At 39.8% G+C, this 72,089-nt stretch overlaps 2 protein-coding genes across 2 annotated transcripts; both read right to left on the reverse strand.

The window, feature by feature from the left end:
• Positions 1-6,765: 6,765 nt before the first annotated feature.
• On the reverse strand, positions 6,766-25,032 carry slc50a1 (solute carrier family 50 member 1). Its single transcript, XM_062991924.1, has 6 exons — positions 24,874-25,032; positions 23,603-23,680; positions 21,213-21,336; positions 18,722-18,883; positions 10,981-11,100; positions 6,766-7,744 (listed from the first exon to the last, which is right to left on the reverse strand). Exons 1-6 carry the CDS (start codon positions 24,939-24,941, stop codon positions 7,637-7,639), a joined length of 660 nt encoding a protein of 219 aa, XP_062847994.1. The 5' UTR covers positions 24,942-25,032; the 3' UTR covers positions 6,766-7,636.
• A 5,079-nt stretch (positions 25,033-30,111) lies between these two features.
• efna1b (ephrin-A1b) lies at positions 30,112-34,698 on the reverse strand. The gene is made up of 5 exons (XM_062991632.1): positions 34,619-34,698; positions 34,093-34,388; positions 32,719-32,784; positions 32,462-32,572; positions 30,112-32,339 (listed from the first exon to the last, which is right to left on the reverse strand). Exons 1-5 carry the CDS (start codon positions 34,696-34,698, stop codon positions 32,218-32,220), a joined length of 675 nt encoding a protein of 224 aa, XP_062847702.1. The 3' UTR covers positions 30,112-32,217.
• Positions 34,699-72,089: the final 37,391 nt, after the last annotated feature.

The raw sequence follows: 72,089 nt of genomic DNA on the forward strand, positions 1-72,089 counted from the left end.
AGCATATTCCAGTGACGTAGTTTAGAGCAAGAATGTAACTAGATTTCCACCAATCAAATAAAGCCACCAGAATTTTTTCCAAAAACAATGATGTTACTCAGCACAGTAGTAATATTTTTCCCTTACGTTTGCTCCTGTTTTTAGGGGTCGCAACATACCTTTTATCACACCTAATTGTATCCAATTATCTTAACCCACCCTGGCCAAGGAGGGCTGTACCTAATGCATGCCCCCTCTGACACATGTGCAGTTGCCAACAGCTTTTTTTCACCTGCATTCGAGGCAAAATTAGAAGAAAAAGGAACAGTAAAAAAAACAGTAAAATGCCTACATAACAATAACGTTAATCCACAAAACCATTTTATGTACATTTGTAATGAACTCAACTCAAGGGGCTAAGCTCAACTATTTATTGCTGTTCTTCAAATAGTTATTATTAGAAAATCCGTAATGATTAACATGCTCATAAACATAAGATTGTGTCATTTAGAGGATAATCAGTCATCTCAAATAATTAATTATGCAATTAGACAATTAAAGTAGCTGTAATAGTTGTAACAGGCCTAACTACATAACTGGTGTTCAAATTTGTTCAAGTTACAAGCTACTTAAATTAAAAAGTATCAAAGCTGCCACCTTATTACCATAAATTAAACCAGCAGTTTCACTACAAATATCCATGTCACAAAAATAAATGAATAAATAAATTCAAAAAAATTATTGATTAGTCGGTGTAAACTGAGGGCTAAGTGTTGTAATCTAGGCTGCACAACAGTGATGAATACAGGCTGTGTTTTAAACCGCACCCTACCCTAATAAACAGTATGTTTATTTAGTGCAGTACCAATGGTATAGTTAAGATACGATTTGACACACAACCAGGCCATCACAAGCATGTTCTCATCATTAATGTAAGCTTACATGGCTTAAAACAGCAAAACAACTCGTACTCATTTTCAGCATTGTTCATTGCCAAGACTTTTTCTAAATTATCACAGCTGGTCCTTCGAACTGCACACACGTGCAGATCCACATAACTGGCACAGTGGTAGCCTGGTGGGTAGAGCTTTGGACTATCAGGAAGATTGTTGGTTTGTTCGAATCCAGACTCTGCTATGCAGCCACTGTCTGCTCCAGGGGCGCCATACAACGGCTGACCCTACGCTCTGACCCCAGCTTCCAAACAAGCTGGGATATGCTGGAAAAATGATTTTGTATTTCCGCATATTCCAGCTTTTTTGGGAGCTGGGGTCAGAGCTGGGGTCAGCCATTGTACGGCACCCCTAAAGCAGACAGAGTTAAGAGCCTTGCTCAGGGGCCCAACAGTGGCTGCATAGCAGAGGCTGATTTTGAACCGACAATCTTCCAATGATAGTCCAAAGCTCTACCCACAAGGCTACCGCTGAGCGCATGCTGTGGCTACATCAATTAGCATTTTGTTTGTAATTACCTGTACTGTACACCCACATACATCTAAACTTTTAAGTTTTTTCCTATGTCAGATGACACAAATGATTAGTTACAGCCTTAGTAAATTCAGCATTAATTCCAAAAGCGTTTTGAGCGCAGGTTGTGGCTACATGAATTAGCATTTTGCACTACTGTTCTTATCTACCATTATATACCAGCAACTTTTTGATTACTAATCCAGTACCTTAACCACTAGGCTACAAGTGCCACACACTGCCACACACCTGTACACCTTACAGGTACACTCTTGTATTTTCCCAATGTCAGATTATGCAAATTATTAGTTACAGCCTTAGTAAATTTAACTATCGTTATTACCATTAATATTAACTGTGCTTTACATCTTCATACATCTAAACTCTTAAGTTTTCCAATGTCAGATTACACAAATCATGTACTGTACTGTACACCTTCATACATATAAAGTCTTGAGTTTTTCCAACGTCAGATGACACAAATGATTAGTTACAACCTTAGTGAATTCAAAATTATATCAAGAAGCATTTTGAGCACGTTGTGGCTACATGAATTAGCATTTTGCACTACCGTTATCATCTACTATTACTATTAACTGTGCTGCACACCTTCATACATCTGAATTCCTGAGTTTTCCCTGTATCAGATGACACAAATGATTAGTTACAGCCTTAGTAAATTTAATATCAATCCCAGAAGCATTTTTTGAGCTTGTTGTAGCTACATGAATTAGCATTTTGCACTCTTGTTATTATCTACCATTAATATTAACTGTGCTTCACACTTTTTAACCATCTAAACTCTTAAGTTTTCCCAATATCAGATGATGCAAATGATTAGTTACAGCCTTAGTAAATTTAACATTGATTCCAGAAGCATTTTAAGCTTCTGTGGCTAGCATTCTGCACTATCGTTATTATCTACCACTAATATTAATTGTGCTTCACACTTTTAAACATCTAAACTCTTATGTTTTTCCAAAGTCAGATTATTCAAATGATTAGTTACAGCCTAAGTAATTCCAGAAGCATTTGTAACATATGTTGTGGCTACATCAGAGAGCATTTTGTACTATCGTTATCATCTACCATTATTCTACCAAAGTCTTAAGTTTTTTCAATGTCAGATTATGCAAATGATTAGTTACAGCCTTAGTAAATTTAACATTGATTCCAATAGCATTTTTAGCGCAGATTGTGATTACATAAACTACCGTTATCATCGACCATTAATACTAACTGTGCTGCAGATCTTCACATTTAGCTTTTCCTTCATTCAATACCAAATGAATAGATACCAGCTGGTCAGATTAATGCCAGAATGTAATTTTGAAAGTATCTGTTCATTTTGTGCTATAATGTAGTCGCTGTTCCCTCATGTCACCAGACAAATGTTCCTTGTAAACATTGTGAAATCTGCTTGGCTGGGTAAAACAAATGAGTGGAGTGAGCAGATTTCCCACCCAAGATACACTATCAGGGGTTGTGCTGGCATGCGTGCAACTTTTTATTGGACTTCCCACCCACAGAGCCAAGCAAATATAGCGTACCATGAGACCATAGGCCCGTCTCGAAGCACCTATGAATGTGTTATTATAAACCATAAAAATTCCGGGTTGACCAGTAACAATAGTTTTATGACCAGTAAACTAATAAAATGACCTTGAAGCCTCATGCTGGATGCAGAGATCTGCCCGATATGCAAATTAGAAACACCTCAGGTCTTCCTGCCATCCGGACCTCACCCTGCCTACTTCCCTGGTTTCTCTATTACTTAAAGCAGTGGTATTCAAAGCGTTATTGCGGATCCTTGCCCTATAGGGTTCTACATTTTCATTTTTCATATTCTCCTAACAAATGCATTTCCTTTAAATATTTTAAAACATTCATTTTGATTCTGACAGGCGTACAGAAAGCTTACGGGCAAAACTGGGTAAATATATTCACTATATATATATAGTCACTAGACAATATACACTGATCAGCCATAACATAAAAACCACCTCCTGGTTTCTACACACACTGTCCATGTTATCAGCTCCACTTACAATATAGAAGCACTTTGTAGTTCTACAATTACTGACTGCAGTCCACCTGTTTCACTGCATGCTTTGTTATGCAAGCTTTTTTTCATGCTGTTCTTCAATGGTCAGGACCCCCACAGGACCACCACAGAGTAGGTATTATTTGGGTGGTGGATCATTCTTAGCACTGCAGTGACACTGACATGATGGTGATGTGTTAGTGTGTGTTGTGCTGGTATGAGTGGATAAGACACAGTAGTGCTGATGGAGTTTTTAAATACCTCACTGTCACTGCTGGACTGAGAATAGTCCATCAACCAAAAACATCCAGCCAACAGCGCCCTGTGGGCAGCGTCCTGTGACCACTGATGAAGGTCTAGACGATGACCAACTCAAACAGCAGCAATAGATGAGCGATCGTCTCTGAATTTAAGTCTACAAGGTGGACCAACTAGGTAGGAGTTTCTTATAGAGTGGACAGTGAGTGGACATGGTATTTAAAAACTTCAGCAGCGCTGCTTTGTCTGATCCACTCATACCAGCCCAACACACACTAACACACCACCACCATGTCATTGTTACTGCAGTGCTGAGAATCATCCACCACCTAAATAATACCTGCTCTGTGGTGGCCCTGTGGGGTCCTGACCATTGAAGAACAGGGTTAATGAAGGCTAAAAAAAAGAATGAAGAAAAACAGAGGAACTACAGTCAGTAGAACTACAAAGTGCTTCTATATGGTAAGTGGAGCTGATAAAATGGACAGTAAGTGTAGAAACAAGGAGGTGGTCATAATGTTATGCCTGATCGGTGTATAGTCAATAGTCACTTCAATTAAAATGGGTAGTGATATGGAGCTGGACCCATATGGACCCTTTTACCTGTTTGGGGCTATAACAGCCTCCACTTTTCACATTTTCATATTTACTCCAAACCAATATATGGCCTATATATGTGGAGATCTGACCATAAACTTATTTGGACATACCATTTTAAAACCATGGGCAGTGATATGGAGTTGGACCCATATGGACCCCTGTACCTGTTTGGTGCTATAACAGCCTCCACTCTTCACTTGTGTGCTGTTGTAACATATTTACCCTAAATCTATATATGGCCAAAATATGTGGAGATCTGACCATGGGCTTGTTTGGACATACCATTTCAAAACCATGGGCAGTGGATATGGAGTTGCACCCATATGGACCCCTGTACCTGTTTGGAACTATAACAGCCTCCACTCTTCACGTGTGTGCTGTTGTAAACCAATATATGGCCAAAATAGAGTGATATGGAGTTGGACCCATATGGACCCCTGTACCTGTTTGGGGCTATAACAGCCTCCACTTTTGTATATGGCCAAAATATGTGGAGATCTGACCATGAGCTTGTTTGGACATAGCATTCCAAAACCATGGGCAGTGATATGGAGTTGGACCCATATGGACCCCTGTACCTGTTTGGAGCTATAACAGCCTCCACTCTTTTCACGAAATGTGTGTGTGTGTGTGTGTGGGGGGGGGGGGGGGGGGGGGTTAGAATATGCATTGATGTTGGATGGGAGTTGGGAGCTCTGTGCAGGCCACTTGAGTTCCTTGACAACAAACTCATCAAACCATGGAATTTAATTTAATTTATATTGTTGATTTTTTACACCTTGTTATCAGTGAGTGTGGCTGAAACATAATAATCTGTAGGGGTGTCCATATTTTTTGGCCATACAAAACATATTGTATTCAGGGGTACTTTAAGAAGAATAGAATGGCAAAAAATAGATTTTAAGACAAAAATGTAGCATAATTTACAGGTTATTTACAGTCCTGCACCAAAATTCTAGACAACCCTGGTCAAATTTAATATGTTGTTGATTTTGTTAATGAAAATAAATTAAACGTCCTATACCGGGACACTTGGCATAATTTAATGCACAATTACTGTTTATTAGCTAGATTTAAGGTATTGAAAAATATGCATGTGCAAATTAATTCAGCAAACACAGAGTAATAGTTTGCTTTAATTAGCAGGAAAATATATTTAAATTTGTTCCAATGTTTTTACTAAGAAAACCAACAAAAAATTTAATTTGACCAGTATCTAATCTAGTGGAGTCTTTAGCCTTGTGGTACCCTAATGATAATCAGTTAGGAAGACTTTCTAGTTCATTTGGTAGCTTGTTTATCAGTGAAATCTCAAAAAATCTACTTCAGAAACAACTCAGATAGTGCTACTCAATTCCAGACTGATTAAATACCCAAATGCGCCTGTATAAAAACAAACAAAACCCAAGCCAAGCCGAGAAGTCACAGTGTTCTGTACATAAGGAAATTCAGAGGAGTGTAGGAGCTTGTAGCTTTGGCGAATCAGAACTAAGAACTAAGTGTATAAACTGACACACACTCGGAGCACTGGGTGTGTGCATGTTTACTCCAGACTAAATCAAATACACCTGCTGATGTTATCTGAGGTTCATGGGCGTGCCAGAATGGAGCTGGAGCAAAAAGTTGTCAAGCTTGAGTTTTATATCGGTATATCTGGATCATATTTAGCAACTGGAATACAGTCAGCAACACTGTGTGTAGGTCAGGCACTAAAATAGTAACCAGTGTTTGAATTAAGGCCTTATGAATCACAGCATTCCAAAAATAAGTAATAAGTCTGTAATGACTGTCTGAAATGTTCCACTAACACCAATTATTGTGGATCATATTTGGTTTATAACATTCTGTTCTTTGGATTCACACTAGAGCTACACACTCAGAAATGGGGTCTCACTCATAAGCTTTTCTGGAAATACATGCCCAAATCTTTTCATATATCATTTTATATATTTATTCAACGGTTTATCCTGGTCAGGGTTATGGTTGATGCCATCTGGGAAAATGTAAGAGCAATGCAGGTCAACACACTTATGCTTCAGGTGCTTCAGTTAGGCATCTTACATGCTAAGATGTGTGAACTGTTCAACGACTTGATCTGAGCAAATATCTGGACCAGTCGGCAAGCTAAAATCGTGTAGTATGAAAGGCATTGTGAGCAGGTTGCGAGTGGCAGCAAGTGCTACGTCGAACTACAGCCAATGAGAACGCAAGATATGGGGTGAGGGGAAACCCCGGGGGAGGAGTTGTAAATATATGGGACAGGGGCATAATATAGTTTCTGTCAGAATACATCAGCACACACACAAGCTTTACAGTATTTGTGACCTTATCGTCCACACCAAACTATAATACCCACGCTGCGTTGTAAAAAATATTAATTAATCTCCAACTCACTACAGAACAGACAATCCCTGCTGGTCGGTTTGCCAAATCCACTCAGATTTATTTATTTTTCCTACTTGCTTTTACGCTGCACATCAGCGCACAAACAACAACAAACAAATCTCTGGCAAAACGTGGAAATGATAATAAAAATAATTTAAAAAAAAAAATCTTTTAAACTAGGATCACAGCATGAGATTCAATGTAGGGGGTTACTGCCTTCTGTTTAAATTGTATGTTTTTTGTTTAAATGGATTGCACCAGGGTTCTCCCCGTGTCTGCATGGGTTTCCTCCGGGAGCTCCGGTTTCCTCCCACAGTCCAAAAACATGCAGTCAAGTTAATTGGAGACACCGAATTGCCCGATAGGTGAATGGGTGTGTGTATGTGTGTCTGCCCTGCTTCTAGGGTGTTACTGTGTGCCTTGTGCCCATTGACAAGCTGGGATAGGCTCCAGCACCCCCCTGCGACCGTAATTAGATAAGCGGTTAAGAAAGTGAGTGAGTGAGTGGATTGCACCAAAGCTATACATATTATGGTCTATTTAATAAGAAATCAGCCCAGACTAAGCTAATAAACAGCTTATTAGAATGGTTTGGAAATTAGTTGGTACAAGGTTAGGTTTGATATTTACACTTTATAAAAGGTTACATAGACGTCTGGCACTAAAGTCAGCACTAAAAGTGGCAGTAGAAACTGAAACAGGCACTAATATAGGACAAACTGTCCCAAACACATCTAATCATCTTAGCACATCCTACCTATTATACTGATATACAAGGTAAGTGTGTGTTGTAGGTGCTTCATTTAGGCACAAGGTAAACATGTAGCACTTTTAGAACATGTTTTGATTGAGCCATTAAAATGGCAAAGGCACTTAGTGATGCAATTATTATGGTTTGTACGGTTCAGATCTGAAGGGGTTTGTAAAATTGTTTGTCCCGACTTGCTGATCCAAATAACCAGAAGAGGAGAAAGCGGATGAGGCTGGTAGCAATGCCCGGGGTGTTGGGTACCTGCAAAAGAAAGAAAGAAAGAATTCAGACGATCAAGAAAGTATATTTTATTAATTATTTGAATACAATTTATGGTCTTAGTATATACGAGGGATCTTCAAAAAGTTTCCGCACTTTTATATTTTGGTTGGAAGCGGTGAGGGTGGGATGAGTAGTAATTGGTTGTGTCTGAAAGACTGAGAGAGAGCTTATAGTCTGGATTTAGCACCATCTGATTTCCACCTTTTTTGACGCTCAAAGAAGCTTTAAGGAAAAGAAGATTTTCAAGTGATGATGATGTGAAAGCAGCGGTGCATCAGTGGCTACATGCACAACCAAAAACACTGTTTGCTGATGGTTGGTATGACGCTGGGAAAAATGCATCACAAAAGAAAGTGACTATGTAGAGAAGTGATGTCATTTGTTGTCAATGAAGAGTTAAAAAAAAGTGAGGAGACTTTTTGAAGAACCCTATAAACAAGCCTTCCAGGAAATCTGAGCTCAGGGCTCTGTGCAAGCCATTGGAGGTCCTTCATACCAGACTTGTCAAACCATGTCTGTATGGACCGTGCTTTGTGTACAGGAAATTGCCACACCAAACAACCAGTGTCTTTAATTACATTTCACTTATCTACTAAATTTTTCTCTTGGTTTCTAGAGTCTTGAGTGTTTTACCAGCTTACTGTTAACCATTTTCACTATTTTACAGCAATTTATGTACAGTGATACCTCAACGCCCTTTGTAGAGAAATTTGTACCCTTAAACTCGATGTGTGTGTGACTGCTGTTTTGTTCAGCGCTTGGCTTGAGCGGTGCAAATATTAAGCTAGTAAAAAGGTACTGACCAGGAAATGGTTACAATTATAACTACAATTATAGATGACTGGATAGAACTAACTAAAGAAATGAAATTAATGAAGAAGATAACTTTTTCAGTAAATATTAGAATGGATGTATTGAAAAGCATTGGAATAAATGGATAAAGCAGAAATGAGACCAGATGTGATAGAAGGTAACAACTGAGAGGTCTATTATTTTGATCACAATGGCATTCAAATGTATAACTCATATGTATGCTTTATATTAGATTGTATTTATTTATTTATTGTTGTTTTGTTATTGTCTAGAGTGCAATGTATTCTCTGAATGTACATAGTTGAATGTTCTTAAGAAAAAGAAAAAGGTAAAGGCACTGTCAGAGTATACTGGGAAAACTTTAATGTGTTTTGACTGTAATGCCTTTATAAAAAGAAAAAAAAACTAATCTGCATTTGTAAGAAATAACAATAAATTCACTCTGAAAGATTCACATGCATCTGTGTTTAGCTGGATTTTCCTCCTGTTTTACTTTTAAACTTGTGTTACAACTCGGGGTGCTGAGAAATGGTGAGAATCAGCTTTTCCGGGAGAGTCTAAAACACTTATCGTAAAAAAAAGCTCAATGTGACTTCATGTATTGAAAGAACGACAGAAACATGAAACCTCTCTTAATTATTACTGCTCATAAGTTCCCTCCACTAATGAAATCCCTCACTCGTTGTTTTAGTACAGTAAGTAACATTAAGCTTTGTGCACCATCACACTTCATAGGAAATAACGGCACAGCAGCGCAAAAGCGGTTTTGCCGCTTCTCATGTGAATGTGCCTTTACTGAACGGATCAAGCATCGTCACGATTAAGAAGCATAAGGAAACAATAAAGAAGTAAGGGTAAAGTGCAGGTTGTATTGTATTTAACTGTTTTTCAATTGTATTTCAGTGTTTTTATATTATATTTTTGTCAGAAACAACCCCATTATTTTACATTAGCCTAATATATGCAGTTCCACTGGACAATGGAACGTACATAGGTGTAAGTGTAAGATCTAACAAACAGGTTTCCCATACATCCTTATGGAAAAAATACCTTGAAACTCAAAACCTTTTAAACTCAACGGCACTTCCAGAACCAACTGACAAAGAGTTTAAAGGTACCACTGTATTATGCGGCTAAAGCAGAGCACAAATAGTAGGTGGTACCAGGCCCAATTGGTACTTCAGGTATAGCTTTGGTAACATGAATGCTAAATTAAGACGAACCCAAACAGCGCTCACATTGCACCTTGACAACTAACGTCTAGCCATAAGTTCACTAATTACAGTGGCTGTCTATAGACCCTTAAGTATTGTACTTATGGTCTAAAGCCAATTTAATCTTGAATCATTTCTGATTGTTAATAAATGTGTGTAAGCTTTCGATGAGTAAGCTGAAAGATGTTTGTTAAATTAACTAGGTTTCATTTCGATAAGCATTTAAGCTATTTTAAGTCACAATGCAAATAATTACATACAACACTTCCTTATAATAATGTAAGGCAGATGGAATGCGTTTATTTTTCAGTTATAATCAGGTACAGTACAATGGAATTCTTTCCCGTATATTTCAGATTGTTTGGATGCTGGGGTCAGAGCGCAGGGTCAGCCATTGTACGGCACTTCTGGAATTGAGAGATTTAAAAGCCTTGTTCAAGTGCATGGGGGAGTTGGGATTTAAACCCAGAGACTTCTAACTAATAGCCCAAACCTTTATTCACTAAGGTACAGCTGTGTAACACTATAAAAAGTGCTGACTTTCTGTTTTTGTAAGCAAGAAATGACTTAGTCAAAAGTATGTGGACATTCCCTCTAATTATGGAGTTCAGGTGTTCAAGACTCACTCACTCTAATAGATCCTATCTATCCTATCTAAAATCCTATTCATTCAAATTATTCTCCAGGCCACCCAAGGATGATGGGTCCCTGCTGAGTCTGATTCCTTTCAAGGTTCCTTTCTGTATTATTAAGGGAGTTTTTGCTTGCCACTCTCTCCCTTGGCTTGCTCAACAGGGCGTTTTGGACTGTCGGTCTTAGATTCTGCAGAGTTGCTTTAAAACAATGTCGAATGTAAAAAGCGCTACACAAATATACACATAAATGACTTCCTCCAACTTGGTGGCAACAGTTTTAGAAAGGTGGGTAAGCACTTCATGTTCCAGCATGACTGTGGCCCTGTAAACCCTACCAAACCGCTCTGAAATAAACTGGAATGACTACAGTGAGTCATTTTCTCTTTTTGATCTTTGATGTTTACTGATCACTGACTCAGAACCAGTGATTTAATGCATTGCGCTTCTTCCACATGACTGCTTGATCGAACAGTTACACAAATAAGCAGGTGTACAGGTGTGCCTAATAAAGTGACTGGTAAGTGTATATGAAGTGCATGTATTATTACCATACCATAATGTAGTAATCCCCCAGCTGAAGCCCATAGAGAGACCAGGAGGCAGAGGTGAAGAAGGTGGCAACAGTGAGTGAGAAGGACAATCGCTCTACTGAACGAGTTCTCACGATCTCCAGCTGCAGGAGACAAAAACAAGGAGAAATAAGCCTTCATTTTATGACATGAATTAGAATGTGGCAATATCTGATATTATCAAGAGCTTCACGTTTTCAGGGCAGCTCAATAACATCTGGATTTCTTTTTACATTATTTTGACTGATCTTCAGTAAGTCCTTGTTTTTGTTTTTGTTATTATTGTTATTACTATTATTATTTTTGTTGTATTATTATTATTATTACTATTATTATTGTTGTTATTTTTTATTGTTGTTTTATTATTATTATTATTATTGTTGTTTTGTTATTGTTATTTTTTATTGTTGTTTTATTATTATTAATTTTTGTTATTATAATTATTATTATAGTTGTTGTTCTGTTATTATTATTATAATTATTATTGTTGTATTATTATTGTTGTTATTTTTTGTTTGTTTAAGTTCATTGATGTTTTGTAATTTCATTTTATATTCATTAACCACTTTATCCTGGTCAGGGTCACCCAGTTTAACCAGGAAACACTGGGCTCAAAGCAGCGTACTCTGGACTATCCACACTTTCTTCAGACATATTAAATCATGTCTGTTTAGACACCCAGTCAGCCACTAGAACTGCTGAGATTCGAATCTGGATCTCAGCAAATTGTGGGCTAAAGCAACAGACCACTGTTGCTGATCTTTGTGATGTCTTTAAACATGCATTTACAAAAATGTACACTGTTTTTACACTGTTACTGGCCTACTGTGTCCCTAATTAGGATGCACTGGTTTTAGAAAATGAGTGAATAAACAACTCTTGTTCAGAATACAATATTCTACTGTTAAGATGAGCCGTTTTTGTCTGTCACACATAGACAAACACACCCATTTCCAAAACATAATATATAGATACTCATTACAGTCACACACACTGACAGGAAAAACAGGAAGAAACAAAAAGAGGGGAAAGAAAGGCAGGAAATAAACTGTAGAGCTAAAAGGAGACAGGCAGATGAAAAACAAAAGAGAGTAGAAGGAACGAGAATGAATAAAAGAGATAAATAAAGACTTTGTAAACATATTTTACACTTGCTGTTCATTTATCTAAGTTTTTACCAGAAATTTACTGGATAAAGGGGTTATACACTGTTTGGCCAAAAGTATGTGGACAGCTGACCATATGCTTCTTGAACATCCCATCCCAAAACTATAGGCATTAATATAAAGTCCTCCCCTCACTCCACTTTGCTGCCAGAACATTCTCCACTCCACTGGTATATAACTTCGGAATATGTCTGTGACAATTTGTACCCATTCGCTTAATAAATAAGAATTTCGGAGGTCAGGCACTGATGTTAGACGGGAAGACCTGGCTTGCAATCAAGGTTTCAGCTCATCCCAACAGGACTGAGGTCAGGGCGAATTCTTAGATACCTTAAAATGCTGCCTAGTAAGGTACCTTAAATTTGAACAATATTTTGACTGAATGAGGGAGCATCTGATGCTGCCTTAGCGGTGAAGGCAATCCCAGCATTCAGTGCGGCACAACTTTTCTCAATGGTCAGGACTCTCCCAGGACCACTACAGAGTAGATATTATTTGGGTGGTGGATGATTCTCAGCAGTGCAGTGACACTGACATGGTGGTGGTGTGTTAGTGTGTGTTGTGCTGGTATGAGTGGATAAGACACAGCAATGCTGATGGAGTTTTTAAACACCTCACTGTTACTGCTAAACTGAGAATAGTCCACCAACCAAAAATACCCAGCCAACAGCGCCCCGTGGGCAGCGTCCTGTGACCACTGATGAAGGTCTAGAAGATGACCAACTCAAACAGCAGCAATAGATGAGCGATCGTCTCTGACTTTACATCTACAAGGTGGACCAACTAGGAAGGAGTGTCTAATAGAGTGGACAGTGAGTGGACACAGTATTTAAAAACTCCAGAAACTGCTGTGTCTGATCCACTCATACCAGTTAATCACACACTAACACACCACCACCATGTCATTGTCACTGCAGTGCTGAGAATCATCCACCACCTAAATAATACCTGCTCTGTGGTGGTCCTGACCATTGAAGAACAGGGTAAAAGCAGGCTAAAAAGGTATGTAAAAAAACAGATGGACTATAGCAAGTAATTTTAGAACTACAAAGTGCTCCTATATGGTAAGTGGAGCTGATAAAATGGACAGTGAGTGTAGAAACAAGGAGGTGGTTTTAATGTTATGGCTGATCAGTGTATATAGAAACAATATGATTCCTTCCCACACAGTTTTTACCACGAATCAGGTAAAACTCCTGGATGAAAATCGCTTGTCTATAAATTTCATCCCTGTGCAGTGAATCACTGTCTATGCAGTCAACATGACAACTGCATTCGTTCCATCTCTAGTAGGAACCAAAAGGGAAGCGAACCATTTCACGATGGAGGAGATAATGCATGTACTGCTTAGCTCAGTGCTCAATTCCTATTGGTAATCAGCACATTGCTTTGCTCATAATTTGCATAAAGTTAAACTTTGCTCAACTTTTTTGCATTGCTGAGTCCACACACTTCACATCACTAACATTCGCTCTGCCTTCTGTCACTGGAAATATCCAGCTATAGTTGAAAATGAATGACATCTGCTTTCTTTGCTTTATTTGAAATCTCTCCAGTGTTGCTTTGGCATTGCACTATGGTTATTGTCCTAAAGACAAAGTTCTGTCCCCATTATAAGCTTTTTAAAGCAAATGGGAGGTTTTTACTATGTGCAAAGCAGTTATTGTATTCATCAACTCAGCTAAACTGCTAGACCCAAGTGCTATAAAGCATCTTCATACTATACTGCTATGAACCAAATATTACAGTGGGCAAGTGTTACCTGACTGATACAACCTGTTAGGGTTAAGTCACACATCCCGTTTAAATTTCACATCTTTCACCTACTTTTCTAAAACGTCTTTCAAAGGATGAATATATACACTTTCAAGTCATAAGTAAGTGGACACCTGGCCATGAGCTTGTTGGGTATCCTATTTTAAAACCATTGGCAATAATATGGAGTATAACCCCCATCCCTTGTGGCTATAACATCCCCCACTCTTTATTTATTTATTTTCCAATTGCCTGATTGCATCATGCTTCCTCTCCACCAATGCCGATCCCTGCTCTGATTGAGGAAAACGAAGCTAACCCACGCCCCTCCGACACGTGGGCAGCATGTCGTATGCATCTTATCACCTACACTTTGACGAGTGCAGTACAGTTCAGCACTGTGTATGGAGAGACACACCCTGAGAGCACTCTTTTCTCATCTCTGTGCAGGCGCCATCAATCAGCCAGCAGAGGTCGTAATTGCACCAGTCATGGGAGAGACCCCATCCGGCTTAGTCCCGCCCATATCTGAACAACAGGCCAATCGTTGTTCATGTGGCCGCTCAGTCTTAGCCGGCAGGCAGAGCTGAGATTCTATACGATGTATTCGAGATCCCAGCTCTGGTTCCAGCGTGTGTTTTTACTGCTGCACCACCTGAGCAGCCCCTACCCCCCACTCTTTAACAAGATTCAACAAGGTTTTGGAATGTCTCTGTGAAAATGTGTCTAATTAGTAAAAGAAGCATTTGTCAGGTAAAAATGAAAGCATGGCTTACAATGGATATTTCAACTCATTCTAAAGGTGTTAAGGCCGGTGCTATTCCACCCCATTCACAGGGGCACAGTCATTCCAGAACAGGAAAGAGCTTGAATTACATAAATTATATAAATTTTTTCATTTAATTTCCATCACCAGCTTCATCCTGATTAGGGTCATGGCAGGTTCAGTTTTACTGGTAAACATTGGGTGCTAGGCAGGATTATCCTGGAAAAGGTGCCAATCCAAAGCAAGGAGCCCTCCCCTGTTTAGATGTCGCCAATCTTGTCTGTGTGGCTTGGGTGGAAGCCTATAACTATACAAAACTAAAATCAGGCAGGATCAGTGCAAGCTAGGATTATGAAAATCATTTATTCATTGTCTGTTTTACCACCACTTTATCCTATTAAGAGTGGTGGTGGGTCTGATTCACTGAGTGAGCAGACACAGGGAGAACATGCAAACTCCACACAGAAAGGACCCGGACCGCTCAACCTGGGAATTGAACCCAGGACTTTCTTGCTGTGATGTGACAGTGCTACCCACTGAGCCACCGTTCATTTCCTAAACATTGTTTTATATACATCATTGTACCTCATGAGAGCCACCCCCTGCACACAGTTATCTCACAGTTAAGTGTGTTCAGTGATTGCTGTCACTAAGCTACTGTATACATTTAACTGCACCTCCCTGCACTTTCATTCACTCATTTAACTTAATTCTTCCTCTTTTTCAATAACTGCACTGTAGTTATGCTATATACACCGATCAGCCATAACATTAAAACCACCTCCATGTTTTTACATTCACTGTCCATTTTATCAGCTCCACTTACCATATAGAAGCACTTTGTAGTTCTACAATTACTGACTGTAGTCAATCCGTTTCTCTACATAGCTGGTCAGGACCCCCACAGGACCACCACAGAGTAGGTATTATTTAGGTGGTGGATCATTCTCAGCACTGCAGTGACACTGACATGGTGGTGGTCTGTTAGTGTGTGTTGTGCTGGTATGAGTGGATCAGACACAGCAGTGCTGCTGGAGTTTTTAAGTACCGTGTCCACTCACTGTCCACTCTATTAGACACTCCTACCTAGTTGGTCCACCTTGTAGATGTAAAATCAGAGATGATCGTTCATCTATTTCTGCTGTTTGAGTTGGTCATCTTCTAGACCTTCATCAGTGGTCACAAGACACTGCCCACGGGGCACTGTTGACTGGATATATTTTTGGTTGGTGGACTATTCTCAGTCCAGCAGTGACAGTGAGGCGTTTAAAAACTCCAGCAGCGCTGCTGTGTCTGATCCACTCATACCAGCACAACACACACTAACACACCACCACCATCCATGTCAGTGTCACTGCAGTGCCGAGAATGATCCACCACCCAAATAATACCTGCTCTGTGGTGGTCCTGGGAGAGTCCTACCATTAAAGAACAGCATAAAAGGGGGCTAACAAAGCATGCAGAGAAACAGATGGACTACAGTCAGTAATTGTAGAACTAAGTGCTTCTATATGGTAAGTAGAGCTGATAAAATGGACAGTGAGTGTAGAAACAAGGAGGTGCTTTTAATGTTATGGCTGATCAGTGTATAGATATGGCTATACTGCTTTTAAGAAGACTCAGGTCATTCCCCTTCTTAAGAAACCTACACTAGACACTATAGACATTAACAACTACAGACCTGTCTCACTCCTCTCTTTTCTATCCAAAATTCTTGAATGTGCTGTCTATAACCAACTATCTGCCTTTCTTACTCAGAATGATCTCCACGATCCGTACCAGTCTGGCTTCAAGGCAGCACATTCTACAGAAACAGCACTTGTAGCTGTTACTGAGAAGCTTCATGCAGCCAAAGCAGCCAAACTGTCATCTGTTCTTATTCTTCTTGACCTTTCTGCAGCCTTCGACACAGTGAATCACGGCATTCTCCTGACCACTCTCTCCAACCTTGGAGTAACAGGTTCAGCATGGCAATGGATGGCCTCCTACCTGGAAGGGCGCTCCTACCAAGTGTCATGGAGGGGATCCATATCTACCCCATGCACTCTCTCAACCGGTGTTCCTCAGGGCTCTGTACTTGGCCCACTTCTCTTCTCTATCTACACCCGCTCTCTGGGTAAGGTCATAGACTCCCATGGCTTCTCCTACCACTCCTATGCAGATGACACTCAGCTTGTTCTGTCATTTCCTTCTTCAGACACGCAAGTCTCAGCTCGCATCTCAGCATGTCTGCGAGATATCTCACAATGGATGTCAGCTCATCATCTAAAACTTAATCCCAGCAAGACAGAGATGTTGCTCATTCCTGGAGATCTGTCTCCAACCCAGGACCTAGTCATTTCTCTGGATGACTTCCAGATTAGACCATCTGATAAGGTAAGAAGTCTTGGTGTTGTCCTGGATAACCAGCTGACCTTCTCTCCTTATATAGCCAACATGACGAGATCGTGCCGGTTCCTCCTGTACAACATCAGGAAGATTCGGCCATTTCTCTCCAGAGAAGCTACCCAGATTCTGGTGCAATCACTTGTAATCTCTCGGTTGGACTACTGCAACTCCCACCTGGCAGGAGCTCCCATGGCCACTATTAAACCCTTACAGCTCATTCAAAATGCAGCTGCCCGTCTGGTCTTTAACCAACCTAAACACTGCCACATCACCCCACTGCTGCGTTCTCTTCACTGGCTTCCTGTAGCTGCACGCATTCAGTTTAAAACACTGACGCTCGCCTACAAAGCCAAAAATGGACCAGCCCCAAGCTACCTTCAGGGTCTAATCAAACCCCGCTCTGTACCACGCAACCTCCGAGCCTCTAGTCTAGCTCGACTTGAGCCTCCATCCAGGACTAAAGGAAGACAAGCATCAAGGCTGTTCTCTGTTCTAGCACCCAAATGGTGGAACGAACTTCCTCTGTCTGTCCGAACAGCTGAGTCTCTTGCTGTCTTTAAAAAACGATTAAAAACACACCTTTTTACTAAACACTTAGGCTGATTTGTACTTATTTACTAACATTTTATTCCAATCTTTCCCATTTAAAAAAAAAAAAAAAAAAAAAAAAAAAAGGAACTTTGGTTCTAACAGGTTTTAGCAGATTTGTGTTCTTCGACTGTTGTCTATCTAAACTTAAGGAATGAAATGTTCACTATGGAAGCACTTCTGTAAGTCGCTCTGGATAAGAGCGTCTGCTAAATGCTGAAAATGTAATGTAAATGTAAATATATTGGCCTAATTTAATGTACAATACTCACCACTATCACTTTACTATTTAATTATATTTTATTTGTTCTATCTATCTATCCATCCATCCATCCATCCATCCATCCATCCATCTATCTATCTATCTATCTATCTATCTATCTATACTTCTTACTATTCTTACACGTGTTGGCTATCAGTTGGTAACTGTTGTCTGAGACAGAATCTTGTCTTTAAATGAGCAGTGATAGCTCAGAGGTTAAGGCACTGGACTAGTAATAGGAAAGCTGCTGATTTAAGCCCCACCAATACCAGGCTGCCAGGTTTGCACAGTATACAAATATAATTGTAAGTTGCTTTGGATAACTGTGCCTGCTAAATGTTATAATGTAAATGTTAAAATTACAAGCTGTTTTTCATTTTGGCCATTTTGCTTCTTATCTCAAACAATTTACAATAAATAATTGTAATAATTATAATAGTTTTACTAAATTTCAAATGTGGAATATGCAATATAGAATTGTTTATTAATTTAAACAGGCACTGGAAGTCTGTTTGTAGTAGGATAATAAAAGCAAACTCTTTTCAGACCCAGGAAGGCACAGCTAGCTTATCACAAAAAAAAGGAAAAACAAGTACCTGACATTACAGATTCATGCAGGACAAAAACAAGGTAATAATCCCATTGTCTCACTTCCCCCGTAACGTTAATCACGTCTGAATACGGCGTTGAAGGATGTAACTGATAAATGTAAAGAAACCCCTTTTTTATAAGCGGGTGTGTTCTTACAATTTGTCGGGTACGTTATGAACGTGTTATGTAGATGTTATGTAGATGTTTACCAGGTCGACAAGTGGAGACAGGTACATAGTGATGGTGAAGAAACTGCAGGTGAGGCCAAGCTGAGAGAGTTGAGCGTGTCCCTGAGAAACAATCATGCTGAAATACACCAAGGCAACACACAACAAACACACCATTCCCAGTGTCTGCACAAACACAGACCTCTGAGACGCAACATCACACAGACAGACGCACACAAAAAAAATTCAGATCAAATCTCAAGTACTTTGAACTTTGATGTTATTTTGCAACCCTCTGCCAGAGAAAAAAGGAATATGGTTGACATGCAAATTACAGATCTACCCAAGAGGTCAAAAGTTTACATACACTTGTACATTATTGTATATCATGGCAGCCTTGGGAATTCAATTATTTCTGCAGCTATTTTTTCTGTACCTGAATGATTGTCAAACATTGTCTAGAAATTAATTGTGGAATAAAATAATAATAATAAAAAATAAAAATAAAATAAAAAATAATTTCAAAAACATAATAAATTTGGTTGTGATAAAAGCCCTGTGATGGCAAATCCTTGGTGACATGACCACATAATACACTACAATACATACATAATATATACATTTAATTATTAGTCCAGGGGTTTTAGCCACACCAATTGCTAAAAGGTGAATACAAGTTTTCTTTTATGTTATTACTCCTACAACAGGTTGAGGAAGGCCCTTTTCAGTTTCAGCGGTACTGTGCTCCGTGCTGTTTCAAGACATGTTTTGACAACTTACATGTTTTGAGACATTACAATGGTCTGCACAGACCCTGGTCCTTAACACCCCGGAACCAATTTGGACTGACATGCTCTATAAGGAGAATGGGCATACATCTGCACAGACACATACTAAAATCTTGTGGAAAACGTTCTTAAAGGAGTGAAGGCTGTTGTGGCTGCAAAGCAAGTAGCTAATGTGCACAGTTTTAGTATTAGACACCCAGCAAACTCATGGGAAGGTGTGCACAAACTTTTAAATAGTGTCCCTTGTTCGTATTTAATATTGACTATAGCTGGTTCTAATATCACTATGTCTAGATTAAAGACACCTATTAGACTGAACCAGAAAATTACTCCAAAATCCAAAGCTTGACTGAAGTTTGCTGCTGATTCCATTGGACACACAAAAATGTTTTCTACAGGACAGTTCTGGTTAAAAAGCCACAATGACCTGAAGAATGTTTGAAGCAAGAAAAGGTGAGGCATTTAGGCCGACCGGTGGCAAAGCCGAGTTTCAAACCGAGGAGTTCAGAATCTCGGCGCTGGTGTGCTAGCTGAATATCTCGCTGTGCCACCTTTTTCAGTTTCTTAATTCTTGTTTTGCCAGGTGTCAGCTTGTTTCCTAATTGTTGGATCCTTTGGTGTTAATAATTAACCCAAGTAGGCAAAAGCTGTCCACCACTTAGATATCTTCTCAATCAGTGGTAAAGTTGGTGGTTTTTCCTTTGTCTTCTTCATAATAAGCTGATGTTTTCACTCTGTTCTTTAAGTGTTTCTGTAGGACCTTCGGGTCTTCCTTATTTCTGATAGGAGTGTTTTGCCAGGAGTGTTTCTTCCAACAATCTTGAATCCTTAAACATCTTCCAGCCCTGCTTCTCTTATTACATATTCGGGATACAAGTTAAACAGGATTGGTGACACACTGCAGCCTGGTCTAACTCCTTTGCCAGTGTGGAACAGTCTGTCCTTTTTCAGCTATGAATGTAGCTTTTTAATCAGTTTTGAGATTCTACACTAAAATGATAAGATGACATGAGGACATTTCATGACTGTCAACACAGCCGAAAGCTTTGCTGTAATCACATGTAGCACATGTTGACTTCCTTTTTGAATTCTTTGGCATTTTCTGTAATCTAGCATACATCTGTGGTGATATATCTTGTTCCTCTGGCCTCTCTGAATTCTGCTTGTAATGGAGATTGTACGATAGTTTACACACTTCTGCTTGTTCCATTTCTTTGGTATCGAGATATAATCCGACCGCGATCAATTCGCCGGCTATTGAGTGCTTTTCTAGATTTGCTGGCATCATTTGGTCATCACTAACTGAATCTGTGTCAGAATCTAGAAATATTTATGTTGCGATGATATCAATTCCTGTGGATTCTGTGGATTTTTTGGTCTGTTTGACTTTATCAAGCACTGAAGGTTCTTCTATGTAGGTGAGATCAACAAAGTGTCTTGGTATTTGATGTCTGCAAGGATTGTTTAATTCTTTCATCGTTGCTTGATCATTGTTTGATGTGAACAGACAAGTTGTAGCCTAGCAGGTAAGGTAATGGACTAGTAATCGAAAGGTCGCTGGTTCAAGCCCCACCACTGCCAGGTTGCCACTGTTGGGCCCTTGAGCAAGGCCACTAACCCTCAATTGCTTAGACAATATAATATCAAAGTACTACAAGTCGCTTTGGATAAAAGCATCCACTAAATGCCGATAATGCCTATAAATACAGCCACTGGTGAAGGTGTAATAATTGCATGTTACCCACCTTGTCTTTGGCATAATGGAGGTAGGTGCAGATGTACAGGCTCTGTAAGAAGGCACCGATGGAATTCACAAGCATCACAGTGCCATCACTTTTTAGTGTGCCATAGTACAGCCATCCTAGATTACTGAAGACATACAGAAACAGTGTCAAATTTAGACTTTGATATTGATCATCATGTGATATGCAAAAACAGCACAATTATACAACCAGACACAGTGACAGCACTGGTAAGCATGCATATATTTGCAGACCTCAGATGTGTGGTAGTACCTGTGAATTTGTCCACACACGTCACGTCATTAGAAACACTTGTGCAACTGCAAATTCGTGTATTTAATCAACAAGTCATGTGACAATAGCACAGTGAGAAAAAAACAACGTGTCCTACATGGGTCAAGGGCTTTAGCTTATGTTTAAATCTAACATTAGAATTTGCAAAAATGAGATCTGGGTGACTTCGACCATGGTATGGTTGCTACATAGACCAGATAGCTTTACATACACTATATGGCCAAAAGTATTTGGACACCTGACCATAAGCTTGTTGGACACCCCATTTTAAAAACAAATGGTATTAAAACGAGCTCTCCAAGTGATCTTTTTAGCTATAAAAACAACCACTCTTCTGAGAAAGCTTCTCAAGACTTTTATGTCTGTGCCCATTCAGACAAAAGAGCATTTTTATGGCTGGGCACTGATGTTGGTCAAGAAAGCCTTAATTGATGTTCCAGTCCTTTCTAAAGCTCTTCAGTGGGGCTGAGGTCAGGGCTCTGTGCAGGACACTGGAGTGTCTTTAAACAAAGCTTTTCCTTATGTCTTTGTAGACCTTGCTTTGTGCACAGGGGTACAGTAATGCTGGAACAGGAAAGGACCTTCCCTAAACTGTTGTTGCTAAGCTGTAAGCATGTAATTTCCTTTTATAACAGATTTATTACACAGTTGTGGCTGAAACACGTGAATTCAAAAATAAGAAAAAGTGTCCCAATATTATTATTTATTATTATTTACACCAATCAGCCATAATATTAAAACCCCCTTTTTGTTTCTACACTCACTGTCCATTTTATCAGCTCCACTTACCATATAGGAGCACTTTGTAGTTCTACAATTACTGACTGTAGTCCATCTGTTTCTCTGCATGCTTTGTTAGCCCCCTTTCATGCTGTTCTTCAATGGTCAGGATCCCTACAGAACCACTACAGAGTAAGTATTATTTGGGTAGTGGATCACTCTCAGCACTGCATTGACACTGACATGGTGGTGGTGTGTTAGTGTGTGTTGTGCTGGTATGAGTGGATCAGACACAGAAATGCTGATGGAGTTTTTAAACACCTTACTGTCACTGCTGGACTGAGAATAGTGGACCAACCAAGAAATATCCAGCCAACAGCGCCCCTTGGACAGCGTCCTGTGACCACTGATGAAGGTCTAGTAGATGACCAACTCAAACAGCAGCAATAGATGAGCGATCGTCTCTGACTTTACATCTACAAGGTGAACCAACTAGGTAGGAGTGTCTAATAGAGTGGACAGTGAGTGGACACAGTATTTAAAAACTCCAGCAGCACTGCTGTGTCTGATCCACTCATACCAGCTCATCACACACTAACACACCACCACTATGTCATTATCACTGCAGTGCTCAGAATGATCCACCACCTAAATAATACCTGCTCTGTGGGGGTCCTGACCATTGAAGAACAGGGTGAAAGCAGGCTAAAAAAGTATGTAGAGAAACAGATGGACTACAGTCAGTAATTGTAGAACTACGAAGTGCTTCTATATGGTAAGTGGAGCTGATAAAATGGACAGTGAGTGTAGAAACAAGTAGGTGGTTCTAATGTTATGGCTGATCAGTGTATATTGTTTATTTCTGAACCTGCTAAGCTTCTAGGACATTTACAAACAACAGTATCTACAGTTTATAGAGAATGGTGCAAAAACATCCAGTGAGTGGAAAATCTGAAAATAAAAATGCCCCATTACGAAGAAAAAAGGGTAATTTTTCAACAGTAGTAAGCAGAAACTATCTCAGAATTCACAGGCTTAAGGTACCTAGGCTAACACCAGCAGACCACAAGGTTCCACTCAAAAGCAAAGTTAAGGCAACAGTGGGCAATGGTTCATTGAAACTGGACATTAAACTGGAAGAATGTCGCTTGGCCTGGTTAAGATTAATTTTGTTTCATTAACAAAAATGTCAGTATACTACAACGGTCTTTCTAGACACCAGCTCTAAATCCAATGGAGCAGACTTGGAATGTGCTAGAATAAGACTAAGCACAGATTCTTCCTTTTTATGCCATTTTACAAAATGTCCCAACTTGTCTGGTTCACTAATGCAAAACATTTTCTACTGTTTAAAAAAAAACACTATGCAAAGCACTTACTTTACACATGTGGTAAGAAAAGGAAGAAACTGGACACTCTCAGCACTCTGAGTGGCTTTCATTTTCCTCAGATCGGACCTGAAAAATACACATACATACAGTATCTGAATCTAAGAGGATGCAAACTAGGTTGTTTTATAGAGCTTAAATACTACAATAGAGCCCAGACAGAATGGGATTGATGGTCTGTGCAAATCATCCAAGTCAATGGCATCAGTACCTGTATAAAGGATGCTAAAATTATCCATATAAACACAACCCTACTGCTGGACAACTGAGTATTCAGCTGTTTTTTTCCACTTTTGTGCCCTACATAGTAGTAGTAATAATATTTCATTATAATATGTATTAGGGATGTAACGATGCACCACAAGATAGTTAAAAATCGGCAATTCATGTAAAATGAATCGATATTCACTTTAAACAGCAGAGGGCACTGGTGCTATTCACCTCGCCTGGTTAACATCACTACACAGAGTTGCCAGGTACGGGATTTTCCAGCCAAATGTATTCGTGTGAGGATACTTTCTTTACTTTCAATTACTACTTCTCCCACCCTCACGTTTCTTTTTTGAAGATCCCTCGTATTTTTGTGACACTTAATTGTTTGAGATCCTCAAACCAAGCAATCAAGTGTGGCATTGATAACTAAAAATCATCTAGGTTATTGGGGCATATTTGCTCTCTGATGGAAAAGCATCACAGCCTCACCCCTACTGTCATAAGTACCTATGTGCAATTGGAAACAGGCAACAGTACACAGGTATGGCAAGGACAGTTTTTGGATATGTACCATATTGTACTGTAGGGTACAGTGCAATTGAAAGGGCACTTAAGTGTCATAAGATCTAAGATCAGTACAAAGGTTTGTAGACTTTGCCATCATGTTTGTTGCTCAGTCTAACAGGTGAGTTCAAACTAGTTCTATTTATATGGGCACAGAGAAGTCAGCAGCTGGAGTCAACCAATCACTAACGAGGAACTAAGTTTAAATGCCATTTTGAGATTGCTGTATGTATATTTTTGATCCAGGATGTTTTCTAAAAAAAACATCCAAATTAGGTCTGTGACTGAATATGTTTCAATTGTTTGGTCACAGAAAAACAAACAGTTGCTACAAAGTGCATATAAACTTTTAACTACAGTTGCATGTGGCAGTAATTATTATAACATTAATGATGCATGTGTAATTTGTCTCTCTGCTATAATTATTCAACAAATACTGTAACAGTGCACCGTACAGATATTATTATAATAATATAACAGCTTACAGTCCTGTGGAGAACATGCCCAGCGTAAACACGATGCACGACCATGATAAAAACTGCAGAAAATCCATAGAACATAAAAAACAACCTACTTTAACTATTATTACAAAGCTAGAATTATCTGTAATTATATATAATTCAAATCCTATTATTGTACTAAACGTTGACTATCTAGTCTTCGGTCTGTATTTCCGTGTTTGTAATCTGTAGCGCACTATTTCCTCCACTCTGATTGGCTGTAGAAAAAGAAAGCGCTAGGAAAACAGCCAATGGCGACGTATCTCGACACGCTAACGTTGGTTTGTAGTCCGGATATTTGTAGTCCACTGTTCTCACACGTGGACCAATTGGGTAATAGTTGATATCAAATGTTTACATACACTTATAAAAGCCATGTTTTTGGATTTCGATGATTTCTGCTACTTTTTTTGTGACCTTAATCATCAACACACACTTTTCATAAGCTTTGAACAAATATTTTTATGAGATTTTTATGAAAAATATAGTAGGTCAAATTTACACTATAAATAATATGTCATCACCAGACCCCCCTAATGTTCTAGCCCAGTAGTGTTGCTAGTTGAAGCACCACCACTGCCTGTTGCAAAGTATATACAGTAGACCCTTGACTTACGAATTTAATTTATTCCAAAGAGCTGTTCTTAAGTCAAAATGTTCGTTAGGTAAACCTATTTTTCCCATAAGAAATCATGTAAATAGAATTAGTCCGTGCCAGACCTCCCAAACCCCCCCTTACATAACCTTTCTAATGTCGGTCTTTTTTGTTATAAATACAAGTATATTTTCCCTTAAATCTTAAATTATAGAATAGACATTACTGTAATAAACAATAATAAACAACAACACACAGTAGTAGTACTGTACTGTTACATTTCAGTACAGTACATGTGCTGTACCATACACCATAATACATTTTCTTCTTTTTATATAAAATTTTTCTACCAGAAACAACAATAACTCTCATATTTATCTATTGTTTCCTTCTTTATTTCAATAATGTTGTATTTTGTAGGTGTAATTGCACAAAAGAAAGACGTTTTCCTTCTTCTCTCTCACTCACTGTCCCTGCGGTCTGATACACAGTGACAGCTACTGGCAGGAGTAATTATACAACAAAACAAATAGTCATTTTCTCACCCTGCGCTTTCTCTGCAGTTTCTTTGGGGACATTTTAATATAGAATTTTACAAAATATAAAGAAAACACCGAAAAAACACTGTCCGCTGTCCGAATGTTCGCTCACTGTATATATAGAGAGAGAGAGACGGTTGGAGTCAACTTGTTCGTGACGTCACGTGTTTCGCGAATTTCGGTTCGTAATCCGAAATTTGTTCGTACGCTAAGTTGAAAAAGATTGTTCATAACCCGAAATGTTCGTATGGTAAACCGTTCGTAACTCAAGGGTCTACTGTATAGTGAAACCATGATTTAATGGACTAAAAGGGAGGGGGACACTGGTCCATAAAATGCAATTGTCCAAAACAGCGAGGTTTTTTTTTTCCAGGGTGTGCAAAAATATATGCCAACACAGCACTAAGGTCCACATAAGTGCTAAACATGCACATATTACATGCACATATGATAAACAGTAAAATGAACAACATAAATAGATATATACATATGTAATGTAAAACCCATGAATAAATATTACAGTTGGTGTGCTGTAGTACTGGGGAGAAATTTCATTTACCACGTGTGGTGGAAGAGTCTAAAGCACTGCCGGCTACTAGAGCAGTGCTGGTGCATAACTAACATAACTGCATAAAACACAGAGAAAAAGGTGAGAAAAAAAGCGAGCCTCCTGATAAAATAAAGCCTATAGCTTATGTAAACAGACAGATGTGCTAGCGGACAATTACAAATTAAATTCGTTAAATGGAGGTCCGTTAAATCGAGGTTCCACTGTATATATACACTGATCAGCCATAACATTAAAACCACCTCCTTGTTTCTACACTCACTGTCCATTTTATCCATATAGGAGCACTTTGTAGTTCTACAATTACTGACTGTAGTCCATCTATTTCTCTACATGCTTTGTCAGCCTACTTTCACACTGTTCTTCAATGGTCAGGACCCCTACAGGACCACCGCAGAGCAGGTATTATTTAGGTGGTGGATCATTCTCAGCACTGCAGTGACAATGACATGGTGGTGGTGTGTTAGTGTGTGTTGTGCTGGTATGAGTGGATCAGACACAGCAGCACTGCTGGAGTTTTTAAATACCATGTCCACTCACTGTCCACTCTATTAGACACTCCTACCTAGTTGGTCCACCTTGTAGATGTAAAGTCAGAGACGATTGCTCATCTACTGCTGCTGTTTGAGTTGGTCATCTTTGAAATCTTTATCAGTGGTCACAGGACGCTGCCCACGGGGCGCTGTTGGCTGGATATATTTTTGGTTGGTGGACTATTCTCAGTCCAGCAGTGACAGTAAGGTGTTTAAAAACTCCATTAGCATTGCTGTGTCTTATCCACTCATACCAGCACAACACACACTAACACACCACCACCATGTTAGTGTCACTGCAGTGCTGAGAATGATCCACCACCCAAAAAATACCTACTCTGAAGTGGTCCTGGGAGAGTCCTGACCATTGAAGAATGGAATGAAAGGGGGCTAACAAAGCATGCAGAGATACAGATGGACTACAGTCAGTAATTGTAGAAATACAAAGTGCTTCTATATGGTAAGTGGAGCTGAAACACACATAGAGCCAAGCTTTTTTATATTTATTAAAATCTTATTATTATTTTCCTCTTAAGTTGCTTTATTAACCATTTAACCACATTTATTTGAAAACATTAGACACACTCCAGCTTTTATTATTAAGGGCAGTGGTTGCTTAGTCGTTGAGGTACTGGACCTGTATTCTAAATGTTGGTGGGTTAAGCACCACAACCAACTTGCCACTGTTGGGTTCCAGTTGCTTGAATTGTATTCAGTCAATTATTAGTCAATCAATTAAAGTCTTTGCTAAATGATGAAAATGTAAATCAACACCAGTTATATAGACGCTTTAAATATATATAATTTGTTAACGAGTTTTAACATTTTACTTTATTTAACCGCAATAAGAACCTTTACGTCCAATATAAGTGAATTCAAACAGTGTGGGATTTACTGGAACCAGCCAACCTATCAAAATGAATCCAGTACATCAATGACTAATTCAGGAAATCACAAAAAGACAGATAAAGTTGTGGGTACCTTTGGTAAATTTCCAAGGGGAAAATTACTGCTAATCAGGAACAAACAGGCTCATTTTACATTAGCTTTTACATTACCACCAAATCACTTGGGATGATGTTCAGTGGACTGATGAGTCACAAAATTGGATTTTCTGGAAGACATTGGTCTTGTTACAGCTCTATTGAGATTCTGTGTGGCATGACATTAAACAGGCAGTTTGTGTTCCAAAGCCCTTCAATATGGCTGAATCAAAGCAAGTGAGCAAGGCAGTGGGCCAAAGTTCCTATACTGGCAATCTAAATGACAATCTCCAGCTCTCAAAAGAATCTGCAGTTGCTGCTGTTAAACATGGTGCAACTATTTATTTAGCTTGTGCCAAATAGGCAAAAATCAGGTGACGCAAATACCTTTTCACAGCACTGTTAGTAGTACTAACGCCATCTGCATTAGGATCTTTCTCCTTTTCAACAAATTCAGTGACTCAATGAGCTATTGTGTGCGAGATGGCAAATTTGCTGGCCAAACACAACTAGCACTGACAAGTATTGACCTTTCTCAGGAGTGATGTGTGGAAAGCGGGGTGAATGTGCAAGGCAAAATGCACTTAGTTGACATCCTAGCACCCTGGTGACAGTTTACACTTCTGCCTCATACGCCTTTGCTTTCCTTTCATTGCTGGTTCCTGACTGTTTGGATAACGGCTATAAAGTCCCAGCCAGGGAATGAGGCATAAAAGAGGAAAAAGAGTAATCGCCATAGCAAACATCTACAACCCAAAAGTTGGGACAGTATGGAAAATGCAAATAAAATACAAATGCAGTGTTCCTTACATTTACTTTGACTTTTTTTGATTGCAGACAGTTTGAACCCAAGATATTTCATACATTTCTTCCTCTGCAGTACACTATATCATTAAACGATTCAAGGAATCAGGAGGAATTTCAGTGCGTAAAGGCCAAGGGCACAAGCTTAAGCAGAACACCCGTGATCTTCGATCCCTCAGACGGCACTGCATCAAGAACCACCACTTAACAATAGCTGATATAACCACATGGGTGAGGGATTACTTTGGCAAATCTTTGTCAAGCACTACAATACAGAGTTACATGCACAAATGCCACTTAAAACTTTACTGTGCAATAAAGAAACCTTATGTTAACCATGTCCAGAATCGGCATCAACTTCTCTGGGCTTGGAGGCATCTAGGATGGACCATCACACAGTGGAAACGTGTATTGTGGTCAGATGAATCAGCATTCCAGGTCTTTTTTGGAAAAAAATGGACGCCGTGTGCTCCGGAACAAAGACGAAAATGACCATCCAGACTGTTATCAGCAACAAGTTCAAAAGCCAGGGTCTGTCATGGTATGGGGCTGTGTCAGTGCCCTTGGCAAAGGTCATTTACACTTCTGTGATGGCAGCATTAATGCAGAAAAGTACATTGAGATCTTAGAGCAACATATGCTGCCTTCAAGACGTCATCTTTTCCAGGGACGTTCATGCATTTTTCAACAAGACAATGCAAAATCACATGTTGCACACATTACAAAGGCATGGCTGCGGAAGAAGAGGGTACAGGTACTGGACTGGCCTGCCTGCAGTCCTGATCTGTCCCCAATAGAGAATGCGTGGAGAATTTTGAAAGGAAAAATGCGACGACGACGACGACCCCGTACTGTTGTACATCTTAAGACGTGTTTGCAGGAAGAATGGGACAAAATAAAAGGTGAAACACTAAATTACTTGGTATCCTCGGTGCCAAAACATCTTTTAAGTGTGGTGAAAAGGAATGGCAGCATTACAAAGTGGCAAATGCTTTACTGTCCCAACTTGCAGGAATGGATGTTTATTAATAAATGAAATGAAGTTGAGCAGACAAAACATGAAATATCTAAGGTTCATCCTGTCTGCAATCAAATAAAAACTCTTGTTTTTATTATTTGCATTTAAAATGTTGTCCCAACTTTTTCTGATTTGGGGTTGTACATAACTTATTAAGTAGAGACAAAAAAGAGAAAGTGGCAGTTTCTAGATCACAATATTTTTATTTTGGTTCATTTGCACATTTTCATAATTAACAAATTCTTAATATAGCTCTTTGTATGTACACATTGTACAAAATCATTTACAATACCCATAGAGTAAACAAAACACAGCTTGTCCCTGCACCCAGAAGTCTGTGTACAGTTGTCCCGAGTGCTCTATTGTTAGAGAAGACCAGCCCCTCTCACGCACCACACACTACACACACACACTTTCAGGCAACTCAGGACAACGGCTAGTCTTCAGAGACGCCAATAGCTCTGTGTTTGTAGCGATGTACAATTAATGTCGGCCAAATAATACTTAGTGCTTCGTTATATAAACCCTGTAAGATAAAAGAAAACTTGACACCGACACCAACAAAACACTGTAAAATGGCTACATATATGATGACGTTTCTCCAGTGAGGTGCAACAGGATGAAATCAGGGAATCCAACATAACATCTGGTTATGAGTTTTAGCACAAACAATGAATTTCATTGACATTGATGCAGTATCGTTCCCTGCACTCCCGGTTTACACATGAGTGTTTCATGTCATGCATCTATTAAGACTTTAACCACATTTATATTTACTTAATTTGCACAATAGTGATGCATTTGTCTCCTAAAACGTGACCAATTTAATTTTGTGTGGTATTTCATGTGAAAAAAGAACAGTATGCATTCATCTGTTTGGAGCTACCAATTTATAACCATCATGCATTTTCACTTATTGGGAGAATTGGTGGATTAAAACATGAGTGCACTTTTTGCTGATTTAAAAAAGGCAAATGATCTGCTGTTTATAACTACCTCCAAGCTCCAGATTGTATGGTAAAGCCACAGCAAAACAAGCTCTACTAAGGGAACCATGGAAATAGCTCAATTAATTCAAATGTAAGTTTTTTTAATTTAGGGACAGTGGTAGCCTAGTGGGTAGAGCTTTGGGCTATCAGCTGGAAGATTGGCAGTTCAAATTCAGGCTCTGCTATGCAGCCACTGTTGGGTCCTTGAGCAAGGACCTGTCTGCTCCAGGGGCGCCGTACGATGGCTGACCCTGCTCTCTGACCCCAGCTTCCAAACAAGCTGGGATATGCGAAGAAAGAATGTTGTTGTACTGTACAACTGTATATGTATATATGACAAATAAAGTATATCATCTTCTTATCTTCTTAAAGAGTCACATTGTTTCTAATCTAAAGTGTGCATTTGGATTCTACTGGGATAGCTACCTGGTGACAAAAAATTAATAAATAAAAATTAGGTTACCATGATGGTAAAAAAGCACCCACTTTATTTACACTGGTTTCTCATGACTTGCTTTTAAGAAATAATGGCAACCCAATATGGTAATGCATACTACATTGTATCTCAAACCTAAGTTTGAATCATATTTACATCTGTGCACCTGTGGATGGTACCAAACCTCTTATTTAACAGCAGAGGCAATGCATTATGCAGTGAACCACATCTGGTTTGTAATGTAATGTAGGTCTTATGCACTCATGTTCTGTAATAGGTAAGCTGATTAAAAAATGCAAATATACAGTATGTCATGTGTATACATAAGGTTTTGCTTGTTACCAATCCAACAGACCTAAGAATGGCCTTATTATCAGTTCTCTGGCTACAAATACAAATGTCTTCTAATAGCATGCTGTTACAGCACATGCAGTGTTTATCAGCCTTAACAGATCATTTGCAAAAATAGACGGTGCAATGATGCGTACTTGGAGTAAAAGGTACATTAAATCCCATTAGACCGTACCGCACGTTCAGTGATGGATAATAAAAGATGCATGACATGCTCGTGTGTGAACAGGGTGTGGTTGCTGCTTACAGGAGTCCTTAATTCTTTGCTATTGACATAAGCTTCAATCCGTTCGAACGAGGGGTAAACAGGGAAAGCTGATAGGTAATACTTTTCCACTTAACAAAAGATCCAAGTCTTTTATATCAGATATCACAAAGTCACTCAAACACTCGCACAATTTTTCACTTCTTTCAACATATTAAAAAAAATCTGTATAAAATCTGTGTTTTTACAGCCAGCGACCAGCACCGGTAAAAAGTCCAGAGGTTCAAATGAACCCGTTTCTATCAGTCTCAGTGTAAGAGCAGGAAGGTCACGGAAACAAACGTGATGAAGAAGAAATGGAATGGCGTGGCGTGACCGGCCGCACTTCCTACGCTCCTCTGAACGACTGGAATCATTGCAACTGGATCATCTAAAGGAAAAAAAGAAAAAGAAACCCATTGAGTATGTGTGCGCAAACACAGGCGTTACAATCATAAGTCGTCGTTTTTTAATCCGAGCTGAACTGAAGTATGACCGGTTGACGGTGCTCACCTGCAGGGAGTCTGTTGGATGGATTGTGCACTCCACCCGCACCCATCCGGGCATGCTTTCCTACTTCAATCTCTTCATCTTTCACCGCTGCCTTTCTGTGGCTTTTGGAACCTAGGAACATCAATCAGCGTCGTTATAGAATGGGCATAAATGTCATAATTAGACAGAACATCAGGTGCTAGTGCATGCTATGCATGTGTTGAGTAAATTAGCCTGTGGTTACTGTTGGGAATGCTAATAATATTTGTGCTACTTACCATGGGGTCCGGCTACTTCGACTTTTAGCCGCAGGCAGTCCTGCCCGTGCTGGTGCAGAGGCTTGGCTGTGGAGACAGAAAAAGAGGAAATTTTAAGTAAAGCATATGAGACGGCTTATTCAGCATGATTATGCCCCTGTGCACAATGCAGGGTCTATAAAGACATAAAGAAGCCTTGATTTCAACCCCATTGAACAGCTTTAGAATCAACTGGAACATCTACTGATGCTGTTTTGCCTCAAAAGTGCCCAGCTTTTCAAAAGCTCTTTTGACTGAATGGGCACAAATTCCCACAGAAAAAAGCTTGTAAGAAGCCTTCTTAAAAGAGTGGCTGTTGTTATAGCTGATCAGATCACATAGCGATCACTCTGTTCTTGAAATCAGATGTCCAGCAAGCTCATGTTCAGGTGTCCAAATACTTCTGGCCATATATTGTACATAAGGCTTTTGGATGGCGCAGAGCTAAATTGTGCTAGCCCACTACCGACCATGACTGGCTATGTCTGAAGGGGGAAAGGGTGGCTGAGGTCACATGATGTGTCTTTGCATTGTATCCAGTGATTCTGGGACCCACCGCTACCCTGATTTGGTAAAGCGGTGGCAAACCATGACAAAAAATATAAGCCTTGCTAATGAATTCTGCCCTGTTTAGGGTATTTCTGCCTTGCCCTCTATGTTTCCTGGTAACAGGGCAGAAATCTAGGCATATTAGGCAAAGACTAAACTCACTTTTAAACCAATAAAGCCCATTAGCTGTCAGCAGTGATCAAAATGTGCTGTGTCTCAAACCTCATGTCTTTATTTGTCATACATACATAGACAGGTGTACACTACTACGATTTTCCTTTTTTTTTTTTGCATATCCCAGCTCAATTGAGAGCTGGGGTCAGAGCACAGGGTCAGCCATTGTACTGGAGCCAATAGGGTTTGCTTAAGGGCCCAACAGTGGCTGCATGGCAGAGCTGGGGTTCATACACTTGTATAACATACTATTTAGAAGATGGTGTTTGGTCAGGGATGCAGCCAGGATGCCTCTACTATTAATCCTACAGTTACCATGGATATTAGTTTGTGAATACCACAATAGTTGTGCCAGCAAGTGCTTACAAGTCATGTGTGTAGAACACATTAAATATAGTAAAAATAAAAAATAAAAAACGTTGGCAAGGTAACAGTAAGACCTTTTACACTGTAGCCTTGAAAAAATAACACACTGGACAGGTGGTAAACGAGAATGTCTGATTATTAATGGTAATATGTAAACCACCCCCAAAACAACAGCCATGAACTATGAGTTGTACTTCTCTTGATCTTAAAAGCACATATTAGCCCCAATATACGATTTCTGTACCAGTCCTACAGTGTAATACTTACAGATATAGTAGTAGCTCTCCCCCTGGCGGAACTCCTTGCCCAGCGTGAAGGGTGTGAAGCGCTGGAACTTCTCGGAGAACTTCTCCGGCGCATGGGCGGCGAAGGGCCTAGAGCACTCCCAACGCAGCTGGTCGAAAGAGTGTGGCTTGCATGTCTCGTAGTCCTCGGCGTCCACCATGTAGAGCACGTAGCGCTCGGCCTGCTGCGAGGGGATCTCGCCGTGCTTGTAGTGGGGGCAGACGATGTCCAGGTAGTCGTTGATCTGCACCTGCACTGTGTAATCGTCCCACAGGAAGCTGGAGAAAATAAAAAAAAGAAAAGGGCCACGTTAGAGCGGTGCGATCTGAGACGAAGCGTGAATAGTACGGTGCTGAGGGTGTGGACGTGGGTATTCTGAGCACAAAGCGGCATTAAACGTTAAACGAACGCTGGAAAAACAACACACCCAGACGTTAAGCATGAATGAAAGGGAGAACAGGGGGTGATGGACAGCTAATCACTAAGCGGGACGTCGTATTCTCGTCACCTGGTCCTGCTGGTTTTGTGAACTGCTTGTTTTATGACCCCGCTGTCTCCAGCTCTGTCTCTGTCAGTGTCTGTGGGCATGTTTTCTTTGCTGTTGCGTGCGTTATGTGAAGAATTCTGCTCGCATGATGCCAAGTAAGACAAGAGTCTGACCTGACCGGCTGGGTGTTTTTCTGGCTTGCTTTTTCTCTCTCTTTATCTTTTCTGTTCTCTGTCTATATCTCTCACTCACGATATTTATGATAACAGTGTTTTGAATGGCCAACTCCTGGTCATGACCTGTGTCCTGTCATCTTTCCCTTGGGTTTATCAGAACGGAGACAGCTTAGGAGACGCCCAGGCTCCTGTTTCTTCCCTCATTCCTCCCCCCTTGTTGTGTTTATGGCTCTCCGTCTGGGGCTGTCATTTCGTGTCCTCACAGGACTTTGCCAACAGACGGTCAAGTTTGCATTGGCACAAGATTAATACCTGATCCCTCAGTGCAACAGATTTATATCTTTTAAAAATGCTTTTTTTTTTTATTCTCTCCTGTAGTGACCATGCAGGTTGCACATGAGCGTTAGGACCCCGTCTGATTTGCTGCCGTCTGCTAGGCAGCCTGCGTTACCGTGCTGTAAACACCCCTCTCAGATTCGCATTTTACACACCTCTATTACTATGTCAACTCGAGTTTTACTGGCCCACAAGTGTGTGACCTGCAATCAAACCAAAAGCTTGTCCTGTTGCGCTTCGGACAGACGCGCTGGCTCCTGGCACCCCAGCATACCCCGTACGTTCACCCCCCTCCCACACTGCTGGTTCTCTCTCGTTAGAATTAGCAGACCTGTCAAAACAGCTCATAGTCTATTTAGAATTCAGTAAACACATAAGCGCATGCGCGACGGCTCTTGTTGGCACGGGCTGCTGCCAGGATTACGGTTCAGCCCGTGAAGCTTGTAATCAGTGCTGTGTTCAAACGCCGGGGTTGTTTACACTGCTAAACCCGCTGGCTTTTAACTGTCTGGGAAAACAGCGTGTGTGTTATCGGTTTGCAGATCTAGGGCATAAATGTTTGAGCACAATCAGAGATTTAGATCGGAGATGGCTAATTATTGTGGTAGCTAAGCTTTGCCTGTGGGTCATGATGACAAATGCGACAAGTAGCATGTTTTTTATACATAGTCGTAATCAGCACCTTGTTAAACCTGGAACTTTTCCCATTAGTATCCACATTTACCAACACTGCCAGGGTTTATCCTGGATTATTTCAGGATTTAAACTCTGGGTGGTTAACGGGAAAGCTTCAGCTTCGTTTTCCAAAGTGCTTTGTGTCTACACAGTCGAAGCTGTGCAAATATAACAGTGATTGGAACTGGGAGTTTATGGTTCTCTATTTATGAACCATTGTTAAATGAGGTCCAGAAATCTGGAGCTGTGCTTTTTCCACTGGCCATTTATCTAGGGTTATATGTTGTTACCAATAATATTACCAATTGCTTGTGCAATGTTGCAAACCCACACTGTGCCTTTAGATGCAAGAACCGAACCAGTACAAGCAGTGTTCTTTGGGTGGAAAAAATACAGCACACATATACTTTTAGTTTCTGCTAAAACTGGTGGCAGAATTTCAGAGCTTCAGTATGTTGATAATAATTCTTTTTATAATGTTTATAATGTTGATCCCCATGGGGGAAGTTCAAATGTTAGAGCAGCTCCAGCACAGAGTAAACACAGTTAAAAGAGTATATAAAAATAAGGTAGAATATAATAAAAATATTAATTATACAAGGGGAATTACTATTATACAGCAGTCATTTATCACAATGGTGATTAACACTAATTTAATCACCATTGTGACTTTTTGTCATACAATAATTGATGATAAAATTTAAAACAAACTATTTTGGTGCATCTGATACAGATTGGTTAATCAAACCATAAACAATCTGTCTCTAAGTGCTTCATGTATATTACAGTAATAATTAAGTAATTTTAACTGTCATTACTGTCCAAGTTGGTACAAGAAACAAGTTGCTTTATGTCCTGCTCAGGCTGCTTCTTATTTCTGTATGTAGTGATAAAAGAACATCATTCAAACTAAAATTGGATCCTCTAACTAGTGTCTCGGACTTTTCCTTTCATCTTCCACTGCTGTTCTTTGAAGTAGACTTGATTAGGAGCTCTTCAGGGCCTGCTTGTAATATAGTTCTCTGAGCAGTAGCAGATGAGGCATCATTACCACAAGCTCTCCTTGCACGTTGGGCGTTTGCCCACTACGGCATTTGGATTCAGCGAAGCTCATGATGCCACCAGTAAACACGCGCCTGAGACACAGGCCTGTGTTTTCTTATGTTATCCCCGCTTCGATCCAGGGGCCTAACGATCATGGCACCGTGTTTTGTTGTTCTTTTCCTCCTGGCAATCTGTCACTTCAAACGCTTGTTCCCACTTTCCCGTGTGAGAGTTGGCACACGGAGGTGCTGGGTAAGAGTAAGAGAGAGGGATGCTGGTGTGAATAGATTGTAAATTTCAAGCTGCTTTGCTCCGATTTACTCATCCGTGCTGTTTCTAGGAACTTCGGCAGCTGGATGGCCTTCGGGCAAATAGGTGTTAAGTGGAAAGCACTGTTCAGGCTGGGGTCTAAATAATACCTACGGTGCCATGAATACAGAGCATCCTGTTATAATACCTGGTAAAACAAGGACACCAAGCATCGCTGATGCAAAGCACCATTGCATTGTGGTCTTGATACCAACACTTGTAGAAGCTTTGATTGCTAAATGTGATTAAGTATGAGTGTAAATGCACGCCTACGACCATTTAGCCAGAAACTGTCCACTGTTTTTCTCATGTAATCATTTGCCTGTGTTATTTAATGGCAAAACATCTTTTTAAACATTATGTTTGTCTATTTTATCTTGTGTTTATATTGTGGGTCTATTTTATATTGTCATTTTTTTTAGTAGGTTTTTGTGTTGTCTTGTGTAAGAATTTATTTTATGGTTACAGGTATGTGTAGTCGTTCCTTGGTGTATTTGGGGCATTTTATTGGGATGTGTTTTATCGTAATAGATGTTTGGCAGACTTCATGTGGTCTTTTTATTAGGTGTTGGTGGGTTATTCTGCTGTGGCCGATTCTGCATCCCTTCCCTTGGTCTATGCGTCATCCTTGGTGTGTTCTTGGTTTAACATTTAGATCTATCTATCTATCCATCCATCCACCCATCCCTATCTATCTACCCATCCATCCATCCATCTATCTATGACAGCAACCGAGATATTTATGCATAATTAACTAGAAATACTGTACATACACCAAAGATAATATAGATGTCATCAGTGGGTGCTCGAGTGGTGCAGATGTCTACTATGCTAGCCTATCAGTCATCTGGGCAATTGCAGAGACTTGATTGGCAATGTCTCTCCAAGGGAATAATGTTCCTTCCCTAAGCAAAGTGTTTCCTGATAGAACTGGACCTGCCGCAATCCTGACTAGGATAAGCAGTCACCAAACCTATAATTAAAATCCTATTATGATACTTTTTGCCTTTCCAAATGCACATATCGTCCTCGTATATATGATACATTCAGACTAGTTCCTGCAGACTAGTGTGCATACTAGGAAAAGATTAGATGTCAAGTCTACAAGACGCAACTTCAGCGTCGGCCCGAGCCATCTTTCGTTCGGCCTCTGGAATGTCTCAAGCTGTCAGGCAGGTCAGCAGAGTCAGAGTGCAGGGTCAGACATCTTACGCTGCCAGAGTCAGCAAGCACACACACACACACACACACAACATGTTCAGACAGTCAGCACCAAACACATGCCTTCCACAACAACTGCACTAGAAAAAAAACACACACCCGTACACGCACGCAGCACCTGTGGGCTGGGTGTCTGGAAGACGTTAAGAGGGGCGGCATGCCGTGACAAGCGTTTTGATTCTATTTTGGAACGTTGTTTATGAACTACTGGGTAATAAAACCAGTCTATCCACACACACACGCGCCAGATGACGCATAGTTTCAGTTTTTCTATGAATAATTATCCTAATTACTGTACAATTTAAAAGGAAATGCCAATCTCAGCATTTCTATCAACCAATATGCAGCTAAATCTTTTAGTTTTTTTATTTTCCATCATGGTGTAATTAGCATAACCATGTTGGACTGGGTCAGCATGCTAAACGGCTAATCCAATTTTCCAAAGTGGAATTAGCACACTACAGATTGTCCACAGATTGCATTACTTCTACTCACCAACCTAAGCAGTGTTTCGGTGTGTGTGTTTCACAGTGAGATCTTAATCAACTCAATGTGACTGTTGGCCGTGTTGTATACGGTCGCCTCTTTAAAAACTCATCCGAGACAGCTTGCTTTTTATTCGCAGCCCCCTAATTTCATCCCATCCATCACTGTCCCTGTCTGTTCTCCATTCTTTGTCCATGTTTTATCTCTCCATCCTTGGCCCATCCCCCTCTTTGGGCGTCTTTTCTCTTTAGGATCACATTATAAACCGGGGCCTCTTCATTGGGACTAATTTTTAAATGCAGCCCCCTTTTCTCTGGTCTGACCCCTCACCCACAGCCCATCCCCCTCTTCCCAGTCTTTCTAGGTCCTTTTGCTTTTAATGTGCTTCTCCCATCCCAGTCTCTTTCACTTTTAAATGAATGCTAATTGCTTGTGGGTAGGACATCCTGTGGTTTGGAAACCTTTTTCATGCCAGGCATAATAACATCATCTCTTTTACTGCTAGACTGATATAACATGTCAAATTCATTTCGATCCAGGTAAGACCAAACAAACAAACAAACAAACAATTAGCTACTATGATAACGATTGCGCCGTCTAGTCAATCCACAATCATGTGAGCCTAATCCGTCAGACAAGGCGACGAGATTCTAATTAAATAACCCGGCCCCGTCTGTAAACAAGCCCCGCCAGATCACGCATGCTACGAGACTACTAGTGTGTACACTGTGAGAACAATACCTCCGTAGTACTACAAAGTGGCGACAGGAAAACTCTGATTCTTTGGCGCGGTGAGAATCCAAACACTAATCAGCGTGGGAGATGGAGAATGGAGATGGTGTGGAAAAACACTACAGCTCAGAAAAAATAACAGAACTTGGTAGTGACTGTGAGAATGGGAAGATGAAGACGAACCGAGAGCAAGAGAGGAAGTCTGCCACGGAGATAAGGACGGCCGAGGTGGGGGCACAGGCCAGTAGTGAGGGAAGCATAATAATAGGGAGAAGGACTCGGCACTCAGTCTCTCAGTGTGAACCTACATTCAGCCTATAGAGACTTTAAAGGAACAAAACAGATTGTTTAGCATTAAGGTATATTCATTTCAATGGGTTTGTTTACTGGTGCATGGCCTCAAGAATGTATGCATAATGGATGCTGATATCTTTAATTCATTGAGCTGTTAATCATCATTACTTAGTATACAGTTTATGTTTTTTATGCTTGTTGGGCAAACATTGTACAGGACAAAGATACTTGTCAATGTGTTGGGGGGCTGCCCATGTACAACCTTTGTTAAAAACTCTTACACCATCAATTGCTCTGGGTTTCAACGTCTCAATTTGTGAATGAGACATAATACCAATCTGAAATGTGCTTATGCACTGGGAAATGCTGTAACAAGTGTTTTGTAAGAGTTATATCCTTTAATCCTGCAGATTATGTCTTACAATTATACAGAACCAAGTGTGGCGGGATTATGTGTGCCAGATTACTGCACCTGTATACACCAATATACACTGTGAGTCAAAAAGGGGCTGCTGTATCTTTGCCCATAACTTGCAAACTGATGATTGGCTTACTCTAATTTCCCTAGAAAATCTATGTATTGACCAGTGGAACTGAGGTTTGTCCTCTTGGCTGAGCAGCAAGTAATTATACAGTTTATAACCTTTAAGCAGATACAATTCTAAAGTCGTCTGATGATGCTGAGTGCAAATACAAATAGTTGTCATGGTAACAAGTATTTTAAACGAGTAAAATGACCTAATTGTTGTGTACAACAGTAAAAATCCATCAACCTTTGCCAGATTATGAACAATGTGACAGATGTTTCTTTTTGACCCACAGTATACAGTACATAATGCTGGCTGGTGTGCCCAGATAACACATCTCTTCTTATAATCAGGGCCTAACCTATGGCCTGACTACGGATTACAGTCCAGCTGTGCAGGTTCCTGTTGCTTTTTGGTCAATGCAGAATGCAGAACTGGAGGACAGATGTAGAGACTCCAAAAAAAAAAAAGAGTGTTGAGTAGGAATGAGTGTCTGCTACTTCAAAGCCTCTTTTGCTTTGGCTCCCACCTGCCACTTACACTTCTCAATAGAGCAGCACTAGAGCCCTACAGGCTAGAAAAATGACAGCAATAAACCAGTACAAGAGTCCTTCAACTTACAATACACAACTTGTAATAAAAGCCTACTACAGGCTCTTGATGCAGAGATGCAAGAAGAGAACAGTGACTCATTCAACACGTTTAGGGTTGCTTGGCTTGCTAAAAAAGAACGTGCATTTTTGGTTAAGACGGATACGGTCATTAATAAATAGTGCTAAAGGGCAGATCGTAGCTGGCAGGCAGTCCAGACGGAGAGTGGAACAGACAGGTACAGGGAAATAGGAGGGGTGTGCTAGACTGGGGAAATAACCAGAGGACTGGACAGCTGACAGTCAAGTATAGCAGTGCATCTGCTGCCAAGCCTCTCAGCTTACTAAATATACCCAAAACACAGATTCCATGTGTGTGACCCGTGTGTGACTGGTTTACTAGAGGGCACTAAATAAACCCAATCCCCTTTAAGTGAAACACACATGATAGTACTGTACATATACTGTACATATTAACAGTGAAAAAAGCGATAATGGTCGTCCAATAGCTTTGGGCCCAGCTGTTGCTAACTTCATTATGTTTACCCCCTTCGGCACTCAAAACAATCCATGGTGCAAGCTGAGGCACGCTGTCACTACAGACTGTCACAAACAAGTTCACGTCGCCCAGACGGGGTGTAAAGAAATCAGACCTGACTGGCCCGTTACCCCGAGCATACGCACACGCCAAACCAGAAGGGCAACTTTCCAAAGGAGCACGCAGGGGATTAAATCATTACCGTCCACACGCCATCACGCCCGCTCGTAAACACTGGTTTCACAAGCCCAACATAAACACACGCCGCTCCTTAATGTACACGTTGCGTGTGTAGGTGCGTCTATTTTTGTGTTTCGTTCAAACTTAGCTATAGGGTTGGGCCGTAGTTCAAAAATATGACGATGCGTATGCACAATTTCCATGATGCATAAAATATAAAACTCAGAAGAACAACAGTGACTAGTCTAGATATAAAAAACACAATTTTAAAAACATTGTGTGTGTAAAGGATGTAATTCAGTTCATAAGAGCTTATCATTGGTACATTGTGGTGTCATTTATTATGTCAGTATTACGTAATTGTACTGCCTAGCTTTAAATGCTGGCTGCATTTCAAAACACATATCAATACACATTAGGTGTCCACTAGGGCCATCCATTAGGGGCTAATCTACTCAGCCATTGATTAAATAAGTGTTAACGTATGACGCTTCACTGACTAAAAGTGCTAAACTGCCAACTGGATTAACGAAAATTGAAATTGAAAGTGAAGAAGAAAAAAACAAACAAGATTCACAAGAAAATATTTAATCACGGCTCTGAAAAGAGGAAATGCCATGTATTTTCATTCTGCAGTGATGTTTCTAGCTAAGGTTTTATAAATACTACCAGATTATAATCTGCTCCAGATGGGATTATGCTCACAAGAGTGCATTGTACAAGTGGGATAACAGCTTTCGCATTTATCCGCACCACATAAGTGTTAATCTATATTTAGCAGGATTTAACTCTCTTGTATTATAAGAATTTCTTATTACAGTTACAGGTAATCCACATTTTCAGGGATTAGAATAACAGATATATGAATGGCAGATGTGTTGCGCTACAATCCTTATCTCTATCTTCCTGACTCCTCTCTTGTTTGGGCAATCATCAAGATCTCAGGATGTTTTAATGATCTGATTCATCTTTGTTTTCCTACAAACTTCCTCACTAATGGAAAAATCGGTTTCAGCTCGTTCTCTCTGAACCATCACTGCCTCTCCTCTCTTTCCAGCTGTTGTTTTGCATCACTCTATTCTCTGACTTGATTGTGAGTCAGAACGTACAGGGCAGGAACAGGTAGTCTAATGTTACGCAATCCCATTAATGGTGACGCACCCGATAACACAGGAACATGTGATTGACTAATTGACCGCACTGAGCGTCATCATCTACTCCTCCAGTTCAAACCAGCTTGTAAACAAGCTGTGATTTTCCGTGGATTGATTTTAAGAGCATTTATAATAGGACTATTACGGAAACTATTGGTGTTCAATCATGATGGAAGGATGACGTTTAAAAGACCTGTAAGACATAATTGAAGGTGCCTTTATTATGTCTGAACACCCTAAAAATAGAAGACACAGTTTGTCTTCAGGTTTTGCTCTAAGCTGAGTAGAATTATTCTGTCAAGTATTGATCCCACAAGGTACCAGTTTGTCATTTTAGCCTAAATGAAAGGGTATACAGATTCAGACAACCCACTTTGAGGTCTGTTACTACACTAAAAGCACAACAGGATAAAATTAATGTCCTAAGGGATGACTCTTACAAGCTGTTTGAAATTACAGATGTGGCCATGGTTCACTGACTTGTAGCACCATTTTAAGTTATAAAGATATAATGCTTTCATACCATCCAACAAAAGCATATTTAGTTTTCCCAGTAATATTATACTGTCTGATATTGATACCATTAAGTGGCCATTTGTCATTTCAACCATTATTTGTGGAATAAGAATATTGAACATCAGATTAGGCAGACTACCTCTATCCCTTATCCCATATAGAGCACAAACTGACAGTGTTAAAGGGACTTTCTTTATATAGTAATTATACTATTTATTGTAAACTTATTACAGTAGAACTACCACGGATGTGTTTCACTACTACACAAAGACTATTGGGGTGGATATCATTTTTAAACCCTTATATTAAGACATAATATTTCTGGAGCTAAAGCCTTACAAAATCATACTCTCTCATATTGATCTTAGAAGTGCCTGATTGTCATTTCACCCAATACTAGGCAAATTTCTTTTGTACAACACATTACAGGCGAATCAATACTAGGAGCCTTGGATTACCTTGGAACAATGATAATGAAAGAATGAGCAGATGTTAAAGTAAAACAGATGTGACTATTCTTTGTTTGGCTGACCCATAATATATAATCTAAAATGCCACTATTAAGACAACATTTCTTTTTACTTTTTTAAGTAATGTAATGATCCCACAATCAGTCTGTTTAGCATCCCAACCTTTCTAAGGTTGCCCACATTATGCAAACACATTTATATCTATACCCCAACACACACAGTACACATTCAGTGTTTAATTAAGACCTAAAGCGTATACAGGTCCAGATGTACACAAATGAACTTTAAAGGTTAATTCAGCCTTTGGGATTTTGTAGTGCTGATGAGGGGGCCGTGCTTATTCTGAGTTGTATGCTTTCATTGCCCCTAGTAACAGAATGTAACATAAGACTTCCCATTAAAATTTGTCTACATGTCTAGTTTGCACAGGCTTGTCTATTTATTACTCTGTACATGTATGTGTGCCCTGCAGTAAGTGTCTGAGTTTACTTAATCTGATCTGCCCAGCTGTTTGTGGTCATGTTCTTTGCCAGATTGAGGACAATTACAATTACAGTTACAAATACAGACCAGTTGAGTGTAGTGTTTCTCGGTTTTGGACCAGTAGTACCCCTGTTTAACTTAACTTAATGTTTTTCTTCTTTAATACACCAAGTCCAGGCTTGGTAATTTGCAGATGAGTAGAATATGTCTATATAACATTAGGATTAAGAAACACTGGGGTACAACATCTGGGGGGTGGGGCACAATAACACGTCAATCACTGATAAATAAGCGGTTTATGAGCAAGTGGGTTAATACATTCTAATCAAACACACAATTTAAAATTAATACTTGTCATTTGTAATGCATTTTATGTGCACTTTAATGAGCTTTGTTTACACGTATGCATGTAACACCATTTAACATTACATGCAATGAAATTTGCAGCTGTATGCAGAATTATACATTTTTTATGAATGGAAGTTACTTGGTATGGAAAAATTAAAGCAGTGGACAGACTCAATATGTGCATAGCTATAATTATGGCAAAATAATAACAATAATAACAATAAAAGACACTCACTTTGGATTTGTACTGTTCCAGTAGACGCTGTGACGCTCAGCCCCGATGCACCAGACGCTCAGAAGAATACACAACAACCACAGAAAATCCATTATTTTATGTTTTTTGCTTTGAATAAGATAAAATAAAACGCTTTGCAAAGCGAAACACGCTCTGCTTTGCTTCAGTGATAAGATAGGCTGATAAGACTACTCCACTCAGTCACTCCAGAGAATAAACACGGACCCCCGCGTGTAGCTGCATTATATATTCGACCACGCCTCCAGATAAGTTTCAACCAATAGTAAGGCAGAACTAAGTGAGCAGGCTTTTAGTCACGCCCTCTCGTAGTGTTTCTTTCCCCCCAGGCTCGAGCGCGTGAATAAATCACTACAATTGTGTTGTTGCTATTGCTAATGGTTTAAGCTGATTTGTTTCACACACGAAAACGCTACTTTACACACCCAGCACGGTTAAAACGAGTTACAGTTATAACTAACTCAATAAACATGCCTTTTTGACACGCTTTATTACTTTTTGTGTAAATTCTAAGCAATTGTGTCTGAAAAAGGAAAAAAATCCCTCAAAAATAGTAGCATTTAGTCACGTATGTCACTATCAAACTGAGAAAACATTACTGCTGTATTGGTTTCCATTCAGAATCAAATTGTTTCCAATAATTCAATTACAGTAGACCCTTGACTTACGAATTTAATTGGTTCCGAAGGGCTGTTCTTAAGTCAAAATGTTCGTTAGTTAAACCTATTTTTTCCATAAGAAATTATGTAAACAGAATTAATCTGTGCCAGACCTCCCAAACCACCTCCCAACCTCTTTAATGTCTTAAATATATTTCCACTTCAATCTTAAATTATAGAATAGATAATACTGTAATAAACAATAATAAACAACAATACACAGTAGTACTGTACATAACACACATCACATTTCAGTACAGTACGTGTGCTGTACCATACACCATAATACATTTCTTTTTTTTTTAATAAAATGTATCTACCAGAAACAACAACTCATATTTCTCTATTATTTCCTTCTTTATTTCAGTAGTGTTGTATTTTGTAGGTGTAATTGCATGAAAGAAAGAATACTTTACTCAGCGATTTCCTTCTTCTCTCTCACTTACTGACCCCGCTGTCTGATACAGTGACAGCTACTGGCAGGAGTAATTATACAACAACGAATAGTAATAGATTTGTTCATTTTCTCACAACTACGCTTCCTCTGCACCTTCTTTGAGGCCATTTTAATATTGAATTTTACAAAATATAAAGAAAACAGAAAAAAAACACCATCCGCTGTCTGCTCACTGTATATATATATATATATATATATATATATATATATATATATATATATATATAGAGAGAGAGAGAGAGAGAGAGAGAGAGAGAGAGAGAGAGAGAGAGAGAGAAACGGTCGGAGTTAACTTGTTCGTGACGTCACGTGTTTAACAAATTTCGGTTCGTAATCCAAAATTTGTTCATACGTGAAGTTGAAAAAGATCGTACGTAACCCAAAATGTTCGTATGGTAAATTGTTTGTAACCCAAGGGTCCACTGTATTCTTCAGTCTTTAGACAATAACTGTATTGTTTTGTAATAATATCTACTATACATTTTGCCAGTTTCACCATGAACCCTATAAATGCATTTTTGACTAAGATTTCACTACTTCATAAACATGTTTAAATACATATTACTACATTTTAAATGTACAGTAGTTCAGGGTCATTGAAATACCACGCAATACCATGCAAATACCACATTAAAATAGTGTAATGGTTCAAAATGTGACAAATTCTAAATGTATTTAATGGATATCTAACAGTATTCAGAAGTGCCTTAGTGGTCAAAAGAGATCTGTTAACGTTGTCACCATAAGTGAGCATGTAGGAAACTCCTGAGTCCCAATAGAAAGCCATCAAATAAGTAAATCATCAGTCACTGGGCACATACTGCTCTTTTATGGCCCTGTTCATTGTAATCTAAACACTCATTGTAATCTTACATTAAATCCAAGGCAATCATGCTACCGGTAATCACAGTGTAATGGTTTATCATGTGACCTGTGACTGTAAATGCATATAAAGGGTTTCTAGTGCGAGTCAAGATGTCATAGTGGTTAGAGGTGCTCTGATGACATTGTCATCATCAGTGAACATTACTTTCTTCTAAAATATATGTGAATCCTATTAAAATTTTGTGAAAGGGGTACTACCAGCATGTCACTACCATCAGTAATAAAACACATCTTTAATTGTTTCCATATTTTTTTCATCAGGGATAACACTGTTTGGTGTATCAGTTTTAATTGGTGACCTGTTACTGATACTACTGTACATCGACACAATTGATTTCTGAAGGAATCTGGGTTCATACTGGTTTGTAATGAAACAGGCCCTGTTGGTCAAATGAGGTCTGGTGCCATTCCCATCATAAGAGAGCATTGGGCTCCTGTACGTTGTCTAGAATAGATCATGGATCAACTGTTAAACTGTTAAAGGAGGTGATACATTGTGATATCTACCCTTATAATAGGATTAGTGTAACATAATATGATTTGCATATCATTACTAATACATTACATGTGTCTTAAGCAGCTGCTGGGCATTTTAAATCATTTTGACATTTACACAATTGTGTTATCTACCCATATGAGAAACAAAATACCATTACGGACCATTAGCATTCTACCACCATTAAGAACCAATGGAAACCAAATGAAAACAAATGGTTTTCATGATTGTTTTCTTTAGGGATGACAGGGATTCATTCAACCTATAATGTGTTACTGTAAATAAATATTACAGAAAGTTACATTTAGCTAGTAAATCTTCTGAAATATTACTTAAAAAAATCTCACTGTGTGTCAGCACTGACAACAAAAACAGGCTTTTCGTGGGTGTCAGTCACCCAGCAAAATCCAAGTAATTCTTCTCAGCATGCCATAAAGATATCATGGCCTCCCCTATGGAGTCTCCATGGCTTTTCTTACTTTAAACCCACAGCTCCAGCAGCTCCTAGTGTACTTTAATCCAGTTTGGGAGAACAGCCTTGAGCAACATGAAGACAACACAGTCCTCCCCCACCCCATTTACTTCAAACCTTGGATAATGGGGTTGAAAATAGGAGAGAGTAATGATTGTTTTCTTCAGGCTGGTTTGGGCGAGCATACACACGTCCCATGTTGCCCGAGCCTCCAGATCAGCTCTATTAGTCAGGACTGAGTGTGTGTGCATGACTAAGCATGCTTTCACCAAGTGTTTGTCTCAGTGCCTTGTCATTTTTATCTAGTAATCTGACTCTGGTAGGTGTTTGAGTCTGTGTATATGGTTGCTTGTAAATTTTGAAGTAGTGAACTGCCAGGTGCAGATAGGACTTATGTCTTTGTATTATTTTACTTTAAATAATATTAGTTTTATTTGTTTGACCTGCTTCTCTGTGCACATTTATCTTAATTTCGAAAGTACAGTCAAATCAGTATTTATTAAGCATCTTTAGTACTTCTAGTAAATCACTTCGGAAATTGTAACTTATCTAAATTTAATTGAATTGTCATACTTACATTTTAATTCATGGTATTTAGCAGACACTTTTATCCAAAGCGACTTACAGTTGTGACCAAATACAATGCAAGCAATTGAGGATTGAGGTGGTGGTGGTGGTAAGGCTGGAACCAGCAGCCAATAACCTAGCAATCCAAATGTAATGTACAGTAATTTAAGAGTAACCTTACATTGAGCAGATGCTTTTATTCTTACATGGTGACTGATTCAATGCAAGCAATTCAGAGCTAAGGTCCTTCTCTAGGGGCCCAACATTGGTAACTTGGAAGTGATGGCTTAAACCAGCAACCTTCTGATTACAAATCAAACCTTAACCCCTAAACTACCACTGCCCATAGTTCTTATACTTGCCTGCCAGTCACATGATTCTTGAGGGTCTGGGTTTGATCCTGGCCTCCATCGACTGTTCATTAGGATGTTCTGTTTGTATCTGTGTGTTTAGGGTCACAATATGTGTGTCCATCCGATTTATTGGGCGTAGGGCAGGCAACACCCTGGACAGGTCGGCAGTCAATTACAGGGCAGGCACACACACAATGCAAGCTATTGAGGGATAAGGGCCTTGCTCAAGAGCCCAATAGTGGCAACCTGGTGGTGATGGTAGGGCTTGAACCAGCAACCTTCAGATTACTAGGCCAATAACTTAAGAGTAACATTACATTTATGACATTGAGCAGATGCTTTTATTCAAAGACTTACATGGTGGCTGATTCAATGCAAGCAATTGAGAGTTAAGGTCCTTTCTTAGGGGCCCAACATTGGTAACTTGGAAGCGATGGGGTTTGAACCACCAACCTTCTGATCACAAATCAAACCTTAACCCCTAAACTACCACTTCCCAAAGTTTCCATACTTGCCATCCAGTCACATGATTCTTGAGGGTCTGGGTTTGATCTTGGCCTCCATCAACTGTTCATTAGGATGTTCTGTTTGTATCTGAGTGTTTAGGGTCACAATATGTGTGTCCGTCCGATTTATTGGGTGAAGGGCAGGCAACACCCTGGACAGGTCGGCAGTCAATTACAGAGCAGGCACACACACACATACACACACACCAAGGCCAATGTCAGTAGCTGCAATTATTTTGATTGCATGTCTTTAAATTGTAGAAGGAAACCAGAGCACCTGGAGGAAACCCACATAGACACAGAAAGAACATGCAAACTCCACACAGAAAGAACCCTGGCCGTCCAGCCTGGCTGTCCAGCCTGGCCGTTCAGGCCCTTCTAGCTGTAAAACGACAGTGCTACCCACCAAGCCTCCCTTTAGGTTCACTCCCTTTAGGTTCACTAAAATGTATTTTTTAGTTTTGATGAATTATAAGAACTAAACCATCCACACTCATTTTAGGAAAACATGTCAGAGCTTCTAAATTCAGTGCTGATTGCACTGACTGTTGTGTCCTAGAATCTTTGCCAGGCCATGTTTGTTCCCCCACGCTCTCGCACAGTCTCACACTGTGTGAGTTTCCTTCAGGTATTTCAAATTTCTCTTACCTTTTAAACACATGCAGAAGCTGGACCGGCCCTCTGTGTATTTTTGACCCAGTAAACACTAAATTTATGAAATGACATGATTTTTAAACAAAAACCTCCTTGTTTTGACACTCACTGTCCATTTTATCAGCTCCACTTACCATATAAAATCACTTTGTAGTTCTACAATTACTGACTGTAGTCCATCTATTTCTCTGCATGCTTTGTTAGCCCCATTTCATGCTGTTCTTCAATGGTCAGGACCCCCACAGGACCACTACAGAGCAGGTATTATTTGGGGGGTGGATCATTCTTAGCACTGCACTGACACTGACATGGTGGTGGTGTGTTAGTGTGTGTTGTGCTGGTATGAGTGGATAAGACACAGCAGTGCTGCTGGAGTTTTTAAACACCTCACTGTCCCTGCTGGACTGAGAATAGTCCACCAACCAAAAACATCCAGCCAACAGCGCCCCGTGGGCAGGATCCTGTGACCACTGATGAAGGTCTAGAAGATGACCAACTCAAATAGCAGCAATAGATGAGCGATCGTCTCTGACTTTACATCTACAAGGTGGTCCAACTAGGTAGGAGTGTCTAATAGAGTGGACAGTGAGTGGACATGGTATTTAAAAACTCCATCAGCGCTGCTGTGTCTGATCCACTCATACCAGCACAACACACACTAACACACCACCACTATGTCATTATCACTGCAGTTCTGATAATGATCCACCACCTAAATAATACCTGCTCTGTGGTGGTCCTATGGGGGTCCTGACCATTGAAGAACAGGGTGAAAGCAGGCTCAAAAAGTATGTAGAGAAATAGATGGACTACAGTCAGTAATTGTAGAACTACAAAGTGCTTCTATGTGGTAAGTGGAGCTGATAAAATGGACAGTGAGTGTAGAAACAATGAGGTGGTTTTAATGTTATGGCTGATAAGTATAGAGTGCATAGTAACTTTCTTCCTGCCATCTCTCTTACTAAACTACATATTCATTATTATTATTCAGCTGTAATAACCATAGTCCAGACAGTCTGTTGAATTTAAAAATTGTTTTCTTAGCAGCACAGACTGGCTTGAAAGACCAGACTAAAATGCACATCCTGCCAACGTCGCTTTCTGTTGTTCCTGACCATGCTGTACCGGACTACAGGCTAGCATTAGAGCTTCATCAGCGTGGGTGGTTAAAAAAAAACTGACCAAATGTTCACTAACAGATCAAGCCTCAGCAGGCCTCTGGCACTAAGCCTGACAAATCTTACATTCTCTCTTTGCTTTTCTCCATTGGTTTTTCTATTAAAACTTCTGCACTGGTAAAGCTTTTATAAATCTGCTCAACTAATTCAGTGTGAATTTGGCCAAAATGAAAATAATTTACATGTTCTATGTCACAGGTGATTAAGTGGTACAGCTGTGTATTACGCTAGCAAACCACAGCTAAGCTTCGGGTTTGAATCTGAGAGGCACTATCAGTGGATCAACATACAGTAGAGTAAAAACTAGAAAGTACAAATTCTACTTTCTACTTCATCTATATGCCACATCACCCCACTGCTGCATTCTCTTCACTGGCTTCCTGTAGCTACACGCATTCAGTTTAAAACACTGGACCAGCTCCAAGCTACCTTTGAGGTCTAATCAAACTCCGGTCTGTACCACGCAACCTCCAAGCCACTAGTCTCGCTCGACTTGATCCTCCACCCAGGACTCAAGGAAGACAAGCATCAAGGCTTTTCTCTGTACTTGCACCCAAGTGGTGGAACGAACTTCCCCTGTCTGTCCAAACATCTGAGTCTCTTCCTGTCTTCGAAACCCACCTCTTTACTAAGCACTTAAGCTGGCATGTACTTACTTACTAACACTCATTCATTTAAAAAAAAAAAATCCTTTGGTTCTATCAGGGTTTCAGCAGATTTGTGTTCTTGAACTGTTGTCTACTTAAACTATGTAGAGTAAGGTAATGTTTACTATGGAAGCACTTCTATAGTAAGTCCCTCTGGATAAGAGCGTCTGCTAAATGCCGAAAATGTAAATGTAAATGTATACTTAAGAGTAAGGAATAAGTTCTTTTTTTACACCAAACCTACAATATGTTAGTTGGAAACATGGTATGTTTATCTTACCTGTTTATAGAAACTGGTACTAGTCATCACCCAGCAATATCTGAATGCTTGTACAGTGGTACCTTGTAACTCAACGTCCCCTAAACTCAAAATCTTTGAAACTGCGACTGCTGCTTTGTTCAACGCTCAGCTTGAGCGGTGCAGTAAAAACGTCATAGAACTGCGAAAATGAGACGAATCTGTATTTGTGTGGAATAACTGTCGAATTCACTCTGGAAGCTTCACATGTATCTGTGTTTAGCTGGATTTTCCTCCTGTTTCACTTTTAAACTTGTGTTACAGCTCGTAGTGCTGAGAAATTGTAAGCTTTTCCAAGAGTCTAAAATGCTTGATTAAAAATAGCTTAATGTAACTTAATGTATTAAAAGAACGACATAGAAACACTAAACCTCTCTTAATTATTACTGCTCATAAGTTCTCTCTACTAATTAAGAAGCATAAGAAAACAATAAAGAAGTAAAGGTAAAGAGCAGGTTTTATTGTATTTTTTAATGATTTTTCAATTGTATTTCAGTGTGTTTATATTATATTTGTGTTATTTTCAGTGTATAAGTGTCAAAAACAACCTCATTATTTTACATTTGCCTAAAATATATGCAGTTCCACGGGACCATGGAACGCATTAACAGGTTTCCCATACATCCTTATGGAAAAAAATACCTTAAAACTCAATGCCACTCCCAAAACCAATTGACGTTGAGTTTCAAGGTACCACTGTATTTGATTTTAGATAAAATAAATGACTTTCTTCTGACACACCTTTCCAATTAATTTATGGCATTCTGTTTTATGAGATTTGTTTTTACTCAAATCCTCTTTATATGTTTTGTCTAATGATCAATAAATAGGCAATAGTCAAGGGCAAATGATAAGTGGGCACTGACTTTTTCACACAGTCCTCTAAAAGATATAAAGTACAGTGGTACCTTGAAACTCAACGCCCTTCGTCGATAAATTTGGACCCTTAAACTCAACGTTTCCCTTAAACTCAACATGTTCAGTTTGTTTTTTTCTTAATTATTTATTTAATTTTAAATTAACAATGAACAGTTGCTTTGTTTAGCGCTCGGCTTGAGCGGTGCGGTAAAACGTCATCAAAGTGTGCATATGATATGAGACGAAACTGCATTTGGCTCCACATGTATCTGTGTTTAGCTGGATTTTCCTCCTGTTTCACTTTTAAACTTGTGTTACAGCTCGGTGTTCTGAGAAATTGTGAGAATCAGCTTTTATTTCAGTGTTTTTATATTATATTTGTGTTATTTTCAGTGTATAAGTGTTAAAACAACCCCATTATTTTACATCAGCCTAAAATATATGCAAGTCCACAGGACCGTGGAACACAGTAACAGGTTTCCCATACATTCTTATGTGAAAAAATACCTTAAAAATCAACGCCTTTTAAACTCAACGCCACTCTCAGAACCAAATGACGGTGAGTTTCGAGGTACAACTGTACCTTAAAACAGTTCTGGAAAAACCTGAATTTTTCTTGTACTACCCACAGTGACATGAAAAGTTTCTGTAACAGATCTTCCCAGATAAACGGGAAAGTTCAACTTAGTCAACAGTAAAACTTAAACTTAAACTTGTAGACAATTTTTTTTTTGAGAAAAATCGTGCCGCACTGAATGCTGGGATTGCCTTCACCGCTAAGGCAGCATTGGATGCTCCCTCGTTCTCCATTCAAAATACTGTTGAAATTTTAAGACGCCTTACTAGAGAGGGTATTAAGGCATCTAGGATTTCAAACAGCCTACTTGTCGGGAGCGCGCATATGATGACGTAAAATGCTGTCTATGTAGAGAGCTGACTAGGTTTTCAACCACAGTCCACACAGAAAGCACTAGGCACAAACACACCCTAGACAGGGCATCAGTTCATAATAGAGCATCACAAACTCACACATTCACTTACTTACTCAATCAAAAATGAAGTAGTTTAGAGTTCAAAGAAACACAACCACCTACTGGAATGTTTTACAGGTTGGGAGCAAATCATAGTACAAGTACATTCAAACCCTTCACTGATAGTGACTAATGGTATGAATCAAATCAGATCCCTGGGATCATGTTGTGCCCACAGTACTTACTGTGCCATTGTGCAACTTCATTCATCCATCCATCCATCCATCCATCCATCCATCCACTCACTCACTAGTCCATCCATTCATTCATTCATTGTCTATTTTACCACCGTTTTATCCTGTTTAGGGGTCACTTTGGATCCGATTAATTGGGCAAAAGGCAGGCAACACCCTGGATAGGTCGCCAGTCCATCACAGGGCAGACACACACACACCAAGGTCAATTTCAGTAGCTGCAATTATTTTGATTGCATGTCTTTGAAGTTGTAGGAGGAAACTCACACAAGAAGACACAATAAGAACATGCAAACTCTGCACAGAAAGGACCCTGGCCATCCAGCCTGGGAATCGAACCCAGGCCCTTCTAACTGTAAAACGACAGTGCTACCCACCAAGCCACCATTCCTTACTTTACTTGAAGTTCATTAAAATGTGTTTTTTAGTTTTGACCCATTATAAGAACCACACCATCCACACTCATTTTAGGAAAACATGTCAGAGCTTCTAAATTCAGTGCTGATTGCACTGACTGTTGTGTCCTAGAATCTTTGCCAGGCCATGTTTGTTCCTCCACGCTCTCGCACAGTCTCACACTGCTGTCTCTTTGTTCTTTGCAGAATGGCGAGTGGGTGGACATACCATTTGGGGTACATGCTGTCCACTAATGACTATGTGCATGTCTGCGTGTGGATGAATGTGAATGGACAGTCGTGCAGCTTTCCCAGCAGTAGCCGCACAGGTCGATGTTTACATAACGGCCTGCAGATGCACTGAAGAATCGGGGCGTAAATGGCTCTGCTATTTAGCCTGGAAGCCTCACATCCACAGTTATGCGTGCTCACTAAAGCCATGCTAATGTTGTAACAGCGTTCCCCTAATGTTGCCGCAACATTCCTGACTAACGGCTTTACTGTTCCAAATGCATAAATCTGCTATTACAAACAGATTGAGGATTAATGGAGAGTCAAGAGATCTGGAAGGCAAAATGGGGTTTCATAAAACTCTCTGAGCTGGAAAGATAATAGTTTTCGAATCATAATATTCAAGGGAGTCATTAGCTTCCAGATGCAGCAGTGAAATTCTGTTGAATATTCAATGACACTTTAAAAAGTATGCTTTAATTCACAGGCTTTCAGCCATATGCTCCTCACCAATTTACCATAAAGAAAACAAATCATTTCTTGTAGATGTTTAAAAAAGTGCAATTCAGATGCTAAACTTGATAACCAAGACTCTGAACCCGGCCTAAAAAAACAAAAGGCTTAGATGTTATTGTTCTGGAAAGGCAGCCCAGCGTGTTCAACCACCTGACACGCCAATTTAATACCTCAAATACGTGACAAGAACAACAACCTCAGCACTCAGCAGTTAGGCAATATGTGCAGTACTCACACCTATAATAGTTTCAGTCTTGTACACATAAAGGTGGACAAAACAATAGAAACAGAACATGATAATCCAGCTTGTATTTAAAAATAAAAACTGTTTATGTACATAGCCATAACATTAAAACCACCTCCTGGTTTCCACACACACTGTCTATTTTATTAGCTCCACTGACCATATAGAAGCACTTTGTAATTCTACAATTACTGACTGTAGTCCATCTGTTTCTCTAATACCTGCTCTGTGGTGGTCCTGACCATTTGAAGAACATGGTGAAAGCATGTTAAAAAGGTATGTATTCATGTGGTGGATGATTCTCAGCACTGTAGTGACACTTACATGGTGGTGGTGTGTTAGTGTGTGTTGTGCTGGCATCAGTGGATCAGACACAGCAGGAGGATGTTATTCTTAAATATAGCTTTCATATATACAATTCAGGACTTCTATTACAGCATTCCAAGAAAGATAGGATTAAAGCTAGTCTGGAGGCCAAGTTTGGTCCTCAGTCCTTTTCAGATCTTTGATAATATTTCTGAAAATATTAAAATCAATTATCTGTCAATATATAGACTATATGGCCAGCTGTGTGTAGACACCTGACATGAGCTTGTCTGACACCCCATTCTAAAACACAGGCATTGATGTGAAGTTAATTTTCGCTTCTTCTAGCTATTTCAGTCTCCACTCAGCTTCCAACAGGATTTTGGAGTCTGACTGTGAATTGTGCACCCATTTATTTAAAACAGTATTTGGAAAGTTAGAACTAAAGTTGGACAAGAAGACCTGGCTCAGAGTTGAAACTTCAGTTCATGAGTTCCTCCAGACTAAACTTGTCAGGCCATGTTTTTATGGATCTAATAACTAAATGAAATGATAAAATAAATTGAAGCTACAATACACAGCGCAGCCTACCTAAATAGTTGAATGTAAACCTAAAACATCCAGGCTTTGTCCCAAATATGAAAATTCTCGTTCGTGTTTTAACCCCTCTCTGCGTCCACAGAATTGGTTGGGTGTTTTCCAACCTTAGTTACCTGAGCAGTGTTTTAAGCTGCTTCAGACTTTGACATCTTGGACATTTTGACTAACCAATTGCTAACTGAATTGCTGTAGGATTGCACTCAGTGCTTTCAGTTACCCGAGTAGTGTTTTAAGCTGCTTTAGACTTTGACATCTTGGATATTTTGACTAAGCGATTGCTAACTGAATTGCTGTAGGATTGCGCTCAGTTACCTGAGTAATGTTTTTAGCTGCTTTAGACTTCGACATCAGGTTGTGACGCGATTTTCACGGGTGTGACTTAGGTAGGGCGTTACTCATAAGCTTCACAAGTATACATGTGCATTAGTTTTGGTACCACATTTACTATGTCAATGGCATAGACGCAGTAAAGATTTGCAACAACTCCCTGGAAACAATTAGGCGTAGAACTGACACACCAAAGAGTGCAAACAGAAAGAGGAAGGAAAGATGCAGAGAGTGTAGGAGGTGAGGTGGAAAAAGAGAAGCCCTGAGTGGGTTGAAAAAGAAAAAAGTCTGGTTTCATAGTAATAAAACAGAAAGAAGGATGTGCAGAGGAAATTAAGGAGTGGAGGCTAATATTCGGAGGAAAAAAACAGTATGGGTAAAGAGGTAAGGCAGTCATTAATCCTACATAAGGGTTTACTTGGTGAAAACAAACAGTGGACTAGGTCAGAGTGTAGTGGAGGAAATATTAAGCAAAAGTGAAGAGTAATGTTTTCTAGGAAAATTTGTGAAATAGAGGGAACAGGCTGCCCTAAACTGAGATACAGTTCCTTTATAAAGATTTTGAAACCTCGACAGCTGAGATTCATTTCTTTTCAGCCACAGTAGAGTAGTCAGCGTTTCAATGCACTTCAAATGTCTTTAGTGTGTTTAAGGTCAGGGCTCTGTATAGGTCCGTGAAATTGCCTTTGTAATGTGTGCAGCATGTGGTTTTGCATTGTCTTGTTGAAAAATGCATGGACATCCCTGGAAAAGATGACATCTTGAAGGCAGCATATGTTGCTCTAAGATCTCAATGTATTTTTCTGCATTAATGCTGCCATCACAGAAGTGTAAATGACCTTTGCCAAGGGAACTGACACAGCCCCATATCATGACAGACCCTGGCTTTTGGACTTGTTGCTGATAATAGTCTGGATGGTCCTTTTCGTCTTTGGTCCAAAACAGACCTGGAATGCTGATTCATCTGACCACAATACACGTTTCTACTGTGATGGTCCATCCTAGATGCCTCCGAGCCTAGAGAAGTTGACGCCGCTTCTGGACATGGTTAACATAAGGCTTCTTTTTTGCACAGTAAAGTTTTAAGTGGCATTTGTGCATGTAACTCCGTATTGTAGTGCTTGACAAAGGTTTGCCAAAGTAATCCCTCACCCATGTGGTTATATCAGCTTTTGATGAGTGGCGGTTCTTGATGCAGTGCCATCTGAGGGATCGAAGATCACGGGCGTTCAGCTTAAGCTTGCGCCTTGGCCTTTACACACTGAAATTCCTCCCGATCCTTGAATCATTTAATGATATTATGCACAGTAGAGGGAGAAGTATGCAAATCCCTTCCAATCTTTTTTTGTGGTACATTGTTTTTAAACATTTCAATCATTTTCTCACACATTTGTTGACAAACTGGAGATCCTCTGATCATCTTTGCTCATCAAAGACTCCAGACCAGACCCATCCAGACCTTTTCTGGATGCTGCTTTTGTACCAAACCATAATTACAATCATCTGTTTGGAATCACATCATTATTTAGTTTTTTCACCTCATTACTAGCCCTAAATTGCCCCCGTCCCAACTTTTTTTGGAATGTGTAGCAGGCCTGAAATGCAGGAATGGACTTATATTAACAAATAAAACGAAACTGAGCAGATAAAACATGAAATATCTTGGGTTCAAACTGTCTGCAATCAAATAAAAGTCAAAGTAAATGTAAGGAACACTGCATTTTTATTTTACTTGCATTTTCCATACTGCCCCAACTTATCTGATTTAGGGTTGTAAAACAGGACAAATCCTTTCTAAAAACTAAAGATTTAGTCATTCAGTCATTATAAGCTATTAAGTGTATTAAGGTTTTCCTTTACTGGAATTTAGGAGCCCAAACATCAAAAACAGCCATTGTCTATTATTCAGCCTCCTCCTTACAATGCATTCAAACACATAAAAAGATGAAAATGTTTTTTCTTGAATACAATGCTGTCTGTTTACAGATCTTAAATCTTAAACCTTTGCAACAACAAAAGAATATCAAGATGTTCTGACTCATGGACTTTTTACACAATCACCTGACCAAAAACCCTATTGAGCGTTTATAGGGGCACTTAAAGAAAGAGAAAGCAAAGCATTCATTAACATCACAAAAAGCTCTTTGTTATGCTGTGAAATTACTTACGTTATATTAAGGTGTTTAACATTCCAACAACACTGCTGCACCTGATATAATGCAGATAAGATGCACTGCTGATCTGATCTGATAACTCAAAGCAGTACAACACACACTACCATGTTAATTTTATGTTAGTATCATTACAGTACCGAGAATGGTTTATCACCTATACATTATCTGGTCAGTGTAGGTCCTGTGGGGGCTCCTTTCAATAAATACATGAGGTTTAATGGGTGACAAAGTGTACAGAGGAACAGATGGGCTTCAATCAATAATTGCATAGTCATAAAGTTTATCTGTATGGTAGGAGTAGCTTAAAATAATCAATTAATTTACATATAAAATAGTTGTACCAAATAAAGTGTTAAGTAAGATTAGAAATATACACAGATCAGCCATAACATAACAGATGAGCGATCGAGCTATAATTTGCTCCAGGTGGAAAGGTTTCTATTTATCCAGGTTTCTTTATTACAATTTTGCCAGCTCTTTCATTGGAAAACTTGCTTTCCTCTTGAAATTGTAATGTTGGTCGGTCTGGTTTACTGCTGGCATACGAGGCCAGCACACTTTTTGGGGCATCACAAGAGAACCACCACGGATAACCAACTAACCCTTATCTGGAGTGGGCTCCACATTTGGTCCCACACTGGTTGGTAGGATGGGGTGTCACTTGTGCATAGCTGTCCCCAGTTTGTTTTGGGTCCTTGTTCTTTCCACTTTTTCCAGGAACTGGGTTGTTGTAGGTGCTCGAAATAGCATGTCTTCATTTCTGTGCTATTCCTTTTCTACCCCCTTTCTTCATTGCAGGCTGTGGATGTCTTTGTGTTTTTCATTTGTTACTTTGTTTCCATTATTTTGGCCACCATTGTTGCATTCTGCAATTTTAGTTCATTTTTAATTTAAACAAGGCTGTTAGAGAATCATGTCTTTCTTCTCTGCCAAACATGGCAGGCAATGGGGGCATGGAGGGCAGATGATTAAAGTGTCAGTTTCTCTTAGCTGACAGTCATAATTTGCTCCAGGTGGAAATGTTTCTATTTATCCAGGTTTCTTTATCACAGTTTTGCCAGCTCTTCCGTTGGGAAACCTGCTTTCGTTTTGAAATTCTTAAGCTGGACTCTTTTCGTTCTGGTTTACTGCTGGCATTAAAGGCCAGTACACTTTTCTGGGAAGTTAGCTTGTGTGGCTGTCATTTTGGGGCATCACAAGAGAACTGCCATGGATGAGTGAGCATTGTGATGGCCCATACACACTGGCCATGGGCTGCACCAGTTGGTGGGGATGAGTTGTCATTTGTGCATAGCTGTTCCTAGTTTGTTCTGGGTCCTTATTCTTTCCCCTTTTTCCAGGAACTGGGTTGTCATAGGTGCTCTAAATAGCACGTCTTATTGAAACAACTACTTTTTATTTCTGCACTCTCTCTTTTCTATCAATTTTCTTCGTTGCAGGCTGTGGATTTAAAAAAAAATATTTTTATTTATGTATTTTCTCCCATTTTCTCCCAATTTAGTGTAGTCAATTTGTCCCCCGCTGCTGGGGGATCCCCGATTGTAGTCGAGGTGGATATATTGCTACATTTTTTATTTAAAACAAGGCTGTTTACAATCCAGGCATCTGAAGGTTAAGGTCTTCGCTCAAGAGCCCAACAGTGGCAGCTTGGTGGTTGTGGGGCTTAAATAAGATCTTCTGAACCTTCTGATTATTAGTGAATTACCATAACAACAGCAACTGTTGTCCTTAGTTCCCAAACAATTACAAAATGTTGCTGAGAGGAAAGGTGATGTAACACAGAGGTAAACATGCATCCACATGGGTGTCCACGTACTTCTGGCAACGTATTGCATTTCATAGGAGCAACAGTCAACAGAAGGAAAATAGATGCCCAGAATGTATAATCTCCCTGTACAGACAACAGTTGTTTTTATTAGCATCATAAACGTTCAGCCCATGTGCGTTATGCTAATGTTTACTCATTCACACTAAGCTAAAAGGAATTAACCCAATTGGACACTGATCACCCGTGATCTCAGCTGACCTGCACCTGGGGTCACCAATTAAAATCACCACCGACTTAACCCTACATGCCCGTCTCTGTCTTTAACCCCCCTTGATGCGGCACACTCCGACAAGCTGCTGTCTTTTTGGCAGGACAATAGGATGACCGCTCATTAGCATACAGGTGGTCTGTGCTGGCCTGTCTCACAATAGTTCTTCTGAGCAACAGAAGTGTGTGCTGGAGCTGTCGCCGTACACACATTGTCACACACTGCTAGTTAAACACTGAAGCATGGACAATGATTAACAGAGGTATTCTTAGTGCGTCTGTCCATTTTCTGTACCTCCTCCAAGTTGTTTTTCTCCACTGTTTGTCCACATGGTCACTTTTCGGGGTATGTTTAGCACAGTTTTGCTTCACATGTCCATTCATTTTGTTGTCTTTTGGACTTTTTGTGTTCTTTGTGGTTATAATAGATCAATATATCAATGTATTAATCTAATAAATGAACCACCATGTTATGAGAACCTCCAAAAACCTTTAAAACAATCACATTTATAACAACCCCTACACTTCTACCAGAATTATAACTACAACCACAAATCAGAAAAAGTTGGGACAGCATGGAAAATGCAGATAAAAAAAAACACAGAGTTTCTTACATTTACTTTAACTTTTATTTGATTGCAAACAGGATGAACCTGAGATATTTTGTTTTATCTGCTCAACTTCATTTCATTCATTAATAAACATCTGTTCCTGCATTTCAGGCCTGCAACACATTCCAAAAAAATACAGTAAAGTATTTACCACTGTGTAATGTTGTCATTCCTTTTCACCACACTTAAAAGACGTTTTGGCACAGAAGATTAAATTCTCCACACATTCTCTATTGGGGACAGGTCAGGACTGCAGACAGGCCAGTCCAGTACCTGTACCCTCTTCTTCCCCAGTAATGCCTTTGTAATATGTGCAGCATGTGGTTTTGCATTGTCTTGTTGAAAAATGCATGGATGTCCCTGAAAAAGACGACATCTTGAACGCAAGATTACATTTATCACTACATCCACCACCTACACTACTACCACCCTAATCGCTATAACAGAAGCAATACCTACTACCATCCTGCTACCACTAGTACTGTTACTAACACAGCACAGCCTTTAAGAGAAAATAGGTCTGCCAGCCAATACGCTGACAAAGAAGACAGTAAGAGTTCAAGAGAGGCTTTATTGTCATTTCAGCTATATACAAGTACATATTAAAAGGAAACAATGTTCCTCTAGGACCAGGGTGCAACACAGGACAAAAGTGCAAGACAATACAATACACAGTGCAGATAAACAACAGTACAATAAATACAAAACACAGTTCTAATCTAAAAAGTAATTTAGGGAGACAAGACTAGAGACAAATGTTGTTCAGTACATTGTACTGAGTAAATGATGGGTGAGGTAGAAAACGTATTCTGATATGCAGTTAGCAGCATAGGTTTTTTTTTACAGCAGCAGATATATAAAAGAAGTCGTGATATAGAAAACCTTTCCACATGGAGCGCATCAGCAACCACCCTATTACTCAATCATCAATACTTGATCATCTTCCTCAAGTCCTGATTGTTTCATGTTCAGCATAATGGTTGAACAGATTTGGTGACAGAATGCAGCCTGGTCTAACTTCTTTTGCCAATGTGGAATCAGTCTGTCATTACAGTCATTTTCTGTCATGAACATGGCTTGTTGATCAGTGTAGAGATTCTGCATTAGAACGATGAGATGCTCTGGTACTCTCATCATTCTGAGGACGCCCCTTACTTTTGCTGTAATCAATAAAAAATACACTGACTTCTTTCTTGAATTGAAAGGGCAGTAGTAGCTCGGAAGTTAAGGTACAGGACAAGTAATCAGAAGGTCGCTGATTTAAGCCCTGCATCTGCCAGCTTGCCACTGTTGGGCCCTTGAACAAGGCCCTCAACCCTCAGTTGTAAGTTGCTTTGGATAAAAGCGTCTGCTGAAAATGTAAAATGTTGAATTCTTTAGCTTTTTTCTATAAACCAATGTACATCTTTAATTACTGTATATCGTTTCTATTCTTCTTTGCTGAATTCTACTATCCCCATGAAACAAACACCAACTATACATTACTACTGCCACCCCTAACCAGAGATGGGGACTCGAGTCTGCGACTCGGGCACACACAGCGACTTCAAACTCGATTCAGACTTGTTTCAAATGACTGGCAAAAAAATTACTTTGTAGACAACAAAAATCAGCATGTGTAACATTAGTTACATGTGACAATTATATAATTACATTATATACATATATGATCCGACATAATTCTGATCATGTCATTTCTGCTCTCTAATAACGCTCCGGCCATCTCAACCCGCAACATACGCAGATGATGTGTCAATGAAATGCTTGATTGGCTTTCTAACAAGTTAGTGTTTTACTTCACAGCTGGGAAAAGTTTGGAGGTTTTTAATTATAAGCACATTTACAAAATAACGGCTTTTATTTCTGATGGGACAACACACGGTTATAAATGTAATAGCATCTGGAAGAACATAAGCTAAGGTAAGCAGTGGTTATGATTTTTTTTTGCTGTGTTTTGGATTTTGGCCGCTGTGCCGTAATTTATCGGGCGCTTTTGTTTTGCAATGAAAACAAAACGTATCAGTTTAAGCTTTTAACTGGTACCTAGAAAGGTAAAACGGCAAAATACAGTTGCTAATCTATTGTTGTTTTTTTATCTGAATTACATATTATTTGTTTATTTCTACGCTACATTTCCAATATATGTTTTGTGTATATTATATTGACTCATGACTTGACTAGCCTAAAGACTCGTGACTTAACTCGGACTCTAGCCTAAAGACTCGTGACTTAACTCGGACTCTAGCCTAAAGACTCGTGACTTAACTCGGACTCTAGCCTAAAGACTCGTGACTTAACTCGTACTCTAGCCTAAAGACTCGTGACTTAACTCGGACTCTAGCCTAAAGACTTGTGACTTGACCAGGACTCTAGCCTAAAGACTCGTGACTTAACTCGGACTCTAGCCTAAAGACTCGTGACTTAACTTGGACTCTAGCCTAAAGACTCGTGACTTAACTCGGACTCTAGCCTAAAGACTCGTGACTTAACTCGGACTCTAGCCTAAAGACTCGTGACTTAACTCTGACTCGAGTGGCTTAGTGGGTAGCACTGTTGCCTCACAGCAAGAAGGTCCTGGATTAGATCCCCAGGTGGGGCAGTCCGGGTCCCTTCTGTGTGGAATTTGCATGTTCTCCTCGTGTCCGCGTGGGTTTTCTCCGGGTGCTCCGGTTTTCTCCCAGAGTCCAAAGACATGCAAGTGAGGTGAATTGCAGATACTAAATTGTCCATGACTGTGTTCGATATAACCTTGTGAACTGATGAATCTTGTGTAATGAGTAACTACCGTTCCTGTCATGAATGTAACCAAAGAGTGTAAAACAGGACGTTAAAATCCTAATAAACAAACAAACACACACTTATTTTAACTGAAGTCAGTTATGGACTGCAGGCAGGCCAGTTAAGCACCTGCACTCTCTAACTCTCTTAAATTGTACCCACCATGACTCTTATTAGGATACAGGGGTGGTAAAACAGACTAAATAAATAAATAAATATTACTATCACCCCTACTACTAAACAGCACTACTACTGTACTTCTCCAATTATAACCACCACCATCAAAAACAGTACCACTATTACCACCACTACTATTAAAACCATTTCTATCTGTTTTTAGTTTCTCATCACACTGCAGTGAAACTAATTAATTATTATTCTTCAAAAATCTGCTATCATCTCTCCTCTGATGCTCTTCATCCATTTGTGCTCTATATCTATAATCTCTGTTATTAGATCTTATGTCAGTTTCTTTAAAAACTTTCTAAATTTATCAACAGTCAGAAAGATTAGTGTTATGTGTTTTGTTAATTTCTTGTTTCAGATTATGTAACGCTAAGCTTTAGCGGGAATGTGAACCATGTCAGGATTAAATTAAGCAGGCCAGCAAGATTGGACCATGATCCAGGCTGCTGTCATGCAATCTCTGTCTCCCAATCTGCTGATTCTCTGTAGGTGTGTTTTTTTAATTTGTCCAGTGGTTTTTAGAAAAGTTCAATTATATGGCAAAATATGTGGACACCTTGCCTAAACATTGACCTCAAGTGTTTATCTTTATCCAAAGCGACTTACAGTACTGTGACAGTATACAATCCAAGCAATTGAGGGTCAAGTGCCTTGCTCAAGGGCCCAACAGCGGCAACCTGTCAGTGGTGGGGCTTAAATAATAATATATAATAATTATAAATAATATAATTATTTCAGTTCTAAGGTGGATTTGATGAGTTTAATGTGGTGGAACTCAAATCAGTGCCTGACCTCACAAATGCACTTTTGACTGAATGGGCACAAACTACCCTGGGCCCGGTTTAGTTTAGTGCTTATTATTTCTTAGTTTCAGGTGATATAAAATAAGGTGATATAAATAAATAATAAGCTAACCCTAACCCTAACCCTAATGTATATATGTATATATGTATATATGTATATATATATATATATATATATACAGTGTATCACAAAAGTGAGTACACCTCTCACATTTCTGCAGATATTTAAGTATATCTTTTCATGGGACAACACTGACAAAATGACACTTTGACACAATGAAAAGTAGTCTGTGTGCAGCTTATATAACAGTGTAAATTTATTCTTCCCTCAAAATAACTCAATATACAGCCATTAATGTCTAAACCACCGGCAACAAAAGTGAGTACACCCCTTAGTGAAAGTTCCTGAAGTGTCAATATTTTGTGTGGCCACCATTATTTCCCAGAACTGCCTTAACTCTCCTGGGCATGGAGTTTACCAGAGCTTCACAGGTTGCCACTGGAATGCTTTTCCACTCCTCCATGACGACATCACGGAGCTGGCGGATATTCGAGACTTTGCGCTCCTCCACCTTCCGCTTGAGGATGCCCCAAAGATGTTCTATTGGGTTTAGGTCTGGAGACATGCTTGGCCAGTCCATCACCTTTACCCTCAGCCTCTTCAATAAAGCAGTGGTCGTCTTAGAGGTGTGTTTGGGGTCATTATCATGCTGGAACACTGCCCTGCGACCCAGTTTCCGGAGGGAGGGGATCATGCTCTGCTCAGTATTTCACAGTACATATTGGAGTTCATGTGTCCCTCAATGAAATGTAACTCCCCAACACCTGCTGCACTCATGCAGCCCCAGACCATGGCATTCCCACCACCATGCTTGACTGTAGGCATGACACACTTATCTTTGTACTCCTCACCTGATTGCCGCCACACATGCTTGAGACCATCTGAATTAAACAAATTAATCTTGGTCTCATCAGACCATAGGACATGGTTCCAGTAATCCATGTCCTTTGTTGACATGTCTTCAGCAAACTGTTTGCGGGCTTTCTTGTGTAGAGACTTCAGAAGAGGCTTCCTTCTGGGGTGACAGCCATGCAGACCAATTTGATGTAGTGTGCGGCGTATGGTCTGAGCACTGACAGGCTGACACCCCACCTTTTCAATCTCTGCAGCAATGCTGACAGCACTCCTGCGCCAATCTTTCAAAGACAGCAGTTGGATGTGACGCTGAGCACGTGCACTCAGCTTCTTTGGACGACCAACGCGAGGTCTGTTCTGAGTGGACCCTGCTCTTTTAAAACGCTGGATGATCTTGGCCACTGTGCTGCAGCTCAGTTTCAGGGTGTTGGCAATCTTCTTGTAGCCTTGGCCATCTTCATGTAGCGCAACAATTCGTCTTTTAAGATCCTCAGAGAGTTCTTTGCCATGAGGTGCCATGTTGGAACTTTCAGTGACCAGTATGAGAGAGTGTGAGAGCTGTACTACTAAATTGAACACACCTGCTCCCTATGCACACCTGAGACCTAGTAACACTAACAAATCACATGACATTTTGGAGGGAAAATGACAAGCAGGGCTCAATTTGGACATTTAGGGGTGTAGTCTCTTAGGGGTGTACTCACTTTTGTTGCCGGTGGTTTAGACATTAATGGCTGTATATTGAGTTATTTTGAGGGAAGAATAAATTTACACTGTTATATAAGCTGCACACAGACTACTTTTCATTGTGTCAAAGTGTCATTTTGTCAATGTTGTCCCATGAAAAGATATACTTAAATATCTGCAGAAATGTGAGGGGTGTACTCACTTTTGTGATACACTGTATATATATATATATATACAGTGTATCACGAAAGTGAGTACACCCCTCACATTTCTGCAAATATTTCATTATATCTTTTCATGGGACAACACTATAGACATGAAACTTGGATATAACTTAGAGTAGTCAGTGTACAACTTGTATAGCAGTGTAGATTTACTGTCTTCTGAAAATAACTCAACACACAGCCATTAATGTCTAAATAGCTGGCAACATAAGTGAGTACACCCCACAGTGAACATGTCCAAATTGTGCCTAAAGTGTCAATATTTTGTGTGACCACCATTATTATCACTGCCTTAACTCTCCTGGGCATGGAATTCACCAGAGCTGCACAGGTTGCTACTGGAATCCTCTTCCACTCCTCCGTGATGACATCACGGAGCTGGTGGATGTTAGACACCTTAAACTCCTCCACCTTCCACTTGAGGATGCGCCACAGGTGCTCAATTGGGTTTAGTCCATCACCTTTACCTTCAGCTTCCTCAGCAAGGCAGTTGTCATCTTGGAGGTTGTGTTTGGGGTCGTTATCCTGTTGGAAAACTGCCATGAGGCCCAGTTTTCGAAGGGAGGGGATCATGCTCTGTTTCAGAATGTCACAGTACATGTTGGAATTCATGTTTCCCTCAATGAACTGCAGCTCCCCAGTGCCAGCAACACTCATGCAGCCCAAGACCATGATGCTACCACCACCATGCTTGACTGTAGGCAAGATACAGTTGTCTTGGTACTTCTCACCAGGGCGCCGCCACACATGCTGGACACCATCTGAGCCAAACAAGTTTATCTTGGTCTCGTCAGACCACAGGGCATTCCAGTAATCCATGTTCTTGGACTGCTTGTCTTCAGCAAACTGTTTGCTGGCTTTCTTGTGCGTCAGCTTCCTTCTGGGATGACGACCATGCAGACCGAGTTGATGCAGTGTGCGGCGTATGGTCTGAGCACTGACAGGCTGACCTCCCACGTCTTCAACCTCTGCAGCAATGCTGGCAGCACTCATGTGTCTATTTTTTAAAGCCAACCTCTGGATATGACGCCGAACACGTGGACTCAACTTCTTTGGTCGACCCTGGCGAAGCCTGTTCCGAGTGGAACCTGTCCTGGAAAACCGCTGTATGACCTTGGCCACCATGCTGTAGCTCAGTTTCAGGGTGTTAGCAATCTTCTTATAGCCCAGGCCATCTTTGTGGAGAGCAACAATTCTATTTCTCACATCCTCAGAGAGTTCTTTGCCATGAGGTGCCATGTTGAATATCCAGTGGCCAGTATGAGAGAATTGTACCCAAAACACCAAATTTAACAGCCCTGCTCCCCATTTACACCTGGGACCTTGACACATGGCACCAGGGAGGGACAACGACACATTTGGGCACAATTTGGACATGTTCACTGTGGGGTGTACTCACTTATGTTGCCAGCTATTTAGACATTAATGGCTGTGTGTTGAGTTATTTTCAGAAGACAGTAAATCTACACTGCTATACAAGCTGTACACTGACTACTCTAAGTTATATCCAAGTTTCATGTCTATAGTGTTGTCCCATGAAAAGATATAATGAAATATTTGCAGAAATGTGAGGGGTGTACTCACTTTCGTGATACACTGTATATATATATATATATATACAGTATATACATATATATATATATATATATATATATATATATATATACAGTATATATATATATATATATATATATATATATATATATATATATATATATATATATATATATATATATATAACCAACCAATATATATTGCCAACCAATTGTGTCTGTGTTCATTTTCTGCACATGGATAATATGAGGAGTCAGCATCTTTGCAAGGTCTATCACTATGATAGAGGATGCCCATATAAAAATAAATCAAGCACAATTTAAGGATCATGGTGTGTAAATTTACAGAGACTTGAAGGTAAAGGCTTTCAGCAATAATACGAGAGATCTTCAAAAAGTTTCCGCACTTTTATATTTTCATTTGAAACGGTGAGGGTGGCAGAAGTAGTAATTGATCATGTCTGAGAGACTGAGAAAGAGCTTATAGTCCAAATTTAGCGCCATCTGATTTCCACCTTTTTGGACGCTCAAAGAAGCTTTAAGGGGAAGAAGATTTTCATGTGATGATGTGAAAGCAGTGATGCATCAGTGGCTACACGCTCATATAAAATCATTTTTTGCTGACGGCATTAAAAAGTTGGTACGACGCATCGGAAGGTGACTGTAGAAAAGTGATGTAGTTTTTTTTTTTAATTCTTAATAAAAAGGGTTTAAAAAAAGTGCGGCTCAATCAAGAACTGAACATGAAGAATATGGATGGAATAATATCATGTATATTTAAAAAGGCTGTGTTACATTTTACACACAGACACACACACACACACAGACACAGACACACACACACACTTTAAGCACATTATGGCCAAAATGGGGCGGCACTGTGGCGAAGTGGGTAGCACTGTTGCCTCACAGCAAGAAGGTCCTGGGTTCGATCCCCAGGTGGGGCGGTCCGGGTCCTTTCTGTGTGGAGTGCATGTTCTCCCTGTGTCCACGTGGTTTTCTCCGGGTCCTCCGGTTTCCTCCCACAGTCTAAAGACATGCAAGTGAATTGAATTGGAGATACAAAATTGTCCAAGACTGTGTTCGATATAACCTTGTGTGAACTGATGAACCTTGTGTAATGAGTGACTACCGTTCCTGTTATGAATGTAACCAAAGTGTAAAACATGACACTAAAATCCTAATAAACAAACATATGGCCTAAACAGGGTAAGAAAATACTAAACTGCCTTTTAAAATACCTTCGTGTGTGTTAGTGTTTTTTTTTTCTTAAACAGGAACACTAAACAAAATGTAGAATATTTCAAACAATGCAACTTACACTATAGTTTCATTTCTATCTGAAAATCAAAACGCAAATAGAATGTGATGTAAAAAATACTGATGTACAGCAAGAAGCGCTGCAACAGTGACTCTTTCTGGTTGAGGTGCCAGCATATGCGGTGGAGGAATACAAGAAGAATAGCATGGTCATCCATAGGAAAGCTCCCTGTAGGACTTCGCCACTGGGGAGTAAAAAGAAAAACATCCAGTGCCATTACACTTGTCAGAGAAGGCCCATCTCAGGCAGTGATGGCTCATGCAAGCGACATAGAAATTGGATATATCTTATTTGTGACAAAAGTCAGATCATTTATAATACTTTCTTTTGATTAGATAAGAACATTTCTGTTCTTATTTCTGTTCTTAGATTTCTGTTCTTAGATAAGAACTGTGTACCCATCAGCATAAAAGTGGAATGCAACATTACAGGCATGGATTACATGTCACACAAGCATCACCCATCAAGACAAAAGTGAAATGCTGCATTATGGTTATTGATTACTCGTCACAAAGAATGATAAATATAGAGCCTAGAACAGAACATTGTAGAACAACATACTGCACTCTTACGGGCTCGGAAAAATATCCACTAATGCTAGAACATCAGTGCTGGTCTGGGAAATGAGCTCTAAACCAGGCAAGTTGTCCATCATAAATTCATGGTTAATAGTACTGGTCTCAAAAACAAACAAACACCAGATTAAAATACGCTGATCAGCCATGACATTAAAACCACCTCCTTGTTTCTACAGTACACTCACTGTCCATTTTATCAGCTCCACTTACCATATAGAAGCACTTGGTAGTTCTACAATTACTGACTGTAGTCCATCTGTTTCTCTGCATGCTTTGTTAGCCCCCTTTCATGCTGTTCTTCAATGGTCAGGACTCTCCCAGGACCACTACAGAGAAGGTATTATTTGGGTGGTGGATCATTCAGAGCACTGCAGTGACACTGACAACAGTGCCCCGTGGGCAGCGTCCTATGACCACTGATGAAGGTCTAGACTCTGGAGGATGATCAACTCAAATAGCAGCAATAGATGAGTGATCGTCTCTGACTTTACATCTACAAGGTGAACCAACTAGGTAAAAGTTTCAAAAAGAGTGGACAGTGAGTGGACATGGTATTTAAAAACTCCAGCAGCGCTGCTGTGTCTGATCCATTCATACCAGCACAACACACACTAACACACCAGTCAATGTCACTGCAATACTGAGAATCATCCACCACCCAAATAATACCTGCTCTGTGGTGGCCCTGTGGGGGTCCTGACCATTGAAGAACGGACTGAGAGCAGGCTAAAAAAGTATGTAGAGAAACAGATGGACTACAGTATTTGTAGAGCTACAAAGTGCTTCTATGTGGTAAGTGGAGCTAATAAAATGGACAGTGAGTGTAGAAACAAGGAGGTGGTTTCAATATTATGGCTGATCTGTGTATATCAGACTCCCAAGAAAAAACCTGCATTGGATTATTAATTCACTATCAGTTCTCTATTTATCTCCTCATATGTAATCGCTTCTCACCCCCCAACACCCTTTAGATACACTTAGCTTGGCTTTATTTTTCTGTAAACTCCATCCTATGTGGACATGTGCCTGTTTCCGTGTCCACACCTCGGATAATTCCTCCGTCTCCTTTGTTCAGCAGCTACTGCTCTATTCATTAGCACTGACTTAATGATCCCAGATGGGCTGACTTGAATTCTGAGGAGGCGAGGTGCGACTGTCGCACAGGCATACACACTCACACGGATGCACACTTGCACACGGAAACACACGGACATGTTTAAAACACGTTTCATTCCAGTACTTTCAGAGAGGATGGAGGAATTAGCATGGATAGGTGGCAAAATGTACTAGTGTGTGTATCAAAATACATTCTTGCATATACCAGAAGGCACTCACACATTCAGACCTTACATGCATTGTAACACTCATAAAATGCTAAATTTATTTTTTTATAAACACACACACTCATTCAGAAGGGCCA

This window comes from Trichomycterus rosablanca, chromosome 3 (assembly GCF_030014385.1).
Source record: "Trichomycterus rosablanca isolate fTriRos1 chromosome 3, fTriRos1.hap1, whole genome shotgun sequence".
In the NCBI taxonomy this organism is placed as follows: Eukaryota; Metazoa; Chordata; class Actinopteri; order Siluriformes; family Trichomycteridae; genus Trichomycterus; species Trichomycterus rosablanca.

Bases quoted from the DNA above. Each gene is read 5' to 3' on its own strand.
- slc50a1 (XM_062991924.1), bottom strand. From the start codon at position 24,941: ATGGATTTTCTGCAGTTTTTATCATGGTCGTGCATCGTGTTTACGCTG. The intron at 11,101-18,721 runs GTAAACATCTAC...TGTCTCCTGCAG, and splicing joins TGTCTCCACTTGTCGACCTG to CTGGAGATCGTGAGAACTCG. The intron at 7,745-10,980 runs GTATGGTAATAA...TTTCTTTTGCAG, and splicing joins TGGGGGATTACTACATTATG to GTACCCAACACCCCGGGCAT.
- efna1b (XM_062991632.1), bottom strand. From the start codon at position 34,698: ATGCCCACAGACACTGACAGAGACAGAGCTGGAGACAGCGGGGTCATA. The intron at 32,785-34,092 runs GTAAGTATTACA...CTGTCTCCACAG, and splicing joins GGAGAGCTACTACTATATCT to CCAAGCCTCTGCACCAGCAC. The intron at 32,340-32,461 runs GTGAGCACCGTC...TTTTTCCTTTAG, and splicing joins ATCCAACAGACTCCCTGCAG to ATGATCCAGTTGCAATGATT.